The 72,089-nt window shown below is 29.7% G+C and overlaps 10 protein-coding genes and 1 non-coding gene across 13 annotated transcripts; 9 read left to right on the top strand and 2 right to left on the bottom strand.

Moving 5' to 3' along the window:
- Positions 1-8,149: 8,149 nt before the first annotated feature.
- LOC124923647 (heat shock cognate 70 kDa protein 2-like) lies at positions 8,150-10,315 on the top strand. The gene is made up of 2 exons (XM_047463609.1): positions 8,150-8,439; positions 8,542-10,315. The coding sequence occupies exons 1-2, from the start codon at positions 8,226-8,228 to the stop codon at positions 10,287-10,289; spliced, it is 1,962 nt and encodes a 653-aa protein (XP_047319565.1). The 5' UTR covers positions 8,150-8,225; the 3' UTR covers positions 10,290-10,315.
- Positions 10,316-11,396: 1,081 nt separating this feature from the next.
- On the top strand, positions 11,397-12,757 carry LOC124926646. Its single transcript, XM_047466916.1, has one exon. It carries the CDS (start codon positions 11,770-11,772, stop codon positions 12,487-12,489), a length of 720 nt encoding a protein of 239 aa, XP_047322872.1. The 5' UTR covers positions 11,397-11,769; the 3' UTR covers positions 12,490-12,757.
- A 4,598-nt stretch (positions 12,758-17,355) lies between these two features.
- LOC124927434 (probable serine/threonine-protein kinase WNK4) lies at positions 17,356-20,877 on the top strand. The gene is made up of 7 exons (XM_047467838.1): positions 17,356-18,025; positions 18,661-18,926; positions 19,000-19,223; positions 19,342-19,499; positions 19,567-19,894; positions 20,063-20,362; positions 20,442-20,877. The coding sequence occupies exons 1-7, from the start codon at positions 17,948-17,950 to the stop codon at positions 20,693-20,695; spliced, it is 1,608 nt and encodes a 535-aa protein (XP_047323794.1). The 5' UTR covers positions 17,356-17,947; the 3' UTR covers positions 20,696-20,877.
- Positions 20,878-20,981: 104 nt separating this feature from the next.
- On the bottom strand, positions 20,982-22,707 carry LOC124927436 (protein GRAVITROPIC IN THE LIGHT 1). The gene is made up of 2 exons (XM_047467839.1): positions 22,526-22,707; positions 20,982-22,430 (listed from the first exon to the last, which is right to left on the bottom strand). Exon 2 carries the CDS (start codon positions 22,402-22,404, stop codon positions 21,115-21,117), a length of 1,290 nt encoding a protein of 429 aa, XP_047323795.1. The 5' UTR covers positions 22,405-22,430; positions 22,526-22,707; the 3' UTR covers positions 20,982-21,114.
- A 6,990-nt stretch (positions 22,708-29,697) lies between these two features.
- Positions 29,698-33,849, top strand: LOC124927970 (EPIDERMAL PATTERNING FACTOR-like protein 6). Its single transcript, XM_047468484.1, has 4 exons — positions 29,698-30,039; positions 30,118-30,219; positions 30,310-30,371; positions 33,442-33,849. Exons 1-4 carry the CDS (start codon positions 30,006-30,008, stop codon positions 33,658-33,660), a joined length of 417 nt encoding a protein of 138 aa, XP_047324440.1. The 5' UTR covers positions 29,698-30,005; the 3' UTR covers positions 33,661-33,849.
- Positions 33,850-35,076: 1,227 nt separating this feature from the next.
- On the top strand, positions 35,077-36,940 carry LOC124928151 (CBL-interacting serine/threonine-protein kinase 11-like). The gene has a single exon (XM_047468679.1). It carries the CDS (start codon positions 35,306-35,308, stop codon positions 36,629-36,631), a length of 1,326 nt encoding a protein of 441 aa, XP_047324635.1. The 5' UTR covers positions 35,077-35,305; the 3' UTR covers positions 36,632-36,940.
- Positions 36,941-37,341: 401 nt separating this feature from the next.
- LOC124928252 lies at positions 37,342-37,456 on the top strand. Its single transcript, XR_007098473.1, has one exon. It is a non-coding gene; the product is annotated as a U5 spliceosomal RNA (small nuclear RNA).
- Positions 37,457-39,460: 2,004 nt separating this feature from the next.
- On the top strand, positions 39,461-39,894 carry LOC124925898. The gene is made up of 2 exons (XM_047466025.1): positions 39,461-39,607; positions 39,669-39,894. Exons 1-2 carry the CDS (start codon positions 39,461-39,463, stop codon positions 39,759-39,761), a joined length of 240 nt encoding a protein of 79 aa, XP_047321981.1. The 3' UTR covers positions 39,762-39,894.
- Positions 39,694-41,966, bottom strand: LOC124925897 (CBL-interacting protein kinase 2-like). Of its 3 annotated transcripts, none has more exons than XM_047466023.1 (3): positions 41,806-41,962; positions 39,967-41,568; positions 39,694-39,830 (listed from the first exon to the last, which is right to left on the bottom strand). In XM_047466023.1, the coding sequence occupies exons 2-3, from the start codon at positions 41,386-41,388 to the stop codon at positions 39,816-39,818; spliced, it is 1,437 nt and encodes a 478-aa protein (XP_047321979.1). In that variant the 5' UTR covers positions 41,389-41,568; positions 41,806-41,962; the 3' UTR covers positions 39,694-39,815. The 3 variants fall into 3 exon arrangements, with proteins under 3 accessions (XP_047321979.1, XP_047321980.1, XP_047321977.1); XM_047466024.1 differs by lacking the exon at positions 39,694-39,830 and having other exon boundaries at positions 39,839-40,717; positions 40,823-41,568; positions 41,806-41,966; XM_047466021.1 differs by lacking the exon at positions 39,694-39,830 and having other exon boundaries at positions 39,839-41,568.
- A 4,211-nt stretch (positions 41,967-46,177) lies between these two features.
- LOC124925013 lies at positions 46,178-46,651 on the top strand. The gene has a single exon (XM_047464990.1). It carries the CDS (start codon positions 46,178-46,180, stop codon positions 46,649-46,651), a length of 474 nt encoding a protein of 157 aa, XP_047320946.1.
- Positions 46,652-67,603: 20,952 nt separating this feature from the next.
- On the top strand, positions 67,604-68,930 carry LOC124925012 (peroxidase P7-like). The gene is made up of 3 exons (XM_047464989.1): positions 67,604-67,825; positions 67,989-68,192; positions 68,303-68,930. The coding sequence occupies exons 1-3, from the start codon at positions 67,604-67,606 to the stop codon at positions 68,864-68,866; spliced, it is 990 nt and encodes a 329-aa protein (XP_047320945.1). The 3' UTR covers positions 68,867-68,930.
- Positions 68,931-72,089: the final 3,159 nt, after the last annotated feature.

The following is a 72,089-nucleotide window of genomic DNA, read 5'->3' as shown; positions in this document are numbered from 1 at the left end:
ATACTTGTTTTTCTTTTTTACAAAACAAAAATATGGATCAAAATAATTTTGCTTTGTCAGTATTATTTACCTTTAACACTAACTAAGATAATTTAAGTTTCAAAATATTTCTTAAAATTAAAAATCATGAATTTAATTTCCATGATGTATGTAATGGTCATACTGACATCTTATATATAAAAAGAATGCATACAACTTCCTTGTTACATTATAGGTAATTTGGAGAGGCATTTGAATTCCTACATAGAATAAAAATTGAAAATAGTTAAGCTTAATTACCATAGTTATATATATTATTAAGTTATAATATAAATATTAGACAAATCGTTAAAATGTTCATTAATTATATATAAGAAATAGAGAATTAGGATGATGTATGATAAAATGAAATGAAATGAAATGATATGGAATCCGTCCTTTGTTTTGTAGAAGCCACGTCACACAAACGGCGTGGTTCTTTTAGGAATGTGAAAGGTCATGTTTTGGCCCGGTCGATGACGTTGGAGTTTCCGGTCGTGGTTGGGATCTGAGTGGCAAACGGTGGCGTCCCACTTTCGGAGTTTTTTAACCTCACAAATCTCAAAGTGACCCACTCATTTTTTATAATATATATAATAATAATCTTTTACTTATTGCTTTTCTAATGTAAGGATAATGTTTTTAGGTTGCTTTTCTTAGTTTTTTTTTCTTTTCACGTGAAAAACATATCACCATCATTCAAAATATCTTAATTATATTTACATCATAAATTTTCAAACAAATAACACATATTTACTTATTCCAAATAAATTAGATTTTGAAAAATTCAATTTGATTAATTCACGAGTTTGAATCGGGACCGAACCCCGAAAGTTGGATATTTCTGGGGCCTATGTAACTTTTTTTTTTTTTTTTAAATATAAGATGTATAAAAGATTAATCTAAAATTAACCTAGTTTTAGTTTAGTTAGTTACTTATTTATTTTATTTTTGTGAAAAAAGGTAAATTTATATTAAAAATGATAAAAAGCGTTTAATCACAACCACAAAGAATGACATTAAAATAATATAAAAAAGAAAAACATTACTCAATAGGTTATCGAGCTAGTAAATCTTCGAGAAGAATGATTAATTTCCCGACGGACTCTACCGACTTTCCGGACCGAATCATTAAAAATGTAATAATAATAACATTATGAATGATACACATTGGACGACTACGATCATTGAAAGTTCGACGATTTCTCTCAAAATAGATGGTCCACCAAAGAGTAATTGGGATAAAATCCAAATATGTAGGTCTGTCATATCAGTCGCATCAATTCAAACTTCTCAGCAACTAACTAAGGACTCGGGCATCAACCAATGAATCTCATTAATACCCCTCAAAAGACTCAAGATACTAGTCACTCCTCGACAATACAAAAATAAGTGAGTTATCGATTCAACCTCATCGTGACACATACGACTAACCATAATACAACATTTTTCATGCACATATTATCCGTTAGAATTACACTGTGACAAATGCTACATCCAAAGAACGAGATATTGGGTAGAATTTTTGACTCTCAAAGTTTCCCCCAACAAAAGTTATATAGAATCATCTTAGCGAACAACTTGTAGCAATTTCCCACATGGAAACTATCTATGTCTTGCCAACGCATAACGTCTTATTCAGACGAAGATACTTATTTGCGCCTTACAAAAAGTAAATTCTATTATGAGACGAATTATCTCTAATGTTTATCTCCTTCTATATCTAATTTGGCTAGTGAAACCACTAGATCGATGATCAAACATGTCATTGACTGTTGAATTTCTACATATAAAAATGGAAGCAACCTCAACATACGTCGTAGCTAAACTTTTCACACTACATCAAATGTCGTCCCAAAAATTGATCGAAGAACCATCCCCATAATTAATCTAGATTGCTCACAATTTTTTCACATAGAATAAATTCCCCTCCAAATGTTATACTCCGATGAACAATTAGACATTTTGGTGAACCAACTAGACCAATTGTGACAATACTTATATCAAAGACTATTCGACTCAATATCAAATTATCTACTGCACCATTTTGATAGAATAGCCTTATTAAAGGAAATAAGATCTCGAATATCACACATCCTTGATCTTTAAAACATTTAACCTTATCTCAAATAACTAAATGAAAAAACGATGAGTTAGAAGATTCTCAAAGAAATGTACATATTATTCTCTCCATTTTCATCGCCACACTCTTGGAGAGAATGAATAAAAAATCATATATGTGGGAATAAATGACAACACATTCTTCATGAGGATTAACTGACCCCTTTCGAGATTATCTTAATTTTTTATCTAGACAATTACATTTCATTTTAGCGATAATCGGCCCCAAGAGATCTTGGATCGTAATTTAGCATAAAATGACATACTAAGATATGTTGACGGAAGACCATAAATTCTGAACTCAAAAGATGTACACCGAAAAACCATAAAATATCTTGAAGGTGTTTAAAATTCTTGTAGGTATTTTGAACCAGGTAGAGCGTATCGTCAGCGAAAAAAATGTGATCCAAAAGCTCACTATACGGATGAGTCTCGAGTTTTCTGCGAAATCCATCATTTTTAGAGGACTTTCATAACAATAAAAAATAAAAAAGAAGAGAGTAGATCACCATGTCTGATCTCTTAGGAACTCTCGAAAAATCCATAAGAACTCTCATTAACATTGACATAAAACTTAACCGTCGAGATACAAGATTTAATCCAACCAATCCATTTCGCACACATTCTAATTATGTCTATCTCATCAAACAAAAACTCACAATTGACATAATCATAAACTTTTTCGATGTTTAACTTGATAAAAACACATTTGTCACCTCTTAAATTAGTTGAGTCAATGAATTAATTGACTATTAATACAACATTATAAATTTGACGACATTTGATTAACGATATCTGATTACTATATATGACTGTCTTTAACACCCTCTACAACCTATTGACCAAATTGTTTTGCGACAATCTTATAGAAAGATGAAACGAGACTAATAAGCCTAAAGTTTTTCACATCAATAGTTCTTTGAGCTTTACGAATGAGATATATCAAAATAGAGTTTTAATTCTTGTCAAATGATGAAGAACGATAAAAATGATCAATTATTTCCATAATTCCAGTCTTAAGAAAATGTCACGCTTTTTTAAAACAAGGCAAAGTAAACCCGTCGCATTCTGGCGCTTTATCATGTCTACATCCATTAATGGTTCATCAACCTTCTTCAACGAAAAACGAGCCTCCAACATATCTTTTTGTATTGTACTTATTGAATCAAAAGTAATATCATTAAATTTAGGTCTGACCTTAAATGACTCTTCAAATAAACCCTTATAGATTTTGACAATACACTTTTTAGTTCACTATTATGAACTTTCTCCCCAATCGAGATCAAATTAATCACATTATTTTTTATTTGCGTGTTAAGAATCGCATGAAAAAATTTGGTGTTTCTATCTCCGTCTCTTAACCATTAAGTTGGTTATCTCTTTTATTAGCATAGTAATTATAAGTTTAGTACTGTTTAAATCTTAGGAATTTTTATTTATTTTGTATAAAGGACTCCCTAAGGTGGGGGCATTTATATGCAAATAAATATGTTGCATTATCCTTCAATTATGTCAGGTTAATTATAAGTTCTTCATCATTAAAAAAAATAATTAAATAAAAACACTTGCAACAAAAATAATATAATCTTAAAATTAATGAATGTAGAGACATATTTAATCTCAAAAAAGATTATTTGTAAAGAGTTAAAAATCACCCCTTCAGATATAACTAAAATGATCAAATTTTATTCATTTTCACTTCATTTTATTTTTGTCTTAATCTAAGAAAAGAACAAGATTAACAATGTTACTTAAGTGTTTTGTTACAAAAATAATTAAATCATCAACCGTACACTTAAGTAACATTGTTATATATATATTACTTTTATTTATTTTTAATATTTTTTAAAATAATATTTTAACATTAAAAATAACTGAACTTAATTAATTATATATATTATTATAAACTTAATAATATAGGGCAAGTGTTTAAACTTTAAAATAAACATATATATTTTTTAATGCCTGTCTTTTATCTCTAATAAGATTGTTGACATAGCCGACTTTGGAGATTAGAGTCAGCTTGTTGAGTCCTTTTTACTAGGGTTAGAACTTTATGTGCAATTCATTTTTTTTTTTTTTTGACTAATCAGTTTAAATTGAATTCGAATAAATATTAAAAAGTAATACACAGACTTAAATTGAATTTTGAAAATAAAATGAAAAATTGTAAGGAGGTTTAAGTATAAAAAAAATATAAAATAAGTGGTTATATGTTTGGTATTTTTTAATCCATCAAACAATAATATACAAAGCAAATTTATAGATACACAAATTTGAACTTGACTAAATAAAAGATAAGGATCGATTAATATATAGTTTAACTAAATTATTCTGCAATTTTGGACCTAGTAGATATCCGTTACATATTGTACTTTAATTAGAGTATTAGTCGTGGAGAATTTTGAAAAAAAATATAGGTTTACGAAGAAAAAAAAAAAAAGATTATGATAAGTAAATGTTTCATATGTTTGTAATGAAAAAACAATTAGTAATCTTCTTTACCAAAACACTATTCTAAGATAACTAGTATTTAGAATGTTATGAAACTTTAACGATATTGATTGGGTCATGTGTTACACAATTAAAGGTTACATTATTAATCCTTTCCATTTCACTTTATAAATTTGTTTTTCTATCAACGTGGAAAACATATAATTAAGATTAGATCCTATTGATAACCTTAATTAGCAAGATAAAATCTGGATTATTTCATGAGTTTAGAAAAAAGTTAGTAATTTTAATTCGATTGAAACTCAATTAAATTTATCGATTTGGTAGCCATTGGAAAATGATTAATTTCCTTCTACTTCATGCGTACCCACAATTCACATTAACAATATAAAATCAGCATAAATATTTGTTAAAAATTATTTTATGTCCATCAGAGTTTGTTACTTAATCTTGGTCGAAATTTGGGGCCTAATTCAAAAAAATATTATTTTTAATTTACTTGTATGTTGTATTAAAAATATTTAATAATTTTATTTAAATTAATAAAAATATATAGTTGTACCTGTTTAAATGTATTAACATCACTTTTAAGTTCATTGTTTTTGAAGTGAAGCCGCCCTATTAGATTCTTTAATTATTTTTTGGAACTTCTCTCGATCTTGGATCTCCCAAATCTAGATCTGGACCTGAATCAGAATGTGTGATGTGTTTGAGTTTAGGCCTTCCAACCCTCTATCGATAGTCTTTAATAATTCTTGAGAAAGAACAAGTCTTCCACATTTAGTCTAATAAGAGAAACATAATAGGTAGGTTATTTATATGGGTCAGGAATCTAACCCTAATATACTCATTTACTATTCGACCCATGAACAAAATAATAAATGGTATTTTTGCTTTTACACAAATATATCCCCATATTTATTTTAAATATCTAAATAAGCCCATAATTTTTATACTTAATAAATCATTTTAATTAGGCTTTAATATTTGCATGTATTTATGAGGAACATAGATTAATTATATGTATCTCTAGTCATTATTAATAGTCTACCCGTAAAGGAAACCATTGCTTGACCTGACTATTTTCCACCATCTGATCTCATGATCACCTCCATAATCCTGACTAGTGACAAATCAATTTAATTTGTTTGACGAATTTCGGTGGACTTATTTTTTTTGACAAATCATGGTTAAAACTAACTTACATTGTAATATGGTTTGAATATTAATGTTGACACGCGGTCGATACAAATTTAATTTTTCTTGGACTGCCATTGAATGTTCACTTTATTAAATACTTTCAACCATATATAAGCATATAATGGTTGAATCGATCATTATAATTTATATCAGAGTTAATAAAAACAAGATTCTCAACTTATATTAAGCTATAAAACACAACTATATAATCCATATGGACATATATATGGTGAAGAATAGAAAGAATGGTGTTATTATTTTGTTAAATTTAGATAAGGATGGTATTTTAATTAACTAACCCAATGCAACGCATGGGACATATATATATTAATTTATGGTGCATGAATTAAGAAGCTAATTATAAGAAAGATAATGATGTATATATATATATGCCTTTATATATTATGAGTACTGGAGAAAGTTAAAGTATAAAATGGGAAGGCGGCTATGATCTGCTAGGCTAGCTGCATGCATATTATTATAAGTGGCTAGACCTAAAAAGATGTTATCAACAGCTAGCAAAGCAAGTGGAGTGGAGTCCAATTAAGGAGTTTGAGGTTAAGAACCTAACTAAATGAAAATTTTAAAAGTCCCCAATTTATAAAATATTTCTCCAATCCTTAGATCTCAAATTATAATATCTATATTCAAAGTAATCTGCGGCTTCTCGTCTCTTTTTTTTCTTTGAGATTGAGTCAAACTCATGATCAACTTTGTCTCATCCCTTTTCCACCTCTTGTCCACAACTTGACCTTTATCTCTATACCTTAATATATATTGATAATATATTACCTACTACTCTATTATTTTTTTTATTTTCTAAAAAAAAAACAAGTAATGAACACCCATGAGATGAGATAAAGAAAAAAAAAACTATGAATTTAAGTGAATATTACATGTTAAATAACAAAACATGGATTATCATCTTTGCAACATGTTTAATTATATATGGGAATATATATTAGAGAGATTAGTTTTGTTTAGTCATATATATCCATATTGAGTTGGGTTCTTTCAAGAACTTGATCTTATGAGCCAGTGCCCTTTCATTTCACTGATCTTGTTGTCTAGGATCATAATCTTGATTCATTATGCTCATCTATATATGTTTTCTTTATGATTTCATTTTGTCTTTTATGTAGCTTCTGTTGTAATTTGAATTGTAACTGATTTATTTTCTCCATGTAAAACTTATAAATGCAAAGATTTTCACTAATTCATGAGCCCCTAAACCTTAATTGCAAACATGATGTTAAACTTTCGGGGTTGATAATTCAACCCAAACCTTAATTGGGTTGATTGAATTTTAATGGACTTTTAAATTTAATGTGAGCTCTATAATTTTGTAAGAAACTAAACCAGTTGAGATATCATAGCCCAAGTTATATGAGTTGACCCAATTAGTGGGCTTTGTTCTGTTTTCCTTCAGGAAAAACAAATAGGGCAGCCCAGGGATTATTTGATTTGCGCACTTAGGGTTTTGCAACCCAGGCTTGCCTGAATTATCATATTTGAAAATATAGTAGAGAGGAGATGAATGTAATGAATGATATTATTAGTAATATAATTATATATTTTAATTTGAATTGATTTAAAATATAAATTTGGTTAACTCCAATTGGATGAATTCAAATTTGGTTGGATACTAACTATTAAACTCATACTAAGATAGATCAAATTGGATGATGATTGTGAATTTAAAGTTAAAAAGAAAAATTTGTTTTCAATAATTCAGAAAATTCAAACATTTATAATTTTAAATCATATTTTCATAGTTTCCCCATTTTTTTAAACTCATAGTATAGTCATACTTTATTTTAACGGGTTAAAATATTTTCAATAAAAATAAATAATAACGAAACAAATTTTGTTCGATTCAGTTTTTAATACAACTTTTTTATCGATAAATAATTTTATCTATTCATTTTTTCATAATTATCTTGTTGTCTACCTTATAACATGATATTCAAACTTACAAAATGAGATTAAATAATAATAACCTCCATAAAATACAAATTCTTCAAAGAATTATCACTTTAAAGACACTACTAGAGTTTTAATTATTTTTATTATAATAATTTGTTGTCGGTTATAAAAAGAAAATAGATTTAAAAAGGAAGTAAAAGAAGATAAACAGGGCAGTTAAGTTGAAATCAGACGGTCAAGATCATTCCACATGTAGAGATAGGAAAATTCTGGAAGAAACTCGTGCATTCTTGCTGGCGGGAATTAGTAAATGAACAAATATAGCCGCTTCTTCGTCCTCATCGTGTCACCGCTAGATCCTTCTCGACTCACCCGCCCTCTCTCTTTATAACATCATCGTCCCATCTCATCCATCTTCATCTGTCTAAATTCAATCTATTCTAACGTTATCTAAAGTGATTGTTCAATTGATCTACTGTTTTGTTTTGTTCGTGAGGAAGAAAAACATGTCTGGAAAAGGCGAAGGACCTGCTATTGGAATCGATCTCGGAACGACATACTCCTGTGTCGGTATCTGGCAGCATGATCGTGTCGAGATCATCGCAAACGATCAGGGCAACAGGACGACCCCTTCTTATGTTGCATTTACTGATACTGAACGTTTGATTGGCGATGCTGCTAAGAATCAAGTCGCCATGAATCCGACCAATACTGTTTTCGGTAAGTTCTTCTACCTTTACTGTTATTTGTTTACATTAAAGTACCGTATGATATGAAATAGAATCAAAAGTCAAAACCGAATATATGTTTTTTTGTTTTCAGATGCTAAGCGTTTAATAGGGAGAAGGTTTAGTGATCCGTCAGTGCAAGATGACATGAAACATTGGCCATTTAAAGTTGTAGCTGGTCCAGGTGATAAGCCAATGATTGTTGTCTCTTACAAAGGAGAGGATAAACAGTTTTCTGCTGAAGAAATCTCTTCAATGGTGCTCGTGAAGATGAAGGAAGTTGCAGAGGCGTATCTAGGTACAACGATCAAGAATGCAGTCGTTACTGTCCCTGCTTATTTCAATGATTCCCAGAGGCAAGCGACTAAGGATGCTGGCGTAATCTCGGGACTCAATGTTATGCGTATAATCAACGAGCCGACAGCAGCAGCTATTGCATACGGTCTCGACAAGAAAGCGAGCAGTTCTGGGGAGAAGAACATTCTGATCTTTGATCTCGGGGGTGGGACTTTCGACGTTTCTCTTCTCACGATTGAAGAGGGTATATTCGAGGTTAAATCCACAGCTGGAGACACCCATTTGGGAGGTGAAGATTTCGATAATAGATTGGTAAATCACTTCGTTCAGGAATTCAAGAGGAAGCACAAGAAGGATATTAGTGGAAATCCAAGAGCTTTGAGGAGATTGAGAACCGCCTGTGAGAGAGCAAAGAGGACTCTTTCTTCGACCGCACAAACTACACTGGAGATCGATTCCTTGTTCGAGGGAATCGATTTCTACACCACGATCACCCGGGCAAGATTCGAGGAGCTGAACATGGATTTATTTAGAAAATGTATGGAGCCAGTGGAGAAATGTTTGAGGGATGCAAAGATGGACAAGAGCAACGTCCATGAAGTTGTTCTTGTCGGTGGCTCGACCCGTATTCCAAAAGTGCAGCAACTTCTGCAAGATTTCTTCAATGGAAAAGAGCTCTGCAAGAGCATCAACCCCGACGAGGCCGTCGCCTATGGAGCCGCGGTTCAAGCCGCTATTCTGAGTGGAGAAGGCAACGCGAAAGTTCAAGACTTGCTCTTATTGGATGTAACACCACTCTCCCTCGGCCTTGAAACCGCAGGTGGAGTCATGACAGTTCTGATTCCTCGTAACACAACGATTCCAACGAAGAAGGAGCAAGTGTTCTCCACATACTCTGATAACCAACCTGGAGTGTTGATTCAGGTTTACGAAGGAGAGAGGACAAGGACAAGAGACAACAATTTGCTGGGGAAATTCGAGCTGAGCGGTATCCCACCTGCCCCAAGAGGGGTACCTCAAATAACCGTTTGCTTCGACATAGACGCTAACGGTATCCTGAACGTGTCGGCGGAGGACAAGACGACAGGACAGAAGAACAAGATCACGATTACAAACGATAAAGGCCGGTTGTCCAAGGAGGAGATAGAGAAGATGGTGGGTGAGGCTGAGAAGTACAAGGCGGAAGATGAAGAGCACAAGAAGAAGGTGGAAGCGAAGAATGGCTTGGAGAATTATGCGTATAACATGAGGAACACGATTAAAGATGAGAAGATAAGCGGGAAGCTAGGCCAGGCTGATAAGAAGAAGATCGAGGAAGCTATAGAAGGTGCTATTTCCTGGTTGGAAGGGAATCAGCTGGCTGAGATTGAGGAGTTTGAGGATAAATTGAAAGAGCTGGAAGGTGTATGCAATCCTATTATAGCCAAGATGTATCAGGAAGGTGGTGCACCCGATGGAGTCCCCATGGATGAAGGTGATGGTCCTGGTGCTAGCCGTGGTGGTGGTGGAAGTGGCCCTGGACCGAAGATTGAGGAAGTAGATTAAGTTGCATTCCCTGTTTTTGAATGTTTTGATCAGTATCAGGTTTGGTTACCAAACCTGTATTATGCATGTTTTCTTCTATGTTTTCTGAATAAAAATGTCTCAATACTGTTTGTTAAGAAGAACAATATTATATGATAGTGTCTAATATTTTGATATAATCTTTTGCGGTCGGTGGTTTAATTAATCTTGGTCGATGTACTTTGGGCAATTAATTTTAGAGTTTGTTGTTTTGTTATGAATAGTAGCCTATTTAGCACTTTTTTTGTTAGTTGATGACTCGGGCACATGTGATAAAAGGTAGTAGAATAACATAGAAATCTCATTGGTTTTTTTCCTTGAAAATAGATATCCAAGTCTCCACACATAATCTTTTATAACCTTACACTATTTTCATCATAAATTCTTTTAATTATTTAGACCCTTAAAAAATGTCATTTCAAACAAGAATACAAAGAACTATAAAAAAAATCCAAATTTGGTTTCACATCAAAATGAAAACCAACATCCCAATTAAAGAAATATTCTCTTTTTTTTCTATTTTTTTTTGAAATTTTAAGAAAATAACATAAACTCACCCTCATTAATTTCTTCAAAAAGAGATAATTATAAGAATATCTTAACATGACCAATTAAAAAAAAAAACTAAAAAACGAGCTTATCTCAAATAGATAAGAGAAGTCTAATAATGCACAATCAGATATGGCTAAGAATGTGACTATTTGAAGCAATTATATTTTTAAAAGTTTTATTTCAAATTAAATTAAATTAAATTATATTATAATTAATTAATATAAAGCTCATTAATTAAAAAAAAAAAAAACAAATGGTGAGTGGTCTGAATTCAATTATTGTTCAGTCCCTACCAAATATTGATATAAATTGTTATTCTATTTGTCAAATAATATGCATCAAAATTCAAATTACTGAATTGTTATAACTTATAAAAAATTTAAAAAAAAATATTCAATAAATAATTTAATTAAATGAGACTTACATAAGATATGAAACTGTAAAAATGAAATATAATTAAAATCAAATTAAAGCAATCTGTTATACAAAAACAAACAAAAAAATGGAAAAATAATATATGGTAGATGAAAATCTGGTTGGAGACGACACATCAGTGCTGCTTTATGAAACCCGTTGGTGTGTGTGTGTGTGAGAGAGAGAGAGAGAGAGTCTGAGTTTGTTTGTTCTTTCTTCGTCTTCTTCGAGAGGGTCTCGTGAATTTCTGTTTGCAGTCCAGTCTGAGAATTGCTACAGTAAAAAGAAGAGCACCCATGGAAGAAAGAAAGGATTTTGATTGGTAAATCAATTTCCATGGAGCCGTTTCTCTTCTGTAAGAGGTTAGCATCGTTCTGTATTTTACTGTATTTATCAACGGACCTTCATTTCATCTGTTATGGAACTCTATCCTATTGAATCTCCAATACCCTTCAGCTTTTAAGCCTCTGTGAACGATTTTCCTTGTATAGAGAGAATGACATCTTTCAGTTTTCTGGGAATTGGATTAAGTTTCGCATTTGGGTGTATGCTTTTAGGGCTTGTTGCAGAGCTTTACTACCTTTTATGGTGGAAGAAGAGAATCTCGAGTAGAATTACAGAAGACCATTACAGTAGTAGCCAAAGTGACGTTGGTAAAAAACCATCGCATTTGTTTTGTGGACGTTCTTTACCTTTAAGCAGATGCATTGAGAGTAGTAGTATTGGTGATGAGGTGACTGATCAGATTTCGTCTACAGACGCCATTGTTGAACATGAAGGGGACCTTGAATTGGGAATTAGAGGAGTGGTGAAAATGGGGAATGGGGAAGAAGGTGCAGAGTGTGAGATAATGAGGATGTATAATATGTGTGGGCCACCTAGGTTTTTGTTTACAATTAAGGAGGAGACAAAGGATGAATTAGTGGAATCAAATGATGATTATGATGATAGGAAATCAAGAACAAGAAGCATGAGCGATGCCCCTTTCCTTTCTCCGTTGGGTTCACCAGTACTGAAAACCCATAATCATCATCACCATGGATATAATATGAATCCCCTTTTTGAGCATTTTACAGAGGTTGAAGAAGAAGTGATGAACAGGGTGAGATGTTCACCCCCTCCAAAGTTCAAGTTCATGAGGGACGCTGAGGAAAAGCTGGTCAGGAAATTGATGGAAGAAGCTCAGATTAAGAAAGCCGCCGCTGCAGGAAAATGATGAGACCATATCATTATCATCATCATCACCATCATCGATCATGAATCATGAAATCATGATCTTTCGCTCCCCCTTGTACATTCAAAACCAATCCCCATTGAATGTTTCTTTGGTTCTTCCCCAACCCAAAATTAAGCTCACCATTGAAGAAGAGAGATTCTTGCTATTGATTCCTCATGTTGATTATTCTTCTTATTATTATTTCTATGATCATTAAGACTCAATTTGTCTATGAGTGTGTTTATGGATTTGAGTTTTTTATTTTGAATTTGCTGTCATATTCATGGATATTCTGTTTCCTTCATTTTTGGCAGAGTCTATCAAGAAGAAAGTGCACAGATTGATTAATGGATGAATCAAATATTCAATGGGTTATTAAATTTTAATCTCAAATAACTCAACGAATTCAAATAAAAAAAATATAAAAATTGTGACCCACATTTTGGATTCCAGTTTCAGATTATTTATTGTTATAGTTCCTATAATTCAAAATTCTTGAAATTCAAAAAAAAGTAATGTATAACAATCATGTTGATTTAGTACTGGCGAAATGCTTTTTACAGTGAGTGCATACAAATTTTAAATATAATAAAACGATTTATTAACAAAAATAAAAACTAATTAAAAGCTGTCTAATGCCACAAACCGACCATTGCTAATTTTCTTTTCAAAATGATTGAAGTTGGGACTTGGGAGGGATGCCTCCTTCAAAGATTGATTTTTTTTTTTAGAAAAAATAAATTCAATTCGGTTTATTCTGCATTATTTGATAAAATTCAATTTATTTAATAAAAAAAAGGGTTAGACATGATTGATTCAACTTGTTATTACAATTTATTTTATATTGTCAAACTAGCCCATGGTATATGTGTGTGTGTGTGTGTGAGAGATAGAAAAGAGTAGACAAGACTTGGTAAGGGTCCATGGGCCATGGGCTGGCAACCATGCACTGAAAATAGAGCTTGCAATCTTCCAAAAAAAACATTAACTGGTCCACCACATTTTCAGGGTTTATTTTTCTTTTTTCTTTTTTTCCAATACTAATAATGACAAACCCTAATTAATTTTTATGGGACAATCTTAGATAATATTAATTGTCTTTGTTTTGTTGTCTGATCTATTATTAACTATAATTCTATTAGAATCTTAATCAGCTTAAATCTTGTTAACAAATAAGATTGAGGAACTTATTGTGGGTTTATTTGCTCTTTTTTTCAAATAATATATATATATATATATATATATATATATATATATATATATATATATGGGAAATTGATAAGATTGGGGAGGGGCAGATGAATTTGTCTGGCCCTTTTGAGTTGATAAGAGAAATAATTTGATTTTGAATTTGAATTGTATGAATTTCAGTTTTATGTAGACCCCAAAACTCACATTCATGTGTTTTATCCTCTGTTCTTTTGTTTTGTCTCTATCCCTAATAACTTTTCTCCTCTGTTTTTTCTTATAATTTAATATATATTTTATTTGCAGCTACAATTATTATTGTTTGTTAGTAATTTATTTAATTTAACCCATCTCTATAGGACCACAATATTATGGTAAGTTAGCAGCGGCCTTGGAGGGTACCCTTAACAAAAAAAAAAAACAAAAATATCTTTTTAATATATTTATATATTAAAAAAAATCTCACTTGATAAATGATTTCAGATTCGAATATCGAATTCTCTAAATTCAAGTTTCAAATATTATATAAAAAAATGTTTGAATATAGTCTTCATCACATTTGAGGCTCATTATCACAAGTTTATGAGTTTGAACATTTAAAAAAACATGTCACATTTCTAATCCACTTTAACAATAAATTAACAGAGCAAAAATAAAATTAAAAAATAGCACCTACTCATATCATTAAGCAAATAATATCTCATGAGCAACCAAACAACATAATTTTGTCACATTTTTTAGTATGGCCAAAGTGAAACAATTTTTTATTGGGGGTAACTTTTTATGAAAAAGTCATTTGACATTTATAAATCACTTCTTCTTTATTTTGTTTACTTTTAGGATAAGTTAGAATAATAAATTAAATTAAATTAAATTTCTTAGTTTGTTTTCTTCTGGTTCTTTGTCATAATACAAATTTCAAAATAGATGTTTTTCTCTTTGTTGAGTATTTCTTTCCATCCACATCTATTTCATTATTGACCCTTTCTCTAAGAAAAAAAAAATGTTATTTTAAGTTGTTGTTTTAGATAGTTATTTACCAAGTGATGTCATATGGTTTATTTTATAAGTAATAGGTTAAAGTTTTTGTTAGTGAGATTTTCTTTATAGTTAGTTATTTTGTTTTTTTATTTCATAAATTAAGATGATTGTTTTATTGGCATCAATTCTTTTTATAGTTTTTCTCTGTTTTGCTATCACTTCCAGTTATGTCGTGTTATATTCTGCACACACTCATTTTCAACTTGTCACAAATGTTTTTAATTGAGATGAAAGTTTTATTCAACTATAATGAGTTTTTTTCACCTTTATATTTCTATTTTCTTGTCTAGTGGCGAATCTAAGATTTGAAGTTACGGTGGATTTAAAAATAAATTGTGGTGAGTTTGAATTTTTTTGAGAAATTATGAATAAAACGGGTAGATCAATAATGTATATTTTTGTCTATTTTTGAAATTAGAGAAATATATAGTTAAAAAGGTTTAAAAAAATTAGAAACTTTACACATTTTTTAACATAGATTTGTCTTTATTACAAATATTGTATGAGTAATTCAACATGTTCAATAAATGTTCTCCTCTTATAGTTTAAGAGAAAGCTTTTTGGTGTTGCCAACTTTTCCTTCCTAGGCATACACTTTTTTGTGGGACAACTTTTTAAATTATCCCAACAATTGTTTCCTTTTCAAATTATCTATTATTTGTTTATAATATGCAACAATATATTTAAAATATTTTAATAATATTATAATAATTATTATTGTTTTATTAACTTTTTTTTATAAATTTAACTTAATATTTATATTTTTTCTCTCTATTTCAACATTATCCTTATTTATATTTGTGAAGATTGATAAGAATAACACAGAAACATAATAAATAGTTAAAGAAAAACAGTGAATATTAATATTATTTTCCAACAAAAATAAATAAATTTTAGAGCATTTGACCCAAAAAAATTGTCATCCTTAAGCTATTATTAAATAAATATTAACTTCCATCTAAATATTACAATCATCAACTAAAATATAAAAATATAATTATTTTAATTTTTATAATTTGAAATATGAATGTCATTTTATTCAAACAAATTGCTATTTTTATCAAACCTCTGTCTCCCAAAAATAATAATTTTTTTCTTTTAATTAACACCAGATCAAACAAGCCCTAATTTACATGCCAAGACCATCCAACCCAAATTTTATCTGTTTTTTTTTTTTCTGGCACATTTCACATCAAATAAATGGTAATGGGCCTTCACTTAAATGGCAAATAAAGACAATGGGCCTTCCTCATTAATTTATTTTATTCGGTCCTACGGCCCTATGCTCAAGTATAGTCTAGCTACAGCTGCTACACTGATGCGATCTGAATTCGGAATTTCTTATATTCCGTTTCTTATAAAATATATTTTGTTTGCAGCAAAAATAAAACATGGTATATATATATATATATATATATATATATATATATATATATATATATTGTTAAGAATACTTAAAATATATAATATTTTAATTATTAAATTAAGTAATATAATTAAGAAATGAAAAGTGAGATGATGTTTGAATAACCCAATTCAAATGGAACAAAGGGCCTCATTGATTTAAAAAAGAATAATTTAAATGTTTAGCATAAAATTTTGATATAGCTTGGCATTAAAGGTGAGCCAATAAATAAATCAATATAGTTCAAATTATAGTTATCAAATGAGTAATTTAAATTATTATATTAATTATTACAGATTGAATATAGTTTAAGTTTAACATTTTTATATATCTCAATCACTTATTTTTTTTATTTATAATTTTTATAAACCAATTGATTCAATAACAAAAAAAAAATATTGTTAAATTTAAAACTTTTTAATAATATTATTTTATTATAACTATAATTATAAAAGAATATAGTCAATAAATTAATTTTTTTTAAATGAAATTTAATTAGTGAAATAATTTTAATTAAATAGAAATTATAATAAAAAATTGCTTGGGTAAAATTTTTGTTTTGTAGTGAGATAAAATTAGGACGTCAAGTTGCTCGTGAATCACTCGCGAGCTCGGTTAAAGTTTGACTTGAGTTTAACTTTGATCAATTTCGAGTCGAACTTTTTAGAATTTGATAATAAATAATATATATATATATATTAATATTAAAACATAAAATTTTAAATAAATACTTTTTCTACATAAATGTTTGAAAATTTAATTTTATTCAAAAAATTTGAGTCGAGTAGTTAATAATAGAATCGAGCTCGAACTCAAATTTATAAAATTGTTCGAGAGTTCGAATCGAGTTAATAAATATTTAATTTAGTTGAGCTCAAACTGGGCTTGAACTCCTAAGTATAATCTAGAGAAAAATAAAAATAAAAATATATATTTATTTGGATAATTTAGATAATCATAATTTAATCTATATTTTATTCAATTCAACATAGAAAACGAAATAGCTAATCTATATTAGTATTTTGGATTGATCCATTAAATGCTAAGATTTAAACCAAACAGTTCTAAATTGCAAGTCAAACGTGACCGCCGGATTAACGTCGGTTTCATGAGAGGCGGCAGTGACGCCCAGCAAAAGACGGTGGACGTCCTACTCCACGTAAGCCCTCTCTCTTTCTTTCCAACAATAAATACAAACTTCTTCTCATTTTTTCTTTCTGTCTCTACAAAAATCAATCCGAAGCATATCATTTTATAACCAGCGGTCGTGTTTTACCTTAAACCCACAAATGGCGGTGCCGGAGCGTAGACATAGATTCTTCAAATTCAGGTCCTCTGTTCTGTCACAGTTGATGATGATGAGCATCTTCCTTTAAAGCTAGCTAGCTCATCTCTTTGTGTGCTTTTTTCTTTCAAATTGAGAATATCCCCACCACCCACCACCCAAAGCAAATTCTTCTTTTCTTCTTCTCCTCCTCCTTCTTATCCCAACGTTTTCAAGTCAAATCAATCCGATTCATCCTTTTTTCTATTTTCTTCCAATCAAATGTTGGCCAAAGACCACGACTTCTACTTCTCTCGGTCGGTTATCGAAATGGGTTGGATCACGCTAAAACTCGTCTATTCCAGGCTCTTCTGGCTTCTCTACGGCGTCTTCTCCTACGAAAACCACGAGGGCAAGCCTCGGATTTAGCAACAACTTTTCTTCATCTGTTTTTTCTCTTGTTTTTCAAGATTTGTTTGCTGTCTTCTGCTGTAAATACATACATACATACATACTACAAGTGTTGTTCATACAACAAATACAATCCATAATTGTCCACTATGCAAAGAGAAGGAGGAGTAGGAAAGATTGATGATCATGGTTATGCTGAGATTGATCCAACGGCTCGATATTGCCGTGTAAGTCTCCTTAATCTACATATGCTCACGATTATTTGATCAAGTCTTGGATGGATCATTTTTAGATAATGTTTTGTTTTCAATTAGTTTAATTTCCATTAGATATGTTTGATAAATATGATGATATCATCTTGAAAATAATTGATCAAATGCAAGTCTTCATGTTTGATTTAATCATCTATAATTATTTATTCCTTTAGTTAGATCCCTTGATATTTTATATTATAGTTGACCATTTGTATTGATATGAAATACAATCTGTTTAGCATTCTCAGACCCCATTTGTTAGGTGGGGAATCCAAATGGGGACCAAATAATCAGTTTTTTAAAATCTCACCATGGCCACAATATTGCAATTATTAAATAGCATAAAAGCATTGTCAAACTCAAACATGGACCACATTCATAATTTGATTTTATTTCACAAGGGTTCATACCACAAATCAATTTGCTTAAGCTACATAATCTCTTGTAAACACGAATTAACAATTGAGATTACTAAATAATATATGAACTTTGGATATAGTATGATGGATAGTTCATCCAAAATGGGTTATTTCTAATTTTTACAAAAGTTGATTCTTTTGCTTTCTTGCCAATAATCCCCTTGTGTTGGTTGGTGAATGGACATGCAGTTTGACGAAATTCTTGGAAAGGGAGCAATGAAAACTGTTTATAAAGCTTTTGATGAGTTTCTTGGAATTGAAGTGGCATGGAGCCAGGTAAACCTCAATGATATGCTCCAATCACAAGAGGACTTGCAGCGGCTCTACTCTGAGGTTCACCTTCTCAGCACACTGGATCATGGCTCCATCATGCGATTCTATACGTCCTGGATTGATGTTGACCATCTCACCTTCAACTTCATAACCGAATTGTTTACTTCCGGCAATCTCAGACAGTAATTACACCTCAACTTAGCCAAATTTGATTTTTTTTAACAATATTTCTATATAGTTTTGTTGTTGTTGCAGGTATAGGAAAAAATATAAGCGAGTGGACGTTCATGCTATTAAGATATGGGCTCGTCAAATTCTCGATGGCTTGGTTTACTTGCATGATCACGATCCTCCTGTGATACATAGAGACCTCAAGTGCGATAACATCTTTGTCAATGGTCATCTTGGCCAAGTCAAGCTTGGTGATTTTGGCTTGGCTGCGATTCTTCGCAGTTCTCATACTGCACACAGTGTTATAGGTATATATGTTTCTTAAATAGCCACCTTAATTTGTGTAATATACTTGGGCAATTTGGGACATTCAATCACTCTATCGTTAAAAATGGATTAATGTTGTCAATTTCCATATTATGTTAGGCACACCTGAGTTCATGGCACCTGAACTTTACGATGAGAGCTACAATGAACTTGTTGATGTTTACTCGTTTGGTATGTGTGTTCTGGAACTGTTCACATCAGAATACCCATACAGTGAATGTACAAATCCAGCACAAATTTACAAGAAAGTGACATCGGTAAGAAATGCCAAATCTTTGATTTAGGAAAAATATCAGATTTGACATTCTTTGTTTTCTTTTAAAGGGGAAGCTTCCCAAGGCATTCTACAAGGTTGAAGATGCAGAAGTGCAACGATTCATTGGCAGGTGTTTGGAGAATGCTCCAAACCGAGTATCGGCAAGAGAGTTATTGCTAGATCCTTTTCTTGCTTCTACAAAGGATGAGATGTTGCATGTAAAGAAGAAAGGGATTCAGAAACCAATTATAAATGATAATATACTTATTGATCGTGAGCTTCTGCAACTCACTGAAAACAACACATCCAGAACCAACATGACTGTGACTGGGAAGCTAAATTCTGAAGATGACACCATCTTTCTCAAGGTGCAGATGATTGTTGATGAAGAAGAAGGTAGGATTTCAAAAAGCTTCTAAATACTTTTGTGATTTTACATAATTGTAAAAAGAAAAATGATAATTTCTGTCAATTCATGGCCTCGCAGGTAGAGTTTCTGTTGTTAATTGTAGTCATTAACTTGAATTTTTGCGTGAAAAATCATCTTAAGAATTTATATTCTAGGCGTGGAAGGATCTGCCAGGAATGTATTTTTCCCCTTTGATATCGTAAACGACACACCATTAGAGGTTGCGACTGAAATGGTGAGAGAACTAGATATTCATGATTGGGAGCCCTATGAAATTGCCAACATGATTGATGGGGAGATAGCAGTTCTTGTCCCAGATTGGAAATGGGAGGAGGATTACAATAAACAGGATAATAATCTCTGCAGCAATTCCTTCTCGTCGCATTCATCTATGTCGCCCTCAACTGCCTCCCACCAAAGGAACCAAAGAAATGGAAGCTACGATTGGCTTGAAGGTATATATATATATCATCCATCCATCAACTTTTTATCTCAATTTACATAATGAATACAAACATAAAAAATTTCCTGCAGATGGCCGGTTTGATTATACAAGATTTGGTAGTGGAGGAAATGTCAGTTCAAGGGAAATATATAATCGTACATTGATGAGGAATAGATCCCTAGTTGACATGCGTAGCCAGTTGCTGCATCGTTCATTGGTGGAAGAGGTGAACAAATTACGTCTGTCTAAAACAGCTGAGGATGTGGAAGAAATCGGTTTTCAGTCGCCTTACAAAGTTTCAGGCAGGATGTCAAATGACCATGGAAGAAGAAGAAGGGCATAAAAAGGAGAAGAGGTTTCAAAAGTGGATACTATCAAGCATATGGACATGTATATATTTTGGAGTTTTTGGGATTGATTCTGTTAGGTTTATTGCGGTAACCTGTTTAAATTGGTGTAAAGAACTTGTAAGATATTGTAAATAGAAAACGTCTAAGCTAATAAGATATTGTGGATTTAACCCAATTTAAGTCTACAACATTACAGATTGTAACTACACTTCTAATAACCAAGCTCTTAACTAACCTATTTTAAGTGAGATGCTTACTTATATTCATCAAACACCTAACTAAGAACATAAGCTTGAAGCTTTTGCTTTAAATACTAAGCAGAACAACTTAGTAGCACAGGCAAAAACTTCCATTAAAAAGGAGAAAACAAATGAAATGAAATGAAATTTCTCGATTACCAATTAGCAAAGGGCTAATTGTCTAGTTTGGTTCCTTTTAAATAAACCCGAGCTTTGATTAATCTCTTTCCAATTATAAAACCAGGCATGACCATGAACTCAACCTTTGTTGATGTATTTTCCTTTCCTAGTCCCTCCACTGGCTCCATATAAGCTTCTGAGAATTCGCTTCCTCTCTTGACTACATACATCTCGGCCTTGGGCCTAGATTGGGTGGTGGAAGTAACTAGAAGGACCCATACCCACATTGCCATTTTAACAAAAGCTTGATAAAATGGTGTCCTAGGATGTATTCCACAAGACACAAATGTCCTATGATCCAAATTCCCAAAGAAAGTTGTCTCGAGAATTGGCTGAACGACTACAAGATATTTTGTTAAGCAGAATTTGCCGAAACTAGAATGTGGATCCATAAACAAAGCTTCCATAGGATCCTCAAATCTCGATATGCAATCTATATCGCAGGAATTAGTGTCAGTTATCTTTGTCCCGGAAAACATCCTCCGGGTAATGTAAGCTTCAAAGGCATACTTTTTGTGGGATCTCTTTGAGTAAGCTGCTGAACTCTCAATAGCTTCAGCGGCTCTGTCAAGATCCCACCCTGAAACTTTCATCAAATTTATTACCGGTTTTGCAAAATTATGAATTGCCATAGCAGTTGCATCAACGATACCTTCAAGTTGACAGGAATTTCGACTTTTCTTAGCTTCATCGTATAGGTTTCTGTTCTTCAATTCCAAACTAGTAAGTTCCTTCTGCAAACGAAGTACCTCGCTCCTTTTAATACCGACCAGGGATTTCAAATTCTCTAATTGACTCTTGTGAGCCTGAATCTCTGTGGATAAAAGTTCAGAGCTACAAGATAGAGATTTAACATGTTTCAATTGCTTCTTCTCCTTGAAAGATCGCTTAATCTTGCATAGTAACTCAAGATGAGACACAACAAGCTCATCTGCAGCCTTTATTTTATCTGGGTCATACGGCATGTGAGCCTTCTGAAGCTGAACGTAGGCCAATTTGACAGCGGACATTACATCGAATACCCTGGAGACAACAATATCGCAACGTTCAGCCGATTCATTATGCGACTCGACAAACGGGTGTGGATGAACTTTCTCCGCAATAGTTTCTGCCTCGTCCGTATCATCGCTGACGTCTTGGGTCGTTTGAGCATCGGGGCCGTCGGTCTTTTCAGAAGAGACAAAGCCTACAGCTCTAAGTCTGCAGGCTTTGACGATCTTGAACACAAACTCAGCCAAGTTTGAAACTTTAGGTTGCGGCTTTACTGGACATTCCATTTCCATCCACCCAAATCCTCAACGAAATGATTCTGGGATATTACAAAGAAAAAAAAGGTAAACCCAGTTTGATAATTCAAAATTGAAACAGAAAATGAGCATTACAGAGAAGGGTTTGAACCTGAACCTTGTTAAGCAGGAACGAAGAAGTAAATTTCGGCAAACGCGAGGTTCTTTGACTTTAAACAGTAAGAGAGAGAGGGAGAGAGAGTTTGTTTTGGGAGAAGCGAAGGGAATCTGCATTGTCGTTCTGCAATCTGCAGTACTGCAGAGAACACGAGAGAAACAGCGGCAGAATTTGAATTCCATTTTCTCACTTTTTATACGTATAAATTGTAATAATATACTTTTGGAGAAGAATGTTAAATAAACCCATGAACTTTGTACTCATAGATTAATAAGCTCTTAAATTTCTAATACTATCAAATGAACCCTCCTCAACTTTATATTAAACAAATTCAGGTCGAAGGGTTTAAAATAATGAACAAGGGTCGACCCTAGGATCAATGTAACAGATAAAGAAAATGAAAAATGGTCTATTAGTTATATATGTATAAAGTTATGGGGTTATATGAATGATTTTGAGAAATGAGTGGCTTGTTGGATATTGTATAAATATAAAGTTTAAACTTTCAAGAAGGATGTGCATGAGAACAAAAGAAGCGCACGCGAGTTTCTTCTATCAACTTCTTTCTTGCATTTACCGAGGTTCTATAATAAATATATTATAATTATATATATGTATATATAATCCAAACAAAACATTTTTAAATATGTAGTGTGTTGCATTAGCTGGCACACCAGGATTTGAACTTAACTGTCTAAGACTAAACAAATTAAAAATAAAATAAAACAACCAAGGTTGTCTGGATAATAGTAGGTTCATTAAACTAAAAAAAAGTTCGCGAGTTAATACTTTGAATTGATGTGAGAGGTTATGATTGTGAAGTGTCATATTAATTCTTTTTGGTTAAATAAAAAAACCAATATAACAAAATAATAGAATGTCAATTCTTATTATTTACACAAAAAAAGTTATGTATATAACACTATAATTTTTTAATTAATTATTTATTTCTCTTATTATAATAAATTAGCATATAGCCTGTGCTACGAGTAATGATATAAAGATCGGAAAAAAATTACGATAGCATTTTTAATTTTATTTTTAACATTTTATATATAAATTAGTTAGTTAAAAAGTTAAACTTATATTGTTAAAATGTCCCGCGTTCATTGAATTTGCGAATTTAAAATAAAAAGTCTTATTAACCTAATTGGTTAAATAGTTGTATTTGCTTTGTAATGTTGTAAATTTATCCGAAAATTTGAATATTTTAAAAATTAAGCATCATTGTATATAGATTATCACGTAGATTAATTTAATCTACGTATGGTTCATAATTTTCTTAAAAAATTAATGGGTCAACCAGACCTACAGCACACCACCCCACCCTGGATGGGTGACCCAATAAAGCTTGCCGAGCATGTATTAATTAAGTGAGTGTTTAAAGACAAAATTAAAGATGAGATTATTTATTCAAGAGTAGTTTTGTAAACATATTTAGATTACTTGTGGAAATATTAATGATATAAAAATGTATGAAAGGGATATTGAGAATCAAGTGAATTCATTTTGAAGTGGATCTTGGGAGGATCGATTTTATAATTAGCAGATCGAGAATTTTAACTTGAACAATAATTGCTAATAAACTTGTCTTGGTTCTTGGGGTTAGTTAATAATAGTGTGACAAAATGCTCTGATATTTGGGCTAGAGTAGAGACGACTGATCATAATTATTTGGACACTTCCTTCATTTGACTTCATTCAAATGGACAAAAGTTTATACTTTCGTGCTTTCATTTTCTTTCTGAAGAAGGTTGAACAAAAATGATTACATCATAATAACCAGCTGTATTTGTAACAATACATAACTTGAAGCTAATATTTTAACATTTCATTTCAAAATCACCATATAACAATGAGACGTTAACAACATCGATCAACAACAAATAATATATTCAGCATACAACAAATTCAATAGACACGTCATATTCAACTGACAACAACAACAAAAATGTCAGATTCATGAGATAACATATAAGATTCAGACAACAAACAACTAAATACGGCCAGAAAAAGTGTATTTATAATAAACGTAACTTTTAGTTTGAATATTAACTAGGTTAGTCAACTCAATGATGTCACGAGTTAGATTCTCAATTAGAATATATGCTGTGTTGTGATAGTGCTAGCTTGCAACATTGAAAAGAAAAGAAAAATAGAGTTAGTTAAATAGGCCTAATAACAAAGTAGAAAAACATATTTAACACTTTGATCTCATTTTTTTTATGGAGAGCTTTGAGGAAAAGCAAGAGAATGATTTGAGCTATAGCAAGCTTTGACACTTTGTCATGTTTGGATTTTTTTACAACTTAATTAATAATATATATATATATTAAACAAGGAATTAACACTTCATTATTTCGTGACATTAATAAATTGATCTATCTTTTAGTCCATGAAGTTTTTGGATTGATGGGGTACCACCACTTTTATTTTTTTTTCTTGGCAGGTGATTTGGTGCTATTAAAGACTTCATTAATTTTTGATGACTTAGCCTACTAAATTTATATAAGAAATCGTCTTGGTTGTGGACTTTGTGGTCCAAAAAAATCATATGGACATTAAAATAATCATTTCATATTAGCAATTAAAATATAGAATAATTATCTTATATATATATAAAAAGGATGATAAGTGCTTAACTAACTATAATTTGTTTTTTCTTTCTTGCTTATTAACTGTATTTTCAATAAATAATTAAATTCATTCAACCTATCCAATTAAACAATGCGATGAAAACTAAAATAAGACTTGACGATGAGTCAAAGCTCAACAGTATTGAGAGATTATCCATCTTATCATGGGCCACACAGATGAACTAGATGTGCACACAAAAGTACATTAACAATAGGCTACATTTTGTTATGGGGTATACAACTTATAATTATAGAGTTATTTGGTGCATTAATATTTATATGAATATGATTACTTAAGTATAATTTATACTTTAAAAAAGGTATAAGATAATATCTATTGGGTAGAAGAATGTATAAAACTTTATATATATTCCTCTTTTATCCTTTCATTTTATAAAATTATTCAAATTTTTTTTTTTTGTATTATATTTAAAATATAATAATAATAATAATAATAAACTATAACTAAATATTAATTTATATTTAACTATATTTAATTTTCTAATTTAAATAATAATATTAATAAATAAACAATTATACCATTCTAATTTTAATATTATTATTAATATTTTATTTTATACAAATAATTAATATTTTTTTAAATATACAAATATTTTTAATAATACAGAATTTTAAAATATAATTATTAAATATTAATTAATGTGTATAAGTTTTATTTATATAACTATATAAATTAAATTATAAGAAATTATATATAAAATAATGTAAACAGTATAATAGTATTATTTATTTTAAAATAAATTTATATGATAATTAAATATTATATTTATTGATTTTAATATAATTAATAATTAAAACTATCTTTAAGATAAATATTAAAATAGTAATTAAAAATAATTTATATAAATATAAGGGTAAAATAGTCTTTTATATTTCTTACTACTTTCTTATACCACCAACCAAACGCAAAATAATAAAACCTATATAATTTATACATAATTTATACATATTTTATATTCTCAACCAAACACTAATAACGTATCTAATTTATACATATTAATATCTCTCAAAATTTATACCTATTACCACTTATACTTATATAACTAGTACCGCTTATCAAACAATATCATAGGTAACGTTGGGTACGCGGTACAAATTATATAGGGTATAAGTTGTATAGAGGTATAAATTGTAACGAGGTATAAATAATATAGGGTAGTATAAATAATATATGTTATTAATGTTTGTTATAAATTATAAGAAATGTTATAAATTGTATATGGTTTATAATTTTGTGTTTGGTATATAGTATAAGAATGTAGTATAAGTTGTATAAATATTAATTTAAAATATTAATTTTAATTATTATTATTATTTTATATTTATTTATATTATAAATAATATTATTTATTATTATAAATTATTGTACTGTTATTTAATAATTAATGTAAATTTAATTAACATATAAAAAATTAATTATAATATAAAGGATAAATTATGTTTATTTCATTTAAATATTATTAATAATTATAATAAAATAAAATTATTATTTATAATATAAGTAAATATATAAATTAATAATTAATAAAATTATTATTATAAAAATAAATAAATATTTTTTAATTAAAATATTAAACTATTTAAAATTATATATTAAAAATAATTAAATATAATAATAATATTAAAATTAAATAAAATATATTTAATATATTATATAATAATAAGTTATATATAATATTAATAAAAATTATAACGACAAATTAAAAATTAAGTGATATAAGAAAAGTGTTGTACTGAAGGAACTAGTTACAATTTTATACCATATAGATGTATAAATTATAATTTATACTAATAGTAAAATCCTAACAAAACACCATATACAAACATTATTAGTATAATTTATACTATTCGTATACGAATAGTGTTATACTCTCTTATACCCTGTACTAAACTTACCTTATATGTATTATTATGTATTTAGTTATGTATTTTATATTGTCAAAAATTTTGTTTTTAGTGTTAATAATTTTGTTTTTAGTGTTAATAATGTATAAATTATTTATTTTTATTATTATTTAGATTTTGTTTCTAGGGTTAATAATGTATAAATTATTCATTTTTATTACTATTTAAATTATATTTTATTAAAGTGTTTTAAAGTTACTATTTTTAAACGAAATTCTAACTTAATCTTTTAGTTTTGAGAAAAAGAAATTTAGTAACAAATGGTCAATTGAATTGACTGTTGTCTCACAGACTCCCACGGACCCTATTATCACTCATGCACATGCTCCTAATTTCACTTTATCATATCCATTACTATTACTATTACTATTATTATTATTATTATTATTATTATTATTATTATTATTATTATTTATTTATTGAAGTTTGTCTTTCATTTTATAATCATTCATTTATTATAATAATAAAAAATAATTTAAACATAACAAAAGTTAAATATTAAATTATTTAAAATAAAAAATTAAATTTCTTAAAAATTAACAAATACAATGTTTGAGTTTCCTTGTATATTATATTGGTATGATATATAAGGGCTTGTTCTATTATTTTTTTAAGGGTTTTTAGAATTTTTTTAAAAAAGTATTGTTTTATGAAAAAGTAAATTAATTGAGTTTTAAATTTATTAACTTATAATTATAATGTTTTTTATATTTTAATTTTAATTTTTTTAAGAAAAAAAGTAATGATATTTTAGTTTATAAAATAAGTGATTTGATGATTAGAATCATAATATATAAAAAGAGAAAATTAAAAATTTAAAAATTAAAAAGATTAAAAAACATATGAAACTAGCCTTATAGTGAGATTAAAAAAGGCACACATAGTTTTAGAATATGTATTTAAGAGGACTAAAGATTAAAAAAATCTCATTCTAGCCGTTCAACTATATATATATATAATCCAATAGTGTTACAACAATAATATTTTGGAGCCATTCCCTTTGGACATCTATTCTTAACCACACAAATTATTAAATAATTTAGAAAGTTTTAAAATGAAATATGGGGCCGCAAAGTTTGGTAGAAAATCATATCCATGGCCACTTCGTCTAATTGGCCATGTCAAGTCAGTCAAGGGTGCATTAATTCAAAGCAACCCCCATGTTTGTCCTTCTGAAGTAAATTGCCCCATTATGATAGGGACCTTATGAAATGAATAAATATCATGTTCTTATATGCTTATTGCATAATTTCATGACCAAGTACAATAAACTCTCAATTTTGGCAAGTGGTCCATATATACAACAAAAATTAGGTTTAAGATAAATTATGACTCGGCACAAGTTCACAATTTTTGGGTATGGTCACTTTAAATTGTTTGTGTTTATAATTATGTTTGCAAGATTTATATGGAGACAAACCCATCTTCTTACTCCTTTAAATATTTCTATATTTATGCAAATATTAAATACAACACATCCTCATATATTTATATTTGGAAGCCATGATTAAAGCTAGTACTTTTCTATTAGAGTGTGTGACTGACTCTCTTGGTCTTCTAAGTTAATTTGCAGAACAAACACTAATTTAAAATGATTCTTAGTGGATTTGTATATAAACAATGGGCAACAAGAATCCAAATTTGACAAAGAACAATATTATAATTTTACTGAATTTTCTATAGTTTCTCTACCATTAATTTGTCTATATATTTTGAAAATGAAAATTAACACGACTCCCCATATCCTGAACAATATTATGTTTTTGAATAATTTAATTGAATTATTGAATATAATATATAAGATATTATAAAAATTAAATAAATATATTTTAATACTTTATTCGATGAATAGAATGATTTGGGGGTAACATTAATGTACAATCTATCATATTTACTTATTTGAATATTCATATTATTAGATGATTATGATCTTAACGGGTGAGTCTAATATAATACATTTATACACTTTTATCTGCAGTGAGTCTAATATAATACATTCATCACTTTTATGTGTAAAATTCCTTTGGTAGAGTCACTCACCTTATTTCTATCGCTTAATAATTTTTGTAGGGTGTTATGCTAAGATCCTTCTTAACACTCATAGATAATCTAGACTTATTTATTGTGTAAAAACGATTGAACCGTCTAAACTGAACAGACAATAAGTTTATTTAATGTTAAACCGATCCCCAAAATCCCCGATCATCGTTAAAATTTAAAATATTCACATAGTTGATTTCTAAACAAACATTTAGATAAACGATGAGTTTCCATAGTTAAATTTTCTTATAATTGAAAAGTAGATTAAATTTTTATTTTTTAATGTTAGGCTTTGATATTAATTTAAAAAATGAACAAGACATTTAAAGCTTTTTAAGTTATTTTAGTTGGTTGAAAGTATTTGAACACTAACCGCATAATTAAATAGAATTGACCAAAAAAACAAGTATATTTGGGCTTACAAATTGACTGAATATTATGAAAATGGTGAAAAAATCAGAAAAAATGGAGTTATATAATGAAACAAAGTGAAAAGAAAAATGGTAACAATGAAATGAATATGTATATAGGTCTCCGAGTGGGACAGGGCAGGGCAGGGTTCTGGTTTTGGTTGAAGAGAGAGAGAGAGAGAGTGTAGAAAAATTGGTTGTGTTTTTGTTGTAAGGTGATACTAAAAGAATGGTCTAGGAGGACATTTGGCAAAAGGCTGCTAAAAGAATCTGCTTCCCAAACATGGCACTAGTAGCCTAAGCCACTTCGATGAACTTAACGTTAATTCATTACCTATTACCTAACTCAATTGCTGTGCCTTTTCATTTCCTCCTCCTCCTCATCCCATAAGCTAGATAGATTCACCAAAACCCACTTTCTTTCTTTCTTTCCTTCCCGCCGGCGCCGTGTTAATTCATTGCCTTTGCATGGGACGAGGACGCGGAAAATCAAACCTAAAGGGTAATTAACACTAACTAACTTCGTTCATTTCTCTTTCAATTTATTAAACTAATTCTTTTCTTTTCTTTTCTTCCCCAGAATCATGCTCGAATATCTATCTACTTTCTCTCTTCTTCTCTCTTGCCCTCGTCGCCGCCATTGTCGCCGCCGCCGCCCCTGCTCTTCTTCTTCTTAATCTCGGTCGGTACCAACAATTAAACAAACAAACAAACAAACAAACCTGTTCTTCCAAACTAATTTCATCTATTCATTTCTACTTTTCTTTTACAGCACCACCAGAAAATTATAAAATTATCAAGCCGCCTGCGGTTAAATCTCTTTTTTACTACCAGGTAATTCCTTAATTCATAAGATTACTTTTTTTTATATATATAGTTTGATGGATTACAATGCTAATTAGCTAGTGTAGAGTCTTACCTTAAGGAACACATTAAATGGAAATGAGCCCAAATGGGTACTGACTTACTGCTTTTTTAGGATTATTAGAAAATCATCCTAATTAGTAAGTAAGAAAATTAGAAAGAAATCCTTAATTTGAAACTTTGAATAGAGAAAAAAAGCAATCCCTAGTTAGATTCTGGAAAAGGGGAAAGTGGTCGTGGCTAAATTGCCCCGAAAACAACTATAGAAATCAAGACAGGGACATGCGCTAGCTATCAAAGGTGGACCCCAAACAACTGTTGCGGGCTCCATCAACCGTCCGATGAATCATTCAGCCTTTTTATTTATTTATTGTGGTCCATCACTGTGTACCCAGTGACCCCTATTAGAAAATCATGAAATGAGATTTCTTATTTTTATTTTCATTTTCAGAAAATCATTTGATAAATAATAATATAACAATCAATATAGGCACACCTAACAAAAGTGAACATGGTCAAACACTCTAACAAAAGTGAGAGGTAACACGCAACATTAGGGCTTGTTGCCATTTCATTATGTTATTTCAATTTTTTTTTTTTTAAATTACATTTATGAAAATTGAGTTATTTAGTGAATTTTTTAAAATATATAATGATATTTTCAAAATAAAATTCAAATATTTTAATTAATATAATTCTATTTGAATTCTATTTTGTTAAATATATAATAAAATGACGACGATTCATATCGTCACCTAGAGAACTAATTGTCGACAATTTGTACCTTAGTCATGTCGCCGTAAATTTCTCTATGTCAATTGTCCTTATGTCTTTATGGTTGCCTTCAAAGTAGACACTCTACCTATAATTACATATTCTTTCATTATTTAATTTGCCCATTTTCAAAAATTTGTACTCAATTGTTAGTAATATATACAATTATAAAATATTAAAAATAATCAAATGATATTTTTAAACCATCCACTATTATAATATAGTGTAACCTTGGAGTTCAACATATTATCATAGTAAAAGATAAAATTATTATCTCTATATGGGATAATAAATTAGCAAATTGAAGTTTTGAAAGAAAAAGAATAGGGTGGATTAATGTTGACATGAACCGTATCAGCTACAACAATTACATTCATCTCTTATTGTACATACATTCATTTCTTAGGCGGTGTACTATTTAGTTATTTTAAAAACGCATCCAAAATCAATTTTTTAATCAATCATTTCTCAACAATCACATCACTCATTTCATTAACAAAAATACTAAAATACCATATATTTTAAATTATTATTTTTTATTTTATTTATATATTAATACTTTTTAAGTCTTTTTTTATCAAAAATAATTATCACTTTCTCAAAATCATCACCAATCATTATTTTTTTCCCTCTCTCTAGTTTTTTTTTTAAAAAAACTCAATCCGAACAAGGCCTTATAGTCCAGATCATCCAAATACCAATATGGAGTATACACCAAGTTTGGAATTTTTTTTTTTTATAGAGATTGCCTCTTAGGAAAAGAGGGTATCAAATATGTCAGTTAACAAATTCATCAAAAGTTCATTTTATATCCCTCTAAATGAAGGGAACAAGGTGAAGCAAGCCAAATGCATCTGGGAAAAACGCATTGAAGGAATAAGTGTGAAAAAAATTCCTCATAATGGGCTATATAAGGGACACACTTTTGTTGGTTTGATCCCGATTCATAACTAATAGGTTGAAAGAAGAAAGATGAGACCGACTTTTGTCAATTTTTTCCGGGGGGATAACTTTCAGAATAATCATCTTCAGGTGGTTTCAAAGTGTTTGAAATCTTCAAAATTTGAACGACAATATCTGGAGAGATTGAAAACATGAAAGACTCTTGATGTGTCCCAACTTCAATGAGAATGACTGATGATTTGTGATATAGATCTAGTCCCCCTTTTCCCTCACATGAAGGAGGCACACTATATTTGGAAAATAACAATTAAGAATATTCCCAAATATGAATGTTTATTCCATGCACGCAAATAGTCTTTTAGACATCAATATTACTACTTAAATTACTTGAGTGAGTTCTTGCTTTATTACTTATCTTAAAACAAAGAAACTGTTTTATCTTATCACGAAACTTTGATGAATTGTGAGCTCTACTTAATAATATAACAAAAGGACACTAAAATAATTATGACCCTCTTTCTGTTTATTGAAGGTATAATTAAGCAATGACAATAGAGTTGTTTAGAGTATTAAAAGAAATCAGAATAAGCTATCCTTTCTGATTTCTGATCGACTTAACTGTAATTCCTCTCCAATTTTTTCTTGTGTGGAGGCAAAGGTCCACATTCATTTGTGACATAAAAATTGTCAAATCAGTAAAGTGATTTGAATAAAATATTATAGATATAGAAAGTAACTTATTCGTTGTAAGCTAATTATATATATTATTGTACAAAATATTTTAAATCAAACTTTTTGGTCAAAAAATATTTTAGTTTTAGTTTTTTAGCATGCCATAGATTCACATACTAAAAAAAAATCTATATCATGACTTATATTAAATATTTTTGTCAAGATTTTTAGTTCATATTCATAGGTTTAGGTAAACCTATGACTGAAATAATAAAAATATTTTTTAAAGCAATTATGTTTTGAAAAAATAATTAAAAATAGAATGATATAAGGGTAAAAAGTTGAGTATTAATTTTTGGAAAAAAAGTAGCAGAATGTAGGCATAAATTCGCATGGCATTGTCTTGCAGTTTTGGGGAAAAGGGAAAAGGAGAAAAAGAGAAAGTTTAAAAAGTTGTTGTCGTCTTCTCCGGCGAGTTATTAGCCGGAAAGCATGTTAGTTATTATACCAAAAGCCTGTCTGTCCACTCAATAGTCCTATCTTATCTCCCGTGATTCTTATGTCTCCTCCTTGGTGGAGTTGGTGCATGTTAGCCACGTGTTCAAGTACCCATATCTAATTAAACAAAATCAACTCAATATTAATATTATATAAAAAAAAAATAATGAATTTATTGTTTTAATTTGAGCAGGAAGTTGAGGAAAGGAAATTGTTAGGGTTTTCGGGTATGAGCCGGAGGAGGTTTCTTAGTGGTCCGGGGTCGTGGCCTCCAAGATGTTGGTCCAAGTGCGGACAATGCACGCCGTGCAAGCCCGTGCATGTACCTGTGCCGCCAGGGACACCGGTCACGGCGGAGTACTACCCTGAGGCCTGGCGGTGCAAATGTGGCAACAAATACTACATGCCTTGATTAATTCTTAATGTTATATCTTATCATGGCTAATATATTATATAATATATGATTCTATATATATAATTGGACTCCATGATCTGCCTATATATACAATAGTACTACTCATCATCTTAACTAAACCTTCATGACCGTTTTTATATTCCTTTATTTGGTTCTTCAAAGTGTTGATTTCTTTAGGTTTTATCATACCCTAGATGTAATTTTTATTTTCTGCTTTGATCCTTTGTTATTTCAATAGACTGAATTGGTATTCTTATGTGTCCTACTCACTGAGGGTTGTATACAACTTTCAAATTTTTTTATTGTACTTTTTAAAAATAATATATTGATTTATAATAATTTAACGTTAAAATTAATAAAAATAATTTAATTTAGTTCACTTGAGACAAACCTTAATCTTTTTAATCTTTTTTACTCGAACTCTTGCATATATTCCATCATTTAGCATTCAAATTTTAAATTTCAACTCTCATTTGAGAAAATCTAATCAATTTCACCTTCAAAGTTCAAACCTTATTTCTTCTTAAATTCTACTTAGAAAAGTTTGTAATGGGCCAAGCCTTTTGCCAATCTCAGTAGAAATGGGCCAATGACATGTACCTTCAAAGCCCAATAAGTGAGAAACAAACAAGCATGCACTCTACCTAAACCAATAATTGAGAAGGGTAAAAATAATTATAATATAACAAATTTTAAAAAATACATATATATAAAGAGGGTTATTCTACCCCTTTACAAAAATAAGAGGGTTATTCTATCTAAAAAATAATATAATATTGTATATTTATTTTGATATATACTTATACAAATATTTGTGATACTTTTACTTTTTAGCCTTAGTCTTTGCCTAGGGTGTAACAATATTGGGAAACAACCTATAATATGACATATTACCCATGCTTGCACAATCAAATTTAAGGTGGAAGCATTTATAATTAATAATAACTATAATATAATTAAGATTAATTAAAAATATTTCAAGACAACATTTGTACAGCGCAAAACATTCTCTTTTACCGCAGTATTTATTTGGTCTTAAAGGTGTCAAATGGATATAAATTAGGACGTTTTCAAACCAATGAGAATGGAAACCCAGCATTAAAAGAATTTTCATTTAAAAAATGATAACCAATAATTTTAACTTGTAACTACAATACACAATAATTTTGGTCAAGATTATAACAATATTTTAAAAAGGAGGTTATGGAAAGGGATAGCCATTAGAAGTGAAGTGGGGTAAACTAGTATAATGACAATGCAATAAAACTTTATTTCTTTTTGACTAGAAACAATGCAAATTGTGTGAATAATCGAACTCATTAATTACACAATGGAATGCTATTTCAAATATATACATTCATTTGAAGAAGTTTCTAGAGTCTTAAAGAGAATTGAAAAACCAGTAGCCTCCTTCTTCCTCCGCCGCCAAAATCTTCACCTCCCTCCAAACACCCTAATGCATATTTCATCGACATCTCCTCAATTTCTTCTTAGCCACCCATAAAAAAAAAGACCCATTTTTCAGGAATCTCCCTTTCTCTCTCCATCTTCATCCTTATTATTACTATTATAGACAAAATAATAAACAACAGGTTCCATCAACAAATTTCTCCATTTTGTCTTTTTCAAAATCAACCAAACAATGATGCCGGAGGTTTCTATTTCCTCCGGCACCTCGGCTACGGCCAGGGATGCTTTTCTCTTCGGAAAATACGAGATGGGAAGACTCCTCGGCTGCGGAGCTTTCGCCAAGGTTTACCACGCCAGATCCGTCTCCACCGGTCAGAGCGTCGCCATCAAGGTTATCAGCAAGGCAAAGATCGCCGGATCTGCCATGTCTTCGCACGTTAAACGCGAAATCTCCATCATGCACCGCCTCCGCCACCCAAACATCGTCAAGATCTACGAAGTTCTCGCCACTAAAACCAAAATATACGTCGTCATGGAATTCGTTAAAGGCGGCGAGCTGTTCTCCAAGATCTCCAAAGGGGGTCGGTTCGGGGAAGATCTAGCCCGAAAGTACTTCCGTCAATTGATCTCCGCCCTGGAATTCTGCCACTCCCGAGGTGTGTACCACCGAGATCTGAAACCTGAAAACATCCTAATCGACGAGAATGGTGATCTGAAAATGACTGATTTCGGACTCAGCGCGTTGTCGGATGAGCAAATCCGTTCGGATGGGCTTCTCCATACACTTTGTGGGACCCCTGCTTACGTGGCGCCGGAGATTCTTAATAAGAAGGGATACGATGGTGCTAGGGCTGACGTATGGTCGTGCGGCGTTGTACTCTTCGTCCTGACCGCCGGTTATCTTCCGTTTCACGATCATAACTTGATGACCATGTACAAGAAAATCTACAGGGGAGAATATCGATCCCCCAAATGGATGTCGTCTGATCTTAAACGCTTTCTTTCCAGGTTACTTGATACCAATTCCAAAACAAGGATCACCGTTGACGAGATCTTACGCGACCCGTGGCTAATGAAAGGCGGCGTCGACGATGAATCGTCCGAGTTTCGCCCGGAGGACGGTTTCTCCCCCGAGTTCGAATATTGTCCGACAGAGTGTCCTCTTAACGCCTTCGATATTATCTCGATGTCGTCCGGGTTAGACCTGTCTGGGCTATTCGGAAACTCGGCCGGGCATGTTGAGCGAGTCGTGTCGTGTGAAAGCCCGGAGAGAATCGTCGGGAAAGTTAGGGAGGCGGTTGAGTCAACTAAGAGCGAGTATAACTTGATAAGTACGAGGAGTGAATGGGGAATGGAGATCGAGGGGCAGAAAGGTAAGTTCATGCTGGAGGTTGAGATTCACCGGTTGACGGACACGTTAGCGGTTGTCGACGTGAAAAGAAAAACCGGTGATATTTCTCATTACCAGAGCCTGTGGAAGGAGAAAATCATGCCAAAGTTGACTGTCACGGCGGAAGCGCCGCCTGTCGCCGCCGCAGCAGACTGTGATCAAGACTAATATATATATATATATATATATATATATACATGTATATATATTATTTTAAGATTTTTGTGTTGGATTAAAATATAAAAATCGTATCAAAGCCATTGTACATAATGATCATTAATTAGGCGGGCCATGATCAATCAAGATCATTATTAATTAATTATTAGCCTAATCATTTGGTTAGGTTCTTAATTTAGTAAAGCATGATAATGCTGCTAATAGCAATTGCTATTTTGCTATATATATATTATTATTATTATTGTATTCATTGTGAGGCTAAACGATTGTTATTAGCTTCCAATGTATGTTGTATACTCCAACTAATACAAATTTGTCATATTTTCTTAAATTACCATACATTTTTATTTATTCAAATAAATAAGCAAAAGAAAACCAACAAACAAAGTTATAAATTAGATTATATAAAATATATTTACCGATACATCATTCAATTCATTATGTTATATTAGATTTAAAATAACAATAATAAAATATAATAATTCATTATGTTATATTAGATTTAAAATAACAATAATCAATAAGAACGCGTATTTAAAAGTGGGAATGGGAATGGGAGGAGAGAGGACTTAAGCACTGTGGGTAGCACTACCTACTCTCTCTAGTCTGAAACAAATTTGTCCCACATCGGTTACAAACATTTCTTCCAAGAGGGCCTTCCATTATAAAGATGTCCTCAGCGCCAAGGTTGAAATTCATGCAGCCGCGCTCTGTGCACAAAGCGAACTATTCTTTCGCCTTTTACTAAAGAATACCGTGTGCACGCAGCTAAAAGTGGCATACACCTATTTTTGGAGGGTTTATCTATAAAAAGATACAACCCTACCATATAAGTTCAAATATTTAATACTTTAAGCATTTCTAAATGTGTCATCTTTTATTTTTTATATTGTTTGAAGTTTGAAGTTTGAAGTTTGATTAATTAATATTTAAATATTTATTTAATTTTAGTATCTGAGTTACATATTATTCTTTAAAAGTGAAAAATTATATGACCTCAAAATTATGTTTTTCATACAAGAATATTTTTAAAATATTTTATATAATTTATTATTATTATTATAGTATGTAGGCAAAATTCTATCACTAAAATTCATTAATAAAATTGATCGTCGTGAAGGTTTGAAGAAAAAGATTTGAAATTACAAAATTTGTCTAGAATTATTCATTTATCTAGAATTCTATTTTATCCTATAAAATATTTTATAACAACATATTTACAGCATTTACAGCGTAAATATTAAAATAATAAAATCTAAATGATTCTTAGTTTATATTCAAACCAAAAATATTAAAGGGTCCCTTTAGAACATCTCAACAATCCATTGAACTTTCAATATATATAGGTTCAACACCTTTACTTTTTTAGAGGCAGCATATTTTTTTATGACACTTTTGAAAAAACGGATCATGAACTAAATACATACATAGGGGATGTGATGTTAAAATTTTATTAAGATAATTGAATTTAGTCGAGAACGAGGTCATATGCCTGTGAAATGTTAATACATATAATTTTTTTATTTAAACAAGGATGTAATGAAAGAATAACAAATAAAAAGAATAAAGAAATAAAGAATCAAATCACATAAGAGAAAGTCAAAGAAGTCATTCTTCTCACAAAAATAACAAGTTGTTAGGAATATAATTTGGAAACAAACCCGTTTATAGATGATAAATTACACGAGGTAAATTAACCTAGCTCTAAGTTTTTTCAGCAACTCTAGAACATTGTGTAAAAGATACAATTACCATCATTAAAATGTTGAAATAAGAAACTTTCCAAATAAAACACTAAGAAAATACCCTACTAACCCAACAACTATATAACATCTAATAAATTAACTGTCATTGAATCGGTCAAATAATAGTTTATCAAAGTTAGAAGTTTAAACAATATCACATAAACAAAGACTAAGTAAGACGTGTTCTTTTCGTAGTAGCAGGGTAACTATATATCGGTATCCATTAGGTCTTTAGTTCGAGTCCGTCGTACGACAAATTTTGCGCCTAGTTAAAATGTTAATTGTGTTTGCGGGCTATATTCTTAATCCGCGCGATTAGTCTCTTTGATATTTTCAGTCTCCATGAGGTCTTTAGTTCGAGTTCGTCGTACGACAAATTTTGTGCCTAGTTAAAATGTTAATTGTGTTTATGGGCTATATTCTTAATCCACGATTAGTCTCTCCAAAAGAGAAACGGAACGCAGAGTTCTAAACTTCTAAGAAAAATAAATAAAATATAAGTTTTTTTTTTTTGCTAAATAAAATCTTTTTGTTCGATTAATTGTTTTTTTTTGAATTATGACAATATTATCTGATCATTCAATATTTTTTTAAAATATTTATAAATATATTATATATATAAGTTTTTGGATCATAATAAATCAAATGACAAAATATAGGCCAAATATGATTGGTAAAATCCATCTCATTTTCTTTGCTCAATCACCGCCTATCCTTTAAGTAAAAAAAAAAACTAGTCAACGGCTGCCACTTTTGACTCTTTATAGAGAATTAATTAATAAAACATTTCTCAAATCCCAAAGATTAAATTTATTTGATTCTAAACACAAAATTAAGATAAAAGAATCATTATGAAAAAAAAAAAAAATCTGACAGGATTAGTAAAATTCAACAAACAATCACGTAACTTTAAAAGACCAATTCTTTCTATATTTGACAAAGCCTAAACAAAAAACGCGCGTTTAGAAAAGCTTTGTCAATCGCCGTCTCCTATATATTTCAACTCCCTCATAAAGAAATCTCATCTTCTTCATTTCATCATCCACATTCATAAAGAAAAACAACAATTCCAATAATGTGTCCGTTAAGACTAATTCTGGTGTTCTTATCAGCTGTTCTTGCCGGTTTCTTCATGATAAAAAATCTCCAATCTCAGTCCGATTTCGCCGACGAACAATTCCCTGATTCTGTCTCCCCCGCCGATGATCAATCCTCCTCCAAGGTAGTCCTCCTTTTGTCTACTCCAATTTCATTTTCTTTCACTAAATTCATATGTTTTGCAGGCTTGGAGAGCTACTGTGACCGGATTTCGGACTTGTGTTGATATGGCTAGCGGCCGCTACCTTTGGAAGAACTTGGTTTCATCCCCATCTTAAATTTCCTTTCCATCAATTTGTATATGTCTTTCTTTTATTCTTTACTGTATTGTATTATAATGAATTGAACTGGGAAATTACGCAAAACTTACATTAGCCATTTTTTTTTGTATGTCAGTATAAATACAAACATTGAGGAAAAAACTCAGTTATATATCTACACATAAAATTGGTACTAAATTAATCAAGGGATTTGATCTTGCACCTGTTGCTCATGATCATGAATGGTTGTTGTCTTTTCTTCTTCTTCTTCATGGGTTGTCGATGATGATGAAGGTTCCAATTGCAAATCTTGTTCCAATTGTTGGTGTTCGCCTTGCCATGTCCAAACAATATCGTTTAATGCAGGCCTCATCTCTTCTTTCACCATTTTCTGATATTCAATTGTATCTCCGTTAGCTTTCTTTACTTCCACCAAATGAAACGAAGAAGTTACTTCAAATATCTCTGCATCAATCGACAAAAACCCTTTTCGTCCTTCCTTCAATCCCTCGTATTTAAGCAAACCTGCATCCCTCTTGCTCACCTTCATCTTCAATGTTTTCGCGATTTCCTCTAGTTTCGATATGATAACAGAGGCAGGTTTTCTTGACGTAAATCTCACCTCTTTTTTCTCAGAAGGAGCTTCAAACAACCCTGTTAGATCAAAACCAGCTGAAAACGATATTATATCGAATGCGTTTAAATTAGCCAGCTTTTGATCCTCCCCAGATGAAGTTGAGTCGTCGTTGTTGGATTGATTAGAAGTTGAAGCCACATCTGAATTATTGTCATTCGTGGCAGTAGTGGTGATGTTCTCTGCTTTGGCGTTTAAACCTTTTTTGAACCATGAATTCTCCTTAATTTTGGCAATGGAGATTCTGGTACTGGGATGTGGGTCGAGGATTCTGGCTAACAATTTACGAACTTCGGGTGGAAACCAACTCGGGCATTTATAATCAGCTTTCCCGATCTTCCTATACAACTCCATTAAATTAGAATTATGAAACGGAAGATAACCAGCTAAAAGAACATAGAGAACGACACCACACGACCAAATATCTGCTTTTATACCATCATACCCTTTCCTGTTAATCACTTCAGGAGCAACATAAGCCGGGGTTCCACACGTGGTGTGAAGAAGACCATCTTGTCGTTTTGAATCAGCAAGTGCACTCAAACCGAAGTCAGATATTTTAAGGTTTTCATTTTCATCTAACAATAGATTCTCCGGTTTGATATCCCTATGATAAACACTTCTGCTGTGACAGAAATCGACTGCTTTGATCAATTCCTGGAAGTATTTTCTAGCTGTATTCTCTTTTAACCTTCCTTTAGCTACTTTGTTGAAAAGCTCACCTCCTTTAGCGTATTCAATTACGAAATAGATCTTGGTTTTTGTAGCCATGACTTCGTAAAGATTGACCACGTTCGGATGCTTAATCAATCTCATGACAGAGATTTCACGTTTAATCTGTTCTATTAATCCAACTTTCACAATCTTCTCTTTGTCTATTACTTTAATGGCCACACCCTGACCAGTTTTCACACTCCTTCCGTAGTAAACCTTTGCAAATGTTCCTTGACCTAGTAATCTCCCTACCTCGTACCTTTCCATCAACACACTCCCTTTCTTATCCATCATCATAATGCTACTAATTAATTAAGATCAGAATCATGCTATTATTACTTTCCAGTCTCATCAAGAAGAAGAAGAAGTTGTAGGGAGAAAATTGTGGATGAATTTTGAACCATCAAGCACATCGATATCTTTGATTTCAGATCAAAGAGATAACAGTAAAATCACAATTTATATGTATATAAATATCTGCAAGATCAGAAATGAAAATCTCAATAAGTTTTCTTAATAACAAAGGATCCGACCAACAAAACAGAACAAAACAAAACAAAACAGAACAAAAACAGAACAAGGGATTCAGAGGATTCAAGCAAGCGCATATATCTATCTATCTATCTATCTATAATAGAATTCAAGAGAAATGGTAATTGTATATATGGGCATTGATGATTGATGAGAGACATAAACAGAGATTGATTCAATTACCTGGGCAATTGTAATAGTTGCAGATGATGATTGATGAAGAGTATGATGATCTTCTAGACCGACTCGACTCGGATAGAGAAGGAAGGAAGGAAGGTAGATAAATTATAACCCAAATCAAATCTGGCGTTTGTTTGCCTCTGTATCTGGGAGTGAAAGAGAAGGAGAGAGAAAGAGAAAGGGGACAATGAAGGTGGACGGCCAGCGTAAAGCAGGTGGCATATGAGGAAATTACTAGGAAATCAAAAAGTATTTGGAGGTAAGGAGAACAATCCGCTGCTGTCACTTATTACATTCTATTCTATTACACGTTTACTTTCTATTCACTCATTTTCTCTTCTCTTCTCTTCTATTATCTATCTATATCTAAATTAATTAACACTTAATCGCCAAGAAATTTGATGACCAGTGACCACTTTTTTTTTTTTTTTCCGACAAAAATACCCCATCGCTTAATGCGATGAAAGAAACTCTAATTCGTCGAGCGTACCGTTAATTACGAGACGGGAATATTTTTGTCCGAAAAGTAGAGAGTGATCATTTACATAATTTTTATTAGGGTTCTTTGAACAATTAAGACCGTTACTATGATCATTCACCAAATTTCCATAATATGCTCTAGAATATATTTTTCAAATAAATCCTTCAATTTTCTCCAAAGTTTTAATTTGCATCTCAGTTACTTAAATGTCTTAATTTTGGACTTCAATTCCTTATAATCTAATTACCATTTAAATTGTCAAATAATCACACCTCAAATTCAATGGGTTGAAAAATGTGTTGCAAGAATGTAGGTTGAAAATATAGTTGCCGACAAATAAGAGATTTTTTTTTTTCTATTTCAAAGTATATATATATGGCTAGAAATCAACACATATTGGTAGATTTAATTTCCACTACCTTTACAGGAATTATATTTATATAATTATTGCAAAATTTTAAATAGTCAGTGCATTTAATTTTTTTTTTTTGTATAAAAAAATTAAATATAAAATAAAAGGAATTTTAGTAAGGAATGAATTAAAAATGTAATAGGAGAGTTTTTTTAAAAAAAATAATTAATGTATATTAAAAATTATAAAAACCGTTTACACAAAACAAAACGATAAAACATGACATTAAAAAATTAATAATAAGAAGAATAAATACAATCACATTAGTCAATAGATTATCTCCGATTATTCAATATGTTATCGAGCTCATAAGTACTAAAAAAAATAAACGATTAATTCCCCCAATTGAGTCCAATTTTCAAAATTTCTATCATGCTTATAAAATAATATATCATTTCTTACCGATTTTTATTTATATAATTACTCATAAAATAAGGACACACATAGACCTTAATTTTTATATCTAAGATTTTGACAAATAGATAAATAAATTGTATAATATATATATTCTAAATTAGTCATTTCCACCCAATCAAAACTGTTTGTTTATTTGTTTTTGTTGGGACACCCCATCACATCAGATTCAAGATCAAGTTTTTGGTCTCATTTTTGTGGTGATATTGTTGTGAGCTTTTGTGATATTTGATTTTTGGAATTCGTTTACAATGTTCTGAGTTTAAATGGGTGATGTTTGAGAAATTATTTTTTTTTGAGGAATTTATAGTATTTTGGTCTTAACAATAAAAAAAAATGATTTTATATTTGAGTAAAATATCTTTGTAACAAGGAAGACAAGTGGTGTCAGCGGAAATTTCCAATCATCTTTTCAATCTGAAAAAAAATCTATTAAGGTCCCTCACCATTCAAAGCGGACAAGTTACTTTCATAATTTAGCTTGTTTGTTTAAATAATTCCTGCAATATTTTAAAAGATATATATATATATATATATATATATATATATATATATATATATATATATATATATATATATATATATATATATATATATATATATATATATATATATATATATATATATATATTTTTTTTTTTTTTTTTTTGATAAGAAAACTAACAAGAATGGAAAAAGAGGTACTAATTATAAGATTAATATATGATCAATAATTATTTCATGGACTGATTATTATTTTATTTACACTTTGTAAAGAAGGTGACCTAATTAATTGAGTCAACAATGGACCCAATGAAACTGAGATCTACTCTTTGGATCCCCATCCTAATAACAAATTAGTAATTAATTAAACATATGATATTTTGTTAATATATACTCCTCCATTCATGGTCTGGGATCACTCGTTACTAATTAATTATATATTTTTATATATAGAACATGTTAAGTTACTCATTATCATATAACTTAAACTATATAATATTAATTTCATCATCATTTTAAGAGTGATCAGCCATGCATGGTTTGGGGTAGTTATAAATTATAATTTAATAAACCTTATAATTTCAAAAATAATAATTATAAAATTAATTACTTCAACGCCCCAACCCTTGATTTTATATATTTGAATGAAGTGCCATTTTTTTTATTAATCCATTTATTAATTAAGTAACAAATCATAAAATATATATAGTTACATATAGGGGAGACAATTCAAGTCGGATGGATTCATGTTAATGGGTTAAACGATATTAACCTCCCGAATCTAATATCAATTCGGGTCAAAATTTCTAACTTGAACATAACCTGTTTATTTGTAATTAACCAGAACCCGAACCTAACTTCATTGACCCGACTCAACTCGAATCTAACCCGATGTAATTAATATTACATCTCTTGAGTCTATTTCAGATTAAAATTATATCAACATAAAAGAAAATAAAGTTAATTTACAAATTCAGTTATAAAATATTTACAAAAGAAGATGTGAGTGAGTGAGTGAATAAGGAAGTACAAACAAATATAAAAAATATATTGTTACGAGGTATATCAATGTTCAGTCTCCGGTTCATATATTTCGTCGATACATGTCTATTTTGGGTCATTTGATTTGATCGACCCAAACCCAAAAATATACGACTCTAACATGATTTTTTCGTATTTAATTTGATTCGAGTCGTATTTACGTGTCAGGTCCAAAATTGCTTGTCCTAGATACAAGTCACAACAATATCATGAAAAAAGAAAAGAAAAGCATGTGGATAGAGAATTTTTTGATCCACATGATATGTGAGTTAGTAGCAGCTCACATGCATGGCTCCTCCATAGTAGGAAGTAGGAAGCACACTTGGCCTTCAATTCTTTATTTTATCTTTTACTTCCTAAGAACTGCATGTGCGTCTGCATGTGATAGGATCTATACATCTTCTTAATTGGCTTCACCTTTTTTATTTTTTATTTTTTAATTCTCCAAGTTTGACTTCTAATCTACACATGATCATATGCTAGCTTTAATTAATTTCGTATTCATGTGACGACCAATTGTTGGCAATGGTATTGAAACCAGCTTATTCTTTTTTTGTTTGTCTCATTTTGGTCCCCAAACTTAAAACAAATAAATTGAAGTAAAAATTATCGATTAAAAAAAAATTATTGGGAATGAGAATATTAAGAGAAAGTCGTAAAATTAATATTTGAAAAACAGACGCACCAACTTTATAGTGTCGTGAAGGATTGGGAAAAAGGGAGACATGTCTCATGCATCATATATGCTAGCTAGAGATGCTTTCAAAAAAGAATATTGATCTTTTATATTTACCTAACTTTTGGTGGCTTCACAATTTCATTTTAAGGATTATGTTTGAAATTTTCATATAGGTTTCATACGACATTCACATCAATGAAGATACAAGTCCAAATAAAAACTACACCCAATAATTAAGGAAATTGATTACTAGCTAATCCAATCTCCAAAAATCTACTACTTTAAGGATTTCAAATTTACAAGTATTCATGTTAGTGACATACTGATTAATCTAATATAGCCTTCACTAGACTCATAAAGCAAACAAAAACTAAAGCTGCTAGTATTGAGTTTCAAATGCATAAAACCCCAATTTCTTTTATAAAAACACAAATCTAATTAAACATTTATGTGTAACAAAAGCAAACACAAATAGCTCAAAATTCAAAATGTAAGAGACATTTGAAACCAGCTAGCTCTCACCCCTAGGATCGCCAAACAAAAATAACAACGATTGAATGAAAGTTAACGAGGGACCCAACTCAGACTTGTTTTAAAGTTCAAGGACGAAAATCAAAATTGTTTTCAATTAGTCAAGAGTCTATGGGTGATCGATCGATCATCCATATATATATATAATAAGAATTCCAAGAAGAACCCATTAATATTAGTGCAAGATAGCGTCTCTTAGTCGTCAACTTCCATTATTATTCATCATAATTTCCCCCTCCCTAAAGTCCTCGCTATTCGTGCATGGAAACTAATTATACATCTCAAAACTGCCAATATCCAAATTAAAGTCTTGAATACTAAATCCAGTCGATCCATGAACAAACACCATTTATCAGGTGAGATCTACTATGGAGGAGCCTCCGTTGGCATCCCTTTCCTATGGGAGTCTGCACCGGGAACTCCCAAGGTCAAGCACCACCACCATCCGTTGCCGCCACTCACTCCCCCGCCTTCCTTTCTTTCCAATAAAACGACCACGACCACGACCACGACATCGAAGAAGCCTTCAAGATCAGCCACGGGTCTCTTCCATGCTATCCTCCCGAAACTTCTCATCATGAGGAAATCAAACCGTCATCCTTCATCGCCAACTAATTCTTCATCCTCTTCTGAGTCTTCTCCATTTACTCATGCGCCGTGGCAATATTATTCTCCTTCACCTGGACAGATCTTGAGATCCGGCAGCAGGAGGTCATTGTTTCTGTCAAGGATGGACGATGATGTTCGACAAGATCATCGGAGATCATCTGTCAATTGTTTCGGGATTACAGGGTGTATCTCGGAGTAACACTAGATCCTTGAATCTATATATTAATTTAAGGATCAATGTTCTAACTTGTTTATTAGATTCTCAAGATTATACGCAATTTATCTGATTTCTTATGAGAAATATATATACAGCATGACGGTTATCTTGATTTGTTGAAAGTAATTAATTAAATGCATGTTCAACAATATCCCTAGTCTCATTATCTGTGATGGCTAGATTTATAATTGAAAGTAAGTGTAGGCAAACTTACTTAACTATGAATAATTAAATAATTGAAACAAAGTTAAATAGGTTAATATTATTCAAATCGATCCTAATTTAAATGGTGAAATTAAACTGAATGCGAAATCCTACATTAGTTCATAATCTTCTTAAACTTCTCTTTATTTGAATGAAAATATTATTAAATTTTCTCCTTCCTTTAATTTTTCCGAAATAAAATTGTTCTTTAATCTTCATTCTTCTTAGATTTTTCTTAAACGAAAGGTTTTTCCAAATTTTATGAGTACGTCATAATTTTCTCTCTCTTTTGATGGAGACTCAAAATAAGGATTAATTGTACTTCAAATGTGAACAATTATATTACTATTATAAAATAACCAACATGATCACTTATTATGATTTTGTCATTTCTAATTTAACCATTTAAAATATTATGAGAAATGTCACTTAAGTATTAAATATGATATTTGTACAATTATTTATTATATTATTGACTCATAAATTTCAAAAGATTATTTATGTGAGATTGAGTCCATGAAATCAATTAGTCTTTATAATTGTGTACTATGAACAGTACTTTAATCATCTAATTAATTAAAATTGTTGATATATATATTTATAATTTTGTGTATAATATATAATTTATATGACTAATAGTTCAAAATAAATCACACAACTCACATAAAAAAATCTCATTATTTAATATTAAAAAAACATATTAGAAATTAATAAAAATAAAATAAAAATGTAAAATAAGTTTATGGACGTAGGTTTATACAAATATTTGGTTCAATTTAAATATAAAAGTTAGCTTTTTGATCGAGTGTTAACATATAATATATTATAGGGTATAAGTTGCAAATTCAAGAAGAATTATATGTACATTTTTTCATCTTTTTTTATTAATTGAATCTAAATTGTGAAGAAAGAACAACACACAAACTAACAATCTGACCCGTTTATACTCACATACCCGACTTATATGTAGTTAAATGTTATATATATATATATATATATATATTCAACAAACTATAGTATTGTATTATTAATTGTTAGAGGTTTCTTTAGGGAGTGGTTAGAGGTTATCCCAGATATAAGATCACGTAAACTAATAACAATAGAGAAAACAAAAGAAATAATACGAGATATAACGAGATTCAATCAAAATTGCTTACATCCCTGGGAGTGCCGTCAAATATATATATTATTTTACTCTTAGGGTTAAACCCTGTATTACATGATATTTATAGACTAGTATATTATGTCACACATACTAAACTATTATAGGCTCAACCTATTAACTCTAAACTTAATTAACATGTGTATATAAGCCACATACACAACAATCTCCACATTGGAGAATATTCCATATCTTAGGAGATAAATCACATACCTCCACCTTCGAAAAATTCAACCCTTCTTAGAAGATAACAATATAGAGTTTCAACACTCCATGTGGGCTGGCCTACCACCATTCCTTAAAAACATGAGACATTCAACAAGCCCAAACAATGTTTGAACTTGTCGGTTGAAACTAACTTTGTCAACATATCAACTGCATTTTTACTAGTATGAACCTTCTGTAACAATATCTCATAAGATGCGATTAACTTTCTGATCTTGTGAAATCTCACATCAATATGCTTTTTTCTAGCATGATATACTTGATTCTTTGCTAAATAAATGGTGCTCTAACTATCACAAAGAAACTGAACTCCACCTTGCTCAATGCCCATATCATTTACTAGTCTATTAAGCCCTAATGCTTCTTTAACAACTTTAATTATTGTCATGTATTCTACTTTCGTTATTGATAGTTCCACTGTAGACTGAAGTAATGATTCCTAACATATAAGTCCCCACAAAGAGTAAACACAAACCCGGTTGTAGACCTTTTATCATCCTTATCACCAACATAGTCTGAATCCACATATCCAACAAATATAGAGTGAACTTGTTGACCACAAAAAATAATACCATAACTTGATGTTCCCTTCAGATACCTGAAGATCCATTTGATTACTTCCTAATGTTGCTTACCCAGGTTTGTCATAAACTTACTAACTTGACTCACAACTTGAGCCAAGTCTGATCGTGTATCGCATACATCAAACAACCAACTGCACTTACATATGGAACTTTTGTCATGTCTTCAATACCCTTGTCCGTCTTTGGACATTGTTTAGAAGAAAGCTTAAAATTATTTGCCAAAGGAGTGGACACTTGCTTTGAATTGCTCATCCCAAATCTATCCAGTACTTTCTCAATATAGTCTCGTTAAGATAACCACAATTTTCAGAGCTTCTATCCCTGTGAATTTCTATTCCAAGAATCCTCTTTGCAACACCTAAGTCTTTTACATCAAATTCCTGACCCAACAATATCATACATATATTGTACATTAATCAACATATCATCCACATAAAGTAATAGAAAAATAAAAAACCTGTCATCAAGGCTTTTGACATAAACACAACAATCATACTCGCATCGTCTATAACCAAATTTAATCATGTAGGAGTCAAACCGTTTGTACCACTATTTTGGAGACTATTTTAACCCCGTACAACTATTTCTTTAACCTATACACCAAATTTTCACGTTCAGGTTAAGTGAACCCTCCTGACTGTCTCATATAAATTTGCTCCTCCAAATCACCATGCAAAAAAACAATATTAACATCCATCTGCTCTAAATGCAAATCACAATTGGCTAATAATGCAAGCACTACCCTAATTGAAGTATGTCTAACCACCAAAGGAAATATTTTATCATAATCTGCTACGAAAATATTTTTGTAATAAGTCGAGCTTTGAACTTTTCCCTTTTTTACTGTTACTATTAGTCTATTCTTGTAGACCTCTTCACACTCATCCATTTATCTCTCACCTGTCTCGTAATAGCTTCTGAAAGTTTTTTGGATTATTAGTAGTGATAATTAGTGCGAATGAGACAATGCCTTCATAACCAAATCTATTAGGAGGCTTCACACTAGTACATCTTTGTCTATTTCTAACTAGACTGTAGTCTTATAAACCATTTGTATCACGACATTTAGAAACTGAATTTGAACTCTCACCCCTATTAAATATCACCAAGTTATTCTAAATTCATCTTAACCCTATCAGATTCAACCTAGGTTTTTTTTGAATCCATCCATAGTGTATCTGAAATAGAGTAACTTTTCATAATGCTGTCTTTACTCTGCTGCAACATATATTGATCGTCAAATACCGCATCTCTACTGATCAAAGTTTTATTTGTAGTTGGATCCCAAAACTTGTATCTTTAACACCTTTCTTGAAACATAGAAAGATGCATTGCTTAGACTTTGGATCTTTCATCACTAGGTACAAGCACATAATTAGATGGACAACCAAAAATCTTTAAATTAATTATTAAAGTCAACTGCATTACCTCTCCACACTTCTTCAACAACTTTACATCCCAAGGATGCCCGTGGTGATCTATTAATGAGGTAACCCACCATATTCACAGATTATGCACATAAAATTTTAGAAAGCACCGCATTCAATCTCAAGCACCTTACCTTATCAACAATTGATATGTTTATCCTTTCAGCCACACTATTTTATTGTGGTGTCTCATGTACCATGTAATGCCTCTAAATACCATACTCCTTACAAAATTTCTTGAATTGAGTATTTGTGTACTCAATATCATTATCAGACCTTAGATACTTGATTTTTCCACCTGTCTAGTTTTCTACCTCCGCTTTCCATAACTTAAATTTGGAAAAAACTTCGGATTTCAGTTTCAAGAAATAAATCTAGACCTTTCTAGAATAGTCATCAATAAAATTCACGTAGTACAAAGCTCCACCCAATGACGATTCACTTGTATGACCCCATACGTCGGAATGCACATAATCAAGAATTCCTTATTTATTGTGCTTACTAGTTGCAAAACTAACTTTAATCTATTTTCCAAGAACACAAAATTTGTAAAAGTCTAACTTATACCTTTTTATACCTTTCAACAAATCTCTTTTATGCAATTTAGCCATTCCATTATCGCTCATATGTTCAAGACGCATAAACCATAATTTTGTGCTATCATCATTTGACTCAACAAAATGGACTCCACTAACAATTGTGCTCCCCGACAATGTGTATATATTCTCTTTGGTTCGCCTTCCTTTCTTAACAATCAACGCACCTTTACGAATTTTAATGGTTCCCGATCCTCATCCGTTTTATGAGAATACTAATTTCATGTAAAGTACTTAACGAGATCCGATTCTTCTTCACTTCAGGTATATGCCTAACATTACAAAGAGTTCTAGCAATACCATCATACATCTTAATTTTGACTTCACCCATGCCAATAATACTACATCTATTGTCACCTAAGTGAACATAACCAAAATTACCTGACTTGTATGAATTGAACCACTCTTAGTTAGGCGTTATGTGATGAGAACATCTCAAATCAAGAATCCACGCATTCTTGATTTGACTTTTGGCAATTGAAAGTACATCACCATCACTTTTCTTCAAGTCATCTATTTGGACAACGTTCACCGACTTGGAATATTCAACATCATTAATCGGCTTTGGAAAATTTTTCTTTATATGTCCTGGCTCCCAACAACTATAACAACGAAATGTCTTTTTTCTCCTTAACTTGAATCTGTATTTTCCTTTTTTTAGAATGCTCATTTTTCTGTTATCTTCCACGACCTTAATTTTCTGTAACATATAAATTGTTGGATGTAGATTTTTTCCTTGCATTTTACTTTCGTTGGTTTTGAGCCAACAATGCTTCATTATTTTTTCAACTTTGATAGTTTGTGTCTCATATGTTAGAGTAGTCACCAGGTACTCATAGAAAGACGGTAACGAGAACAAAGAATCATTGCTCTGTCTTCATCATCAATATTCACATAAGTTGCGCTAGATCTGTGATTATCTGATTGAAGATATTCACATGCATGCTGAGCCAAATCTGAACCCTCGTGCATCTTTAGCCCATAATGTCTACTTCAGATACAACTTGGTCGTCATTAATCTGGACATAAACTAACATTCTAACTTTTTCCTCGTTGTACCAACAAATCTTTAACTATTGTTTACCACAAACCAAAATTACCCAATTTCATCGAAGTTTCCAACTTTAAATCTGGTACTAGAAGGCATCTCAACACGCTCAAATATTCACTTTGAACGGCAAGCCAAACAAGCTTCAATAAAAATCAAACAAGCCAAAACTAAAGCTAAACAAAGCCTCAAGAACTTATTGAATCTATAATCAAATAAGCCTTTTGCTTATTTTGACAAACAAACGTGACATAAATCAAAGAAGCTCTCAACTTTACGTTTTGTTTCTCTCTCCTTCTGTCACTTGCTGATACTATCTTCTCTCTCATTTAAAAAAAATATATCTTTAGATCTCTATTTTTTGCGGATTGAAAAATCATATCTGGAAATCTTCCTCATTTTTTCAGATTATGCCGATCTTTTTCCAACAATAGAGAGAAAACCGAAAACTCTATTTCCAGCTTTTCACTAACTAATGAAGAAAATGCATACTTCTTATTACCGCTGCTGAAATCCATCTTCGTCTGGAAGCTTTGAGGTCAAACAAGTTTCATATTTTTTTCTCCACCACCGTTGCCGATCTGTTTGATAATTAGAACCCGAACGCAGAAAACAACCTCTTCCTGTCTAATTAGTTTAGGTTAAATCTCAATGAAGCTCTGATACCAATTGTTGATTCAAGTAACCACATAAATTAATAACAATAAAGAACACAATATATAACGAGGTTCAAACAAAACTGTTTACGTCTTTTAGAGTGTCATCAAATATATTATTTCACTCTTAAGGTTAAACCTTGTATTACATGATATTTATAGAGTAATACATTCGATTATAAAGACTAAACTACTCTAGGTCCAACCTATTAACTCTAAACTTAATTAACACGTGTATATAAGCCACATACCACAACACTTCTATTACATTAAAAATAATAATAAAAGAATTTAACAATATTGTGAAAGAATAAAACACTTAAAATTATACCGTTTTGTTGATTGAGATTATTTAAAAAAAAATTATTTGATGAAATAATAGTTTATATATAATTGGATTTAGTTTATCTTTAAATAAACTAGCATGAATCCCGTGCATTTGCACCGATAAGAATATATATAAAATATTATTTATCTATAAATATTTTAGATAAAATTTGTTAGAAAAATTAAGTAAGTTAATTTTAACCCGACCAAAGAACTTAATCAGTCTCAACTTCCATGTGCAAGTACAACTCAAGCCGCATCAGACCGGTTGAAGCTCTTGCTTCAAACACCCGATCATGATCAAGAAAGGCCGGTTGAACCCCTCTAACCGGATCAGGTGAAAGTAAAAGCGTCATTATCCGGCTGACTCAAAATATCGAGGATCATAAAGCTAAACGGAAAACTATGTCAAATGATGAAATCTGTGAAGATGACGTAATATGATATCTCTTGGAAGCATGCAAGAAGAAAGATCCGGATCAGAAGCATGCAACAAAAGCAATGATTTACCTAAGTTTGCAAGCAACATCCGATTCAGGTGGTTGGCCTAATGCATGTCTACTAAATGTCTAAAATGGCAAGGCGTGCACACAATCTTTCTAAACCGGCATGACTTCCAGTGACCAATCTCCTGGAGAGAGAAAAGATGACTGTTGTCATCTTTCCACTATAAAGGAAGTCGAAGCGTCTCCAAAATACAGAGAAAAAAAACAGTGAAAAGAAATCTTACGCGCGACCTTGAATAGTGATTGAAATTTCTGAAATTGTCTTGCAATCTGTGTATTTTCCGAGTCTGTAAAAGTGTATTACAAATACTGTGTGAGTATTGTAAAGTGAACGACGAGTAGTAAATAAGACTCGATCGTATTGTGTTGTTGAATATTCCTTAGTGAATATCCTTCTCACTGTTTGAGAAGAAGGGGTGACGTAAGAGAGTTTGCTCCGAACATCCATAAAAATCTGTGTCTCGTGTTCTTTACTTTCATATTCCGGCTCACTTACTTAAACCTAACCGAAACACCTAAATATCTCAACCGAACTAATTTATAATTTTCTTAACCGAACTGGTTCTCTCCTTAAACTGATATCTCCTAAATACCTTCTAAACCGAGTTGTGTGAGTTGCTTCAGATTGAAACGGACATTTCCGTACTTGAACTCGGTTCAAGAGTCTGTGACAATCTGTGTATTATTAAGAGAAACTCCCCACTGCTCAAGTTGGAGAATTAACTGAGGTAAAAGTCATAGCAACCGAAGCGCAAATTCGATCAGATACTGAGGCGGCTAGAAAATTCCATGAAGCCGAGCTTGACAGAGAAAAGCAGTTGATTGAGTTGGAAGCAAGAGATCGTCAGCTAGCGTCCAAATTAGCTGATAAGGAAGCCGAAAAAGAATCCGAAAATGAAAGAGCCAATGCCAGAGCGGCCAATGTTATTCAACAGCAACTCATCCTTGACACGGCTCAAGACGATACTAATGCAAAGAAACGGTCTCCCCATACAAGGAGTATAACCAAGGAAAATGCTAAGAAGAAGAAGAAGGATCAAGCGACCAGGGTGTTAAACTTGATTACGGAAATAAATATTCAAACGACTCTGACCCGAATCATTGGTCAATTCCCACCCATAAACGAGCTGGAAGAAGAAGAAGAAATCCCTCTGAACCGAAATTGCAAAGCACAACCCGAATCATCTTCCTCCATTTGTGCTGGAAAGAGACCGATTCAGGAACATGAAGATGATCATATTCACAACTTCATCCATAGAAATCCAAGTCGCAATTTCCGAATGCCATACAACATTCCGGGTAGACGAGAATCGATTGTATCACAATGCTTCAGAGACATAGACCAGAGGCAAGAGGAAGAAAGGCAGCGGCTTGAACAACAACAGAAGCGACTGGAGAAAGAACTGGAAAAAGAAAACGAGCAAGATAAGGGAGGATCATCCGACCCTTAAGTTTTTGATTTTATTTTTACTTATGAACTTATTATCGCAACTTACTGCTTACTTTACCGCATTTTCTAAATTCAGTTATTTTTTTAAAACCCAAATCTCTTAGAATTCACACACGTTGGAAGATCCCTTTTTCGAAACAATTTTTTTTGAAACATTTTTATTTTAAAGTATCAAAAAGGGAGAAATTGCTAAAAATGCTTTAAACTCAGCCACATCAAGTTCTTTGATAAATCGGCCATACACTACAAGTTTTGAATATTTATTCTAAATAATCAAAAAGGGAGAAATTGTTAGAAAAATTAAGTAAGTTAATTTTAAACCGGCCATACACTACAAGTTTTGAATATTTATTCTAAATAATCAAAAAGGGAGAAATTGTTAGAAAAATTAAGTAAGTTAATTTTAACCCGGCCAAAGAACTTAATCAGTCTCAACTTCCATGTGCAGGTACAACTCAAGCCGCATCATACCGGTTGAAGATCTTGCTTCAAAAACCCGGTCATGATCAAGAAAGGCCGGTTGAACCCCTCTAACCGGATCGGCTGAAAGCAAAAGCGTCATTATCCGACTGACTCAAAATATCGAGGATCATAAAGCTAAACGGAAAACTATGTCAAATGATGAAATTTGGGAAGATGACGTAATATGATATCTCTTGGAAACATGCAAGAAGAAAGATCTGGATCAGAAGCATGCAACGAAAGCAATGATGACTATTTACTTAAGTTTGCAAGCAACATCCGATTCAGGCGGCCGACCTAATGCATGTTTGCCAAATGTCCAAAATGGCAAGGCGTGTACGCAATCTTTCTGAACCGGCACGACTTCCAGCGACCAATCTCCTGGAGAGAGAAAAAATGACCGCTCTCATCTTTCCACTATAAAAGGAAGTCAAAGCGTCTCCAAAATACAGAGAGAAAAACAGTGAAAAGAAATCTTACGCGCGACCTTGAATAGTTATTGAAATTTCCGAAATTGTCTTGTAGTCTGTGTATTTTCCGAGTCTGTAAAAGTGTATTACAAATACTGTGTGAGTATTGTAAAGTGAACGACGAGCAGTAAATAAGACTCGATTTTAAATGCTCGTCAAACCAACCATTAATTCCAACCTCACACTCGACAAACCACTCATCACCCGACCTCTATCTCATGACCTGACACTTTTAAATACTCGTTAAATCAACATTAAATCAACCACTAATTCCGACCTCACACACTCGACAAACCACTCACCATCCTACCTCTATCTCATGACCTGACACTTTTAAATACTCGTTAAATCAACCACTAATTCCGACCTCACACACTCGACAAATCACCCACCACCCGACCTCCATCTCGTGACCTTAGACTTTTAAATGCTCGTCAAACCAACCATTAAATCTAACTTCACACTCGACAAATCACCCACCATCCGGCCTCTATCTCTTGACCTCACATTTTCAAATGCTCGTCATACCAATAACTAATTTTGACCTCACACTCGACAAACCACCCACCCACCACCTAACCTCCATCTCGAGACCTCCGACTTTCAAATGTTCGTCAAACCAGCCACCAATTCCAACCTCACACTCGACAAACCACTCATCACCCAACCTCCATCTCCTGACCTCACATTTTTAATTGCTCGAAAATATAAATTTGCATGTGTTGAGATTCGAACCTTGGTTTTCAGCATTAATGTAAACACTTAAACCGCTAGACCACTTAAGATTGTTGAAATAATTTTATTATTTTGTGTATGTATATATATTTTGTATTTAATATTTATTATTAATTAGTTAATTTTTATATAAATATAAAAGTTATTTATACTCATAAAAGAAATTATTATATATATATATATATATGATTAAAAAAAAATATATGATAAAAGATAAAATGTATTTATATAAAATTAATTATGAAAAATAATATATATATATATATATATATATATATATATATATATATATATATATATATATATATATATATAAAAGGTAACCAATAAATATAAAATTATGAATGTAGAAGTATTTATAAAAAAATAAAATTGTTTATATATATATAGTTTATATATGTGTATATAAAAATATAAAAATTTATGAAGGTGTTTATAACAAAATAATAATAATAATATATATAATTTTTAGATAATATATGGTAATGAAATATAATATATATATATATATATAATAATATAAAAACAAATTTTAATAAAGAAAGAGAGGAGAAAAAAAACTGATGATATAAGCATTATTATATATATATATATAAATTAATATGTTATGTAATATTATATAGTTTAATATAAAAGTTATTGTTAAAAACATATTTTATATTATTAGTGTGAAAAATATATAAATATTTATATATGGTAATGGAGAGAAAAAAATACTCAATAATTAAATTAGGAGTGAAATTAATTAAGATAATTAAATTAGAAAAGAAAAATTACCTTTATTTGTGGATGGTGGACAATCTCCAATATTTTAAATTAAAACGTTATTTTATATATATATATATATAAATGATTGGGAGGGAATAAGAGAGGGAATGACGTGACAATATGATTGGCTAAAAAAATCAAATAATTTCTCTCTCTTCTCTCTTTCCTCTTACTTTACCTTTTTCCAACCAATGATGAGGTGATGACAAGTCATTCTCTCTTTATTCCCTCACTCAAATTTTCTCTCCCTATCACTTCTTATATATATATATTAAGAATAATTAAATTCACTCAAATTTTCTCTCTCTATCACTTCTTATATATATATTAAGAATAATTAAATTAAGGGAGATAAAATAATTAAAATAACTAAATTAGGAAAGAGAAATTATTTTTGTTTGTGAAAGATTGTGGAGAGAGGGTGTTGTAAATTAAAAAGTTATTATATATATATATATATATATATATATATATATGAAATCTTCTTAGATGTGAGAAATCCATACTACAATTAATATAAATATTACTCTCAATTATCCTTAAATCATATCTTATATATATATATTCATGAATTATATTGTCAAAGAAATAAAATTCTTTTAATATATGCAATGACTTCTTTACAAATACTTCATCATTTCTCTTTTATCATTATGGTACTCTTTTTAACCACTGCAATGAGAAGTTCTCCAAATCAAATCATTGTTTCGGCTAAAGTTCATATTCATATCTTTAATAGAATGACATTACCTGGATTGTTACAAGTTCATTGCAAAGATAAGCATAAAGATCTTGGATTACAACTTTTGAAACGTGATCAGGAATTTGAATTTAGTTTCAATCCTGATATGTTGTTCTTTTCAACACTTTACTTTTGTAGATTTGTAGGTAATGGAACCACCCGTCATGATATGTATAGCGAACATGTTTATAGAAAATATTGCGGTTATTCCGAGTGTATTTGGGATGTTAAGAATGATGGGTTTTATGCTCATTATCATGATTTTGCACCAACATTAGCATATAATTGGACATCGACTTATTGAAAGAGATGTTTAATAATATTAATAAATTATTTATAATTTTTTTAAATTATAGCTTTTGCTTGTTTATATTTTAACTTCTTTTTTTCTATTATAATATTGTGATTGAGTGTATAACTATACAAGAATAATGTTTTTTTCCGATAAAACTTAAAATTTAAATTTAAATACTCAGTATTAAATTTTAAGCAATTAATAACTTACATATTTAAAATAAAAAATTTAAAAAATAAAATGAAAATCTATAAACTTTAAATACTTAATATTTAAAACTAATATTTCAAAAAGTATATCAAGACTATTATATTTTTATATATTAATTATATTGATTAATAAATTAAATATATTGAATTATATAATTTGATATATTAAATAAAAAATAATTAAAATAAATATTAATATTGTTTTCAACTTATATATTAAATTATAAATTTATATGTATATATATATATATTTATATATATGAGATAGTAACAATACATATAAAAGCAAAATAAGAAAATATATAATATATTTCTCATCTTTTTTTTTCTTTCTATTTTATAATTTATTTAGATCTAATTACATTTTTTTTAAATGTTATTAGAGACTGATCTCGTAAAATTGGAAATCTTAAATTATGATAAAAAAAAAAACATAATACATTCATACTAATTTTATTAAATTTATAAGGATAAGGTAGTTTTTTGATTTTTTTAGAACTGTGTTTAGCTATGTTTTATCTTTAAAAATAAAACTAAATAAAAGAATAAATTTATATTAAATAAGTCATTATTATATATAACTAATTTATAAATTGTCTTATCAAATGAGAATGTATACAATTTTTTTTTATCTAGCTAGGAATTCATAATTAATTAATAATGGTACAAATTTTTATATTGGCCTCATCAATCCATTTGAAATAATTTTATTTTTAAGTTTTAAAAAATATATATAATTCGGTATTTTTCAAGAAAATTTTAAAATATATAATATTATAGACTAAAAATGAGTATAATTTATGTATTCATTTAAAAAACATTAAAAGGTTTTGGGGGTGCAACTTTAGGCAAGAAATGATGTCGGGTCTTGGGAGACCATTCCCATTACCGTGCCTGCACCGAAAAATCGGGTATTAATTGACGTGGAATTATTGGTTTCGAACCTATTTAGACCGATTAATTAAAATGAGCCGTTTATTAAAGATATATTTGTTTTATAAAACAATTTGAACGGAATTATTAATAATTTATTTTATAAATTAACATTTTATTTTCAAATGAGAGGGTAACTATTAACCAAATAAATATACTTAAAAAATAAAAATAATATTTTAAAAAAAATGTTTTAACTTAAAAACAAAATTGGTCTATGTTTTTTCGATTATAGATACTCGATGAGTCAATAACCGGTACCTGACCTGATTTAGACAAAAAAAAAACTTTTGGTTAGTAATTTATTCGACACGATTGGGCTGGGCGGTTTGGTACCCGACACGATGGGTAACTGTTGCCATGCCTATCCATGTCAGTCCACACCAATTTGACTCGGACACTTCGTGTCAAACTTTAAATTATATTGTGTTGAGACTTACTTTTATGCATGTCCAATCCGTTCAAAATATCATGATTTATAGCGTGTTCAAATTCAGTTGTATGGTTTTAGTTTACATTATATATATATATATATATATATATATATATATATATATTAAAAAATAATATATAATTTTACTCTTAATCATAATTTGTATATGTACCATCATTGGTTCTAAATTTTTATAAATATCAATAATTTAATTATAATACAATAATAATATTAAGAATATGTATTTATAATATGTTTATATATATTATTAAGCGCGAGCATAACAAAGAGAGAATAAGATTAACAGAACAATTATGGTGGCACCTCATTACAATCTATGATCATCTCCACTTACCTGTTCTTTCTGATCCATTCATTCTTTCCTCTTCTTTATTTTACCATTTAACTCCGCTCCTGGCCCTGATCTTTTTATTACAAATTTTTTTATTAATATAACCAAGTAAATAAATCTATATTAATATAAATATATTTTATAAGAGAAAAATATTGCATTATAATTATTTTTTATTAATTTTATAAATTAAATTTTTATTTAAATTGTATAAAAAAAATTATATGAAAATTAAAATTTAAATAATTAATTAATTAAAAATTATAAAGAAATGGTAAAAAATAAATATTAATTTTATTTTTGGACTAAATATTAGTGAATTAATTTGTTTTCTTTAAGATATCAATTCCACTTGAGTGAGATATATATTTTATATTGTTCATGGGACTTTGAAGGTGGAAATATTTTATAATGGATAGCAATAAAAAGTTATTATATATATATTTTAAATTATATGGTTAGTAAAAATGATGAAATATGAGTATTAATTTACTTTTTTTTTAAAATTTAAAAAAACTTAAATAAATTAAGTAAAAAACTTAAATAATTAAAATTTAATAATATGAATAAAATATTATTCAATTTAATTTATAGATAATTATAGATAAAAAAACAAAATTTGAGTAGAGAGATTAACGATGGAGTTGAGTCATGTCTTTTCATAACTAGGTAAGGGCATTCTCCGTGTTGGTGTATATATTAGGGTAGCGTTTGGTATGATATATTAGTTATATAGGTATAAATTGTAAGGGGTATAAATTATAAGGAGGTATTATGAGGTATAAGTTATATAGATTATTAGTGTTTGGTGAGAGAAAAAAATAGGTATAAGTTATATATATTTTGTTATTTTGTGTTTGGTTGGTGGTATAAGAGAGTAGTAAAAAATGTAAATGATTATTTTAATCTTATATTTTTTAAATTTTTTTTAAATTATTATTTTAATGCTTATTATAAATAGTTTGTATTATTAATTAAATTGAATTTTATAAAAAATAATAATATATAATTATTGTAAAAATGTATTTTTAAAATAAATAATACTGTTATATGATTTACATTATTTTATATATAATTCTTTTTAATTTAACTTATATAATTATATAAGTAAAACTTATTTATATATTAATTAATATTTAATTTTGAAATTTATGTATTATTATAAATATTTATATATTAAAATAATATTAATTATTTGAATAAAATATTAAAAATAATAATTTTAATAAAATAATATTTGAAATTAGAATTATAAATTAGTTTAAAAAATAATATAGATATAAGTTATATTAATTAATAATAATATCATTAATTTATATAATTAATTATAAATATTATTTATTAATAATGAAATACAATTTTATTTTATAAATTAATTTTATATATTATTAATTTTTAACTAACATTATTATTATTTTTAATCATTATATTTAATAATGTATATAAATTATCACATTAAAAAATAATTATACTTAAAATAATATAATTTTTGTTTATATACATAAAAAAAATATAAATTAAAAAATCAAATAAAAATAAGTAATTGTGTAATTATTATTATTATTATTATTTAAATTTAAAAATTAAACAAGGTTAAATTTAAATTAATACTTAGATATAATTTATATTATTATTATTATATTTTAAAATATAATAAAAAATTAAAATTTTAATAATTTTATAAAATTAGGGTAAAAGAATAATATTAAATTTTATAATTGACTTTGTAACGGGTGTATGTAGGTATTACCTTATACCACATATAAGGGATAAGTTATACCTAAATATTACTGTATATATAAATATTATTCAACCAAACAATCATTCTAATTTACTAGTGATATACTTTATCTACAGAATTATACCATATACCAAACATAGCCTAGTAATATAGCTAAATTTATTAATAAAATTATATAAATACATTTTATATAAATTGCAAAGTATATTGTACTAATTAAATAGTTTGAGAGAATTGTCAAATAAATATATTATTTCAAAAGATGTTGTACTAAATAATTCATAAACTAATTACAAATAATGTTGTAATATGTTTTAAAATATTAATAATATTTTTAACAATATAGGTTAATACAAAATGGCTAGTTCTTAGCTACAAATTTAATTAAAAACAAGTAGAAATGTAAGTTATAGAATTTGTAATTTAAAAATAGAAAACCGATTTCTGCAACTTTGCAGATTAAGTTAATGTTAATAAATTAATTGTTATTTTTTTTTGTTTTAATATTGTTTCAGTTACAAATAACATTGCATATATGCATATATGCATTCTTATGGAACATAAATTCTTCCCTCTAATTGAGTTACAGAAAATTAACTTTATTTCATCATTCTTTTATGTTAGCTTTTATATGTTTTCTTTTTTAATTATAAATGTTTGCACCTTAACAACCAAATTGTGAATATATGCAATTTTTTTTATACAAATACTGATAAGATAGACAACAAAAATCGGCAACAAATTAAGTAGTAAAATCTCATAATTATGATTCATTTTTTAAGTCGAAATTGAACTTAAATATTTATTTTCTATATATCTTAATATTGATTCATGACAAAGTTGATAACGTGAGACTTGGTCATGTTTGGTATTTTTTTTTTGAGTAGTTTCTCTTTTTCTTCTTCTTATGTTTTCAAAGTGATTAATGTTCTATTTCCCTTTTATTTATTTATTTATTTTTCTTTTCTCCCAATCATGTGATTTTAGAATTTGTATAGATAAGGGTCTAGCTTTTGCAAAAGAATAATAATATATATTTTTTAAAACATCAATCATTTTACAAATTAGTTGGTTAAAACAATAACAAAGTTTTTCATAAAATTTTACAACAAGATTTGCCACCCAATCATGAAAAGACTTATCAGATTGTATAGATAGTGTTAAACTCTAATGGTGATTTAATTTCGAAGATCAAAGAAATTTCTAGTTATAGAGATACATATAGCTAGCTAGCTTATTAAACTTTATTTACTTCTCACATTAAGTTTTAGCACTAGTTCAATATATATAAATAAATCACACAATTTATCCTATGATTTCTTTTAATGTTAATAAAATTCTCCAAACAAAACTATAAAAATATTTATAAATATATCATAATAATTATTAAAATATATATATATATATATTATATATAAAAGCCAAGTCCAATAGAAGACCCTGCCTTCAATATACTCTATCATAAAATATATTTCCTGGCAATGCACTTGCATATGCCTCCACTTTTCAATGGCTCTAAATTTTTATTTTTTAGTATATAATAATATTAATTATATATTATAAAGTATCTATTTTAACTTATAATATCATATTTTTTTTATATTTATTTTATATTTTAATTTTTTCTCTTTTCATATTATATAATAATATATTACATATTTATTTCTTTAACATATATAATATAATAATATATTAATTTTTTTCTCTCTATATTATATCTAATATAATAATATATTACTTTCCCTATTAGAATCTGTAAAGGATTTTATTATTTTTTAATAATATTTTTTTATCCTCAATATTATGTTTATTTTTTATATATCTTAATTATAACTCTTTTTATATCACTAATCCTAATTATAATATATATTTTGTATATGTCTTTTCATCTCTAATATTTTAAATTTGTTTATTATTATATTTTTATACTTTAAAATTTATTTTTTATTTATTTTTATTTTTATGTTTATTTTCATAATCTCTTCTCATTTTAAAATATCTATCATATTTTTTTTATTATATAAACATCATACACAATATATCACAAATATTATTAAAGAAGTAAGCTTCAAAATCATCAAAAACATATTAATACCTACTATATGTATTTTTTTAAATCAATAATCTAGTTATATATTTAATTTGTATTTTGAATATATTTTTATTTTTGATAAAATGTATAGTTATTATATTTATTTTAATTTTAGGGCCACAAAATTTGAATTTGGGGCCAGACCCTCCCATTGTTTATTATATAAAACACCTAATGAGATCTGATTAAGTTAAACGATGACAAGCGTGACATATGGATTATAACTAATAAAATAATTTGACTATATTAGTTTTTATAAGTAAAATTAGATATCAATATTGTATGCTGGTCCACATTAAGATTTAATTACTCGTATAACCGGCCTATGGAGGACAAACGTCAAAGCAATGGGAGCCTTTTAATTGTCAACTCTTTATATGTTTTCTCAATCAATTAATTTATTTGAAATTAGGTGATACTTTAATTCAAAATTAACTATTTAAATCATTTCAAATATACAAAGTAGAAGCAACATTTGAATCATGAGTAGAATTAATCATTTTTTATGGGTTTGGTTTAGAACAAGACTAAAGCCGAATGGTTACAAAAAAATTAGAGCCAAAATCGTTGTATATGACAATATTATATATCTTGTTTGAAATAAACCCTTTTTTCAAGTTCAAATTAGGATAAGGCAATGGGGCGACGATACCCGCCGGGTACTTAATTAACTACTCATCCTGAACCCGGTATATAATTAGAAATTACTATCCGACACCATCCTTAAACCCGATGGGGATATGTTAGCTCATCCCATTCCCGAACCCATGAATATCTTAAACTCGATGGATACCCCAAACTCGATTATAGCTAGTTAAGTATTTTTTTTTATTTACACTAGAAGAAATGTCTCTCATAAGACAACTATCACTTAAAAAAAGTTTGGTTATTGCAACGCATAATAAATTTATATTTGATTAAGATATATAGATATGAGTTTTTAAATTAATATATATATATATATATATATATTTATTTATTTATATATATAATATCCCACAAAGGTAGCCCATTGGTAAGAGTCGACTTAAAAGACCAAAAGGTCACGGGTTCAATACAATTTCATTCAAATTCAAGTATATTTTACAGTACTTCTATCTAAATTATGAATTAATTAATCTAATTGGAGGAGCTGGACTGCTGGAGAAAGTTTCGGAGACGGTTATCAACTATTTATTACCTATCCTCGACCTCATCAAGGATTTCAATTTCATACCTCATTCCCGATCTCATCCCCAATAACAACTACCAGTATGTATTGAATTTTCAGGTACCATTATCATCTGTAGGAGAAGGTGAAATCAACTTATAATGTTTGAGTCGTGACTTTAAAAATAAAGTAAGTTGTTTATCTGGTATATTTGTGCTTGTTGGGATGATTTAAATAAAGTTTTTATTTTTGTTGTATTTAGAAAATTAACACTATATCTTAATCATAATCATAAGATCAATTTAAGATATTTGTAGGAGAATTACACTCTCTCTTAATTAATGTTCTTGACAATTGAATTATGAAGTGAGTTAAATCATAATTAATATAAAGATAAATGGTTATATATTAAATAGTGCTGTTTGTTTGTTGTGGATGTTTCAGGCATGAGTCAATCTACAATGATTAGTTTATTTTTTAAGGATAAGCTAGACATGATTTTTTTGGTAATTAGATATTGTTTGATGATGATGTTTTAAGCATGAGGAGTTAATCTACAATTGATTAATTTTCCAATTCTCAATGTAATTATGGTCTTGAATTTCACTATCTATTGCATACAATCAAATTTATTACATTATTTGTTAGAGTAGAACCATCTTTTTCAAGACTTATAACTCCACTTAAATTATGTTAATTTTTTTTAGTGAGAATTGAATTCTCATACTTTAAATCTTTTAGGTAAGATTTTTTTCAATTCGATCAGTCTTAAAAAAGATTTTCTTTTAGTGACTTAAATGTTCACTTTAATAGTTAAAATTGAACTATATAATACAAAAATAAATTAAGAATTGAAAGTAGCTCTTAAATATTTTAAATATATTTAATTTGGCCCCAAAACATTATTTGTTCAGAATTGTCCAAAAAGTGACCAATTCAAAATATCAATATAGCAAAAAAAAAAAAAACAAAAAACAAAAACATAATATCATATTCCAAATAATAAATAATATTCTCCAAGAATCTTCTTCCAAATTAACTGATATGCATGCATGCAAAGCTTAATTCCTACTTAATCTTCATTGACCTTGAATTTCCAAACCAGACACGTTATTCTTTCTGTCAAATAGCTAGCCTAGGTTACTTGTAAAACTTATAGAGAGAACCGATCAACCATTCAAATCTAAATAAACAATGGAAAAACTAAAGGGGATGTACGTAAGGATTAGGTATTTTTATGAATTAATGCACAACCAGAACTTAACCATTCAATTCAAATCAAATCTATGAAGAGGGCACCGAATTAATTAAGAAATTAGAATAACATAATTATAAGCTATTATGTCTGACTGAGTAAAATCAGATATAAATGAGATTCATGTGGTTTGATGACTTGATCCACCACCAACCTGGTGAATTATTGATTGTGCAAATAAATACATAATTAAGAAGTCAAATTAAGTAAGCATATAGTTGTAGTATTTATTAATTTCATAATCACAACTTCGATCTACAAACAATATGCTTTATTCATGCAATATATCTGTGGTTTCCGGGATTATTTGAAACACAAAACAAACCAATTTTAACCGCTGGGATGCGGTTTGAGCATTTTTTTTAATCAAAGTGTAATTCTTAGTGTAAGCTAACAATATTATCTCACTAATACGACTCTACTTCAATCAAAGTGTTGTACTTAATTACATGGAAATGAGAATCATCAACCCTAATAGCATATATATGAAAGGCGGTCAATTATTACAAAGACAAACATCTCATGGTTGACACTTTCTAATAGTTCTCGAGGCTGGTGATTTGGTGACCTAATTTATAAGTTTACCTGATAATTTATTTTGCAATGAAAAGAACCTTTGTTAAAAGAAAAATCAAATTTGGTTTGAGTATACCACCACAATTATTAATTGTTCAAAGGGGGTCATTGTCTAGATTCAATTTGTCAATAATAGACCAATCATGAAGCAGGTAAATTAAGAACATTATCATGAACTTGAATTTTTCATGCAAGATTAAAAATGTATACATGTCCCTAATTAACAATTTTAATATATATGTAGACTATTAAAAGTTAAAGAGCATATTTCTGTAATCTTATTATTATTCTACATTGGTCAGAAGGTCTGCATTATAAAATCCCTTGTTCATGATGATAGTGAAATGTGAACAAACTGTATTGGACTTTGTCTCTGCCCTTTTTTTCTTGATCAGAAATATATTATATGATATTTTATGCTAGCTAACTTGCATTTCTTAACTAGTCTTACCAATTTATTTTCTATATAAAGTGTCACAATATTGCATGCCATGTATCTCATCCATCATTATAAAATTAAACTTAGAGAGACCAAAATGGCAAGCAACAACATGTTTCTTCCTTGTCTCGTCTTCTTCCTAGTGGCGACAATACTTTGTTTCCCCGCAGCTCATGGGCAGTTGAGGGTAGATTTCTATGATCATGTCTGCCCCGCAGCACTTCCCAAGATCAAGGAGATAGTCCAACAGGCCATTTCACAAGATGCCCGTATTGGAGCTGCACTGCTTCGCGTACACTTCCACGATTGCTTCGTCAATGTCAGTTACTCATCATATCTTCTTTAATTTGTTTCTTTTCGATATATATATATATATATATATATATATATATATATATATATATATATATATATATATATATATATATATATATATATATATATAAGTCCATTTGATCAACTTGCAAGTACCATGCATGCAGGGTTGCGACGGATCGGTCCTGTTGGATGACATCCCGGGGTCCTTCACTGGTGAGAAGACGGCAAGACCTAATTTCCAGTCCCTTAGGCCTCAGTCTTTCGCCCTCATAGACCGTATCAAAGCAGCTGTGGACCAAGTTTGTTATGGAACTGTTGTTTCATGTGCCGATATATTGGCTGTTGCAACTCGTGACTCAATTAACCTCGTAAGTGTTTTACAATAATTAATCCATTTACAAAATTAATTAAAAATATTTTTTGTTTCAAACAATTAATTAATTAAATTTGTACCAACCATGTATATGATCTTAATTAGTTGGGAGGGACATACTATAAAGTGCCTGTAGGAAGAAGAGATGCTCGAACCGCCAGCTTGAACGATGCAAACAACAATATACCTTCACCATTTTCCAACTTCGGCCAACTTCTCCAAAACTTCCAGCAACACGGGCTAACCCTAAAAGACTTAATCGTCCTCTCCGGAGGTCACACCATTGGCGTTGCCAGGTGCACCACATTCAGGAACAGGATCTACAACGACAACAACATTGACAAAAACTTCGCTGCCCATCTGCAAAGGATTTGCCCTCAGACTTCCGGGGTTGGAGACAACAACACCGCACCATTAGATTTCACTTCCACCAAGGTCGATACCAATTACTTTAAGATATTGCTTGAAAAGAAAGGTCTCCTGCATTCTGACCAGGAGCTCTTTAAGGGAGACGGGAGCGAAAGCAGCAACTTGGTGCAGTACTTTGCTAATAACCCGGCTCAGTTTTCCGAAGCATTTGCATACTCCATGATCAAGATGGGGAATTTGAAGCCACTCACCGGTTCCAATGGAGAGATAAGGAAGAACTGCAGGAGGGTTAATAACTAAAACAACTATTTCACTTCAATTCGATTTCGGTGTGCATGAATTTCCTTAATTTCATAATAATTATTGTGATCATTATGTGGTGAGATTTTTTTTACTGTACGATTGTTGTCATGTTGATTCCTTATCAATTGTAATGTTCTCTATTATCAAATGAAAAGGAAGAGATAATCTTCCTTGTTTTTATTTTTTAACAGTTAAGTTTATATATAAATGAATCCCTTGACTTTCTTGGGTGAAAAATATAGTCGGTTAGTATTATAGATCATTTAAATAAAAAAGGAAAAAAAACTGGAACACCCAAAAATTCAACATGTGTAGTGAATAGGTATCACAGATTGCACTAATATAATTATAATGGCGCCTAATGGCGGCGTATATTATGCGCCGGAATAAATTAAAATGATTTTCGAAAACAATAAATAGAAATAAAATAATTATTTTATCGACGCAAGACGCCTCCAGACCTTTAAATTGTTTTTCAATAAACCCTTTAATCAACCGCCGTTCGCGAGCAGTTGCTCCAGTTCTCAACAAATCTTAACTAATACTTTCTTCATTTATGCAAAGGTAATGTGAGTGATTCAAGGTTAATTACATATTCATTTGACCTTTTGTTGTCTAATATGTCATATATATCATCCAACTCAACTTTCATTTGGCATGCATGCAACCTAAAATCCAACTAAAAATTCATAAAATTTGATCCAATTTAAAAACAAACATATAGATCAACTTGAAGTAGGTATCTAGCTATATTCCCATTGAGATAATTAGACGTTTGATATTTTTTTCCCCAATTAGTAGTAAAATGATCTTATATTTTCAGATGAAAGTGAATCATATAATTAGCAAAATGATATATAAACATCTACTTAATTATTGTATGAATTACACCAATAACAAATATGAATATTAAATGGAATATTAGATGTGAAGTTAAAACTAAACAGATAAAAAATTCACAAAATTACTTAAGAGTTCAATCACAAACTTTCTACACAAGAATTCTCAAATTATATTCCCAAGAACACACTGATTTAAGGGATACATAATTTATAAACACAGACAATTATCGTATTTAATTTTACTAATAATACTCTGATTTAAAGGGAGTAATATCCATACAAATTTACATGCATTAAAAAAAATTAACATAAGAATTAGTCATATTATAGATTTACCAGTACCATATATAGAATTATATTTTATTACTGCTCCAATATATTGAAAATATTCTGAGAAAACAAGAGGCTAAATTAATTTAACATCTGATTAGTTTATAAGGTATTTGGTAAACACATTCTATTTCAAGGACAGAAACTTGTAATACTTAATTTGGTATGAGAGTTGAAGTCGAAAAAATTCCCGCAAACTTACTTTCAATGAAACAAGGGGCGGAATATTGAAGTAGAGTAATAAATTAAGTCGAGACAAGCTTACAAGCTAAAAACGAAGCCTTTGAAATAGAGACAAAGCCTAGATAATATATAGGAAATAAGACGAGAGTTGAATCAAAATAAAAAATTAAAAATGGGAAACCAAGTAAGCATATATGATTCCTTTGTTTCTTTTTGGAGAAGCATTCCATTGATTATATATAGGATGAAAATTCAGTGTTGAGATCATATATGATAGATTTAGTGTAGACTAGCTACTTAAGTGATATAAAATTTATTAGAGTTGATGTTCATTTAGTTGGTAGATTTGGTGACATTTTACTTAAATTGGAGGTTTGTTTTGAATATCAGTTAAAATCAAATACAAGAGTTATTGAGAATAGTGGATCGAGACTTGTAAACACTTAAACTTAATAAAAAAATGGTTTCTCTTCCCAATAATCTTATGGTGAATAATATGAATTGAACGAAATTTACTAAGACTTTTTAATAATAAACTTTATATTAATATGATGTTAGCATAATAGGGATTTTGTAATCTGACTTTTTTGCTTTTTGGTTAAAAATTTAAATTAAGAAGCTTCCAGCAACTTCTGTGAAAAACTTCATACTTAACTCTATGCATGTTTACTTAGTCAAATAGCTTAATTACTTGTAGAACTTATAGAGAGAACTGATCAACCATTCAAATAATATAAAATAATTATGGAAATTAGGGGATGCATATATGTTTATATATGGATTAGGTATTTGATGAGTGCACAACTTTTTTTTTTCTATTTTTTAAACATATTGATTTACTGTGATTTATAGGAAAAATTCAACCTCATTAATTAATTCCCTTATTTTATGCAAACAAATATCAACAAATACATTATGTCACCATTTATCACAACTTCAACATAATTAGCTTATAATATAAAAAAATAACACAACAAGTTCATAACAAAAGATAGAAATTGAATCAAAACATGTCAGCTTAATTACCTTTTTAGTGTCAAAATTTATTTTCACTTTCTTACTAACTTCATAGTTCACTTAATTGTGAAATTGTTGTATTTTTTTTTTAAAAAAATTATCATTATAACAAAAATCATGACAAAATGATTTATTTTTTAGTTAAAAAGTAAATTTGTATAAATAAATAAATTTAATATATAATAATATCTCTTGTTGTGGTGAGCTCTTGAGGGGCAAGAAAAGTTTTTGACTACTTCCCACATGAACTGGTTACCAAATTAAGAAACTAAAAAGGGATTATTGTTGATTAAGTAAAAGCAGAGATTGAAACAATGCGCGAGTCTTGCGGTTTGACCTGGTTATGAGAATAAGAAATTATTATTAATTTTCTAATAGTGAATATATATAAAAGATTATGAGAATATATTAATTATAAAATAAAAAAATAAAAAAATCATATGAAAACAATATAAAATAAAATACAGACACACTTGTCAACATTAAAGAGTTTGTACATAACTGAGAACATCTATTCAATTCTATAAACCGACTCACATATTTTCGGGAACATCTAGTCATTTATAATCACAACCTTTAACCACCAACAACTAAAACATGTCACATATTTTGGATTTTTTTTTTTTTCTGTGAAATATAAAAATCCGAATTAAATGAATTATTTTTATGGATATGGTTGGGTCGAGCATTCACAAATGTGGTCATTGGTTCCGAAGATTAGAATATCATCGACACTCAATCGGCTTTAAGCTCAACCAATCTATACAAAATTTAATTTATTAAAGTATACTTAGAGAGAAATTTTTATGTATTTAGGTTAGTTTTGGATTTTAAAAAAGTCTCTATAT

Source organism: Impatiens glandulifera, chromosome 2, assembly GCF_907164915.1.
Source record: "Impatiens glandulifera chromosome 2, dImpGla2.1, whole genome shotgun sequence".
Taxonomy (NCBI): domain Eukaryota; kingdom Viridiplantae; phylum Streptophyta; class Magnoliopsida; order Ericales; family Balsaminaceae; genus Impatiens; species Impatiens glandulifera.
This window is presented reverse-complemented; position numbering and strand designations above follow the sequence as displayed.

What these genes read in the sequence shown, in the direction of transcription:
- LOC124925013 (XM_047464990.1), top strand. Translation starts at nt 46,178, where the DNA reads ATGAACAAACACCATTTATCAGGTGAGATCTACTATGGAGGAGCCTCC.
- LOC124925897 (XM_047466021.1), bottom strand. Translation starts at nt 41,388, where the DNA reads ATGATGATGGATAAGAAAGGGAGTGTGTTGATGGAAAGGTACGAGGTA.
- LOC124927434 (XM_047467838.1), top strand. Translation starts at nt 17,948, where the DNA reads ATGCAAAGAGAAGGAGGAGTAGGAAAGATTGATGATCATGGTTATGCT. An exon ending in TTTACAAGAAAGTGACATCG is followed by an intron (nt 19,500 to 19,566) that starts GTAAGAAATGCC and finishes TTTCTTTTAAAG; the next exon opens with GGGAAGCTTCCCAAGGCATT. An exon ending in GATTGTTGATGAAGAAGAAG is followed by an intron (nt 19,895 to 20,062) that starts GTAGGATTTCAA and finishes TTTATATTCTAG; the next exon opens with GCGTGGAAGGATCTGCCAGG.
- LOC124926646 (XM_047466916.1), top strand. Translation starts at nt 11,770, where the DNA reads ATGACATCTTTCAGTTTTCTGGGAATTGGATTAAGTTTCGCATTTGGG.
- LOC124927436 (XM_047467839.1), bottom strand. Translation starts at nt 22,404, where the DNA reads ATGGAAATGGAATGTCCAGTAAAGCCGCAACCTAAAGTTTCAAACTTG.
- LOC124925012 (XM_047464989.1), top strand. Translation starts at nt 67,604, where the DNA reads ATGGCAAGCAACAACATGTTTCTTCCTTGTCTCGTCTTCTTCCTAGTG. An exon ending in TCCACGATTGCTTCGTCAAT is followed by an intron (nt 67,826 to 67,988) that starts GTCAGTTACTCA and finishes CCATGCATGCAG; the next exon opens with GGTTGCGACGGATCGGTCCT. An exon ending in CTCGTGACTCAATTAACCTC is followed by an intron (nt 68,193 to 68,302) that starts GTAAGTGTTTTA and finishes GATCTTAATTAG; the next exon opens with TTGGGAGGGACATACTATAA.
- LOC124927970 (XM_047468484.1), top strand. Translation starts at nt 30,006, where the DNA reads ATGGGACGAGGACGCGGAAAATCAAACCTAAAGG. An exon ending in CGGAAAATCAAACCTAAAGG is followed by an intron (nt 30,040 to 30,117) that starts GTAATTAACACT and finishes TTTCTTCCCCAG; the next exon opens with AATCATGCTCGAATATCTAT. An exon ending in TCTTCTTCTTCTTAATCTCG is followed by an intron (nt 30,220 to 30,309) that starts GTCGGTACCAAC and finishes TTTCTTTTACAG; the next exon opens with CACCACCAGAAAATTATAAA.
- LOC124923647 (XM_047463609.1), top strand. Translation starts at nt 8,226, where the DNA reads ATGTCTGGAAAAGGCGAAGGACCTGCTATTGGAATCGATCTCGGAACG. An exon ending in TCCGACCAATACTGTTTTCG is followed by an intron (nt 8,440 to 8,541) that starts GTAAGTTCTTCT and finishes TTTTGTTTTCAG; the next exon opens with ATGCTAAGCGTTTAATAGGG.
- LOC124928151 (XM_047468679.1), top strand. Translation starts at nt 35,306, where the DNA reads ATGATGCCGGAGGTTTCTATTTCCTCCGGCACCTCGGCTACGGCCAGG.
- LOC124925898 (XM_047466025.1), top strand. Translation starts at nt 39,461, where the DNA reads ATGTGTCCGTTAAGACTAATTCTGGTGTTCTTATCAGCTGTTCTTGCC. An exon ending in ATGATCAATCCTCCTCCAAG is followed by an intron (nt 39,608 to 39,668) that starts GTAGTCCTCCTT and finishes TATGTTTTGCAG; the next exon opens with GCTTGGAGAGCTACTGTGAC.